At 49.9% G+C, this 72,089-nt stretch overlaps 1 long non-coding RNA gene across 2 annotated transcripts; it reads left to right on the forward strand.

The window, feature by feature from the left end:
* The first annotated feature begins 4,806 nt into the window (after nt 1–4,806).
* On the forward strand, nt 4,807–15,081 carry LOC141425868 (uncharacterized). Of its 2 annotated transcripts, XR_012451056.1 has the most exons (4): nt 4,807–4,961; nt 6,519–6,688; nt 13,236–13,405; nt 14,054–15,081. It is a non-coding gene; the product is annotated as an uncharacterized lncRNA (long non-coding RNA). The 2 variants fall into 2 exon arrangements; XR_012451055.1 differs by lacking the exon at nt 6,519–6,688 and having other exon boundaries at nt 4,807–5,267.
* The last annotated feature ends 57,008 nt before the right edge of the window (nt 15,082–72,089 follow it).

A 72,089-nucleotide genomic window follows, 5' to 3' on the forward strand; every position in this document is an offset into this window, starting at 1 on the left:
CAGGGGAGGGGGGGAAGGGAGAGGGGTACTTTCTTTTTGCAGTTGTTTGGGCACCGTTGCTAAAAACATTATTCTTTTTTTTTTAATTTTTATTTTATTCATATGTGCACACAATGTTTGGGTCATTTCTCCCCCCTTCCCCCCGCCCCCTCCCTTACCCTCCGCCCCCTCCCTATCCCTTCTAACCCCTTGCTACCTGGCAGAAACTATTTTGCCCTTATCTCTAATTTTGTTGAAGAGAGAGTAAAGAAAATGCGGTATCTATACACAATGGAATTTGATGCAGCCATGAAGAAGAACGAAATGTTATCATTCGCTGGTAAATGGACGGAATTGGAGAACATCATTCTGAGTGAGGTTAGCCTGGCCCAGAAGACCAAAAATCGTATGTTCTCCCTCATATGTGGACATTAGATCAAGGGCAAACAAAAACACTATTCTTAACCTCGAGCTCCCCTGAATGAATGCACCGCCTGTGTCAAAAAGGACCCTGCGGGGCGGCGTGTCTCTGGCTCAATTTTAATATCTCTCTTTACTCCTTAGTAATAAAACAGTCTCGTGTGCTATCTCTTCCTAGTAAGTCCTGACATGAGAGAGGGGAGTCCTCCAACTTTGTTCTTTGTTAAAATGACGTCAACAATTTCCTTACATCTCCACATTTAGAGTCAGCTGGACAAGTTCCCTAAACGAACAAACGAACGCCTGCAGCAGTGATTCTGAGACTGCCCCGGCTTTGGGGGTCAGCCTGGGGTTGTTACCTCAGCCATAACAGGTCTTAGAACCATGAGCACAATTTATGAAATTTCAGCAAATGCTGCAGTTTGCATCTTGCTCATCTTTTATCAAAATTACCTTTACCATTCTGTCATTTTCAATGCTATTTTTTCCATTGTAATTTCTGAGGATGTGTTGTTACCATACAGAAATACAATTGGTTCTCATATTCTTACATTGCACTTGACTCTCTAAATTTACTTGTAAATTTTAATGATGCCTTCATGGGTTCCTTAGGATGTTCTGTATAGATCATCATGCAGTTTGAGAAGGATGACTTTATTCTTTTCTAATTTGTATCCCTTCATTTTTCCTGCCACATTGGACTGGCTACAACTTCAAGTTCAGTGTCGAGAGAAGCAGCAGAGTAGGCGCCTTGGCTTGCCATCTCGGAGCCCTGTGCCTCTCCACCTAGGACGATGTCAGACAGCCGTTCTGAATCTGGAGGAGGCTCGTTCTGCTTCAGTTTCGTCAGCCCTTTCCATGAGTGGATGTTGGATTTGGTCAAGTGCATTTGCTGCTTCTTTGAAATCATCTTATATTCTGTGCTTTCAACCAAGAACCAGCTCAACTGATGATGAATTACGGTGACTGCTTCTCAATGGTGACTAATCTCGTTGCTGACATCAGCTCGGTGGAAGCTGGGCCAGTCTTCCTGGGCTCGCTCAACTCCGCCCTCCTCCCCCCAGGACTGTGTGCATGTGTGCATATCCATGTGTGCTCACGTGGACATGCATGCGTGTGTGTTTCTGTATGTGTCTCTCTGTGCGTGTGTGTGCATCTCTGTGTATATGTGGTCTCTCCTTCCATTTTAAAATATAAACAAATGGGGAACTTTTTCTTCTTGGTGTTGATAGCTAACAACTTAAGTCTTTCTTATCTCTTTATGAGTCTGGATGGAGGTGTGTTTATTGATATTTCCTCAGACCAAGTATACAGTAAGGCTGGATCCTTTGCTTCTAGGTGTTTATCCTCACAAAGAGGAGGCTGTGACCCCATGTAGCAGAGAGGAAGATCAAAAGAAAGCAGTCTAGGCCTGAGTCCTGAGAAAGTAGTAAGGAGGTAGGGATGGCATAAGCAGAGAGATAAAACCTGAGAAATCTGAACATCAGGAAGGTTATGTAGCACCAGAGAGGGGAAAGTCAGGTAGCACTAGGGTAAAATAGCCAATAAAATTAAATATAACCATATACGGATTAGACCTTGCTTTCTGCTTCTGTAACCTGGTTGCAAGGGTATGTAAGGTGAGACCCCTTTGTTCTCGGGGCTCAGCTTTTGGACACGAGTCCACTGGGTCTGTGCTGGCACAATAAAATGCTACTTCCTATTAATCTGCCTCCTGTGTCTCAGCGAGCAACTCCTTGCAACACCATAGCAGTTCCAGTGCCGGAAGCTGGATGCAGCCCGGTTCCCTCTGTCAGATGGTTAAGCAAACTCCCCCACAGAGCACCCCTGCTACCAAGTCACCAAGCAGTAAAAGTGAGCAACGCTGAGACACACGAAATGGAATGAATCTGAGGAGAACTTCACTGGGCAAAAAAAATCCAACCCCAAAAAGTGACGTACAGCACGATCCCATTGCTATATGGTTCTTGGAAAGACAAAATTTCAGAACTGGAAGGCACATGGGCGTCAAGGGGACAGTGGGGAGGTGGGATAGGCAGGTTCCTCCTGGTGATGTGTCCACAACAGCTCCCTGGTGTGATGTGGCTTTTTAGCTTTGAAGATGCCACCAGTGCAAACTTCCCAAAGGACACCTGGGTGACAATCTTACACACAGTGTGAATCTGCCCTTGTTTTAGGTAAAAATGTTCACCAAAAATGACACTGTCAATGTCTTCGTGTCCGGGTGGATGGAGGCTCATCGCTCCTCACTGTGGGATCAAAGACGGCAAAACACGAGAGAGTCGCAGCCCGGCCATTCCTGTCTCTCAATATGAGGGCCACCTCTGTCCCTGGCTGCTCACGGCCTCCCGCTGTTTTTCAGCTGTTGAAGTTTTGTCCTAATGGATCTGGGCCTGGAGGGCCTTGAACCCATCGTGGCTGAGACTCACAGAACTCTCTGTACCTTCCCTGCTCATGTCTTTCACCAAACCTGGGAAGTTTTTACTGGTTCTTTCTTTACATCTTAAAAACTCTTTGCTGCATCTCCTCCTCTGGGACTCTTTCATGCATTTTGGTCTTTTTTTTGGGGGGGGGTTGTTTGTTTTCATGTTCTTTTTATATTTTTCCACAACTCTCTCTCGATGGTTTATATATATATATATTTTCTTTTATTATTCATATGTGCATACAAGGCTTGGTTCATTTCTCCCCCCTGCCCCCACCCCCTCCCTTACCACCCACTCCACCCCCTCCCTCTCCCCCCCACCCCCTCAATACCCAGCAGAAACTATTTTGCCCTTATTTCTAATTTTGTTGTAGAGAGAGTATAAGCAATAACAGGAAGGGACAAGGGTTTTTGCTGGTTGAGATAAGGATAGCTATACAGGGCATTGACTCACATTGATTTCCTGTGAGTGTGTGTTACCTTCTAGGTTAATTCTTTTTAATCTAACCTTTTCTCTAGTTCCTGGTCCCCTTCTCCTATTGGCCTCAGTTGCATTTAAGGTATCTGCTTTAGTTTCTCTGCGTTAAGGGCAACAAATGCTAGCTAGTTTTTTAGGTGTCTCACCTATCCTCACCCCTCCCTTGTGTGCTCTCGCTTTTTTCATGTGCTCAAAATCCAATCCCCTTGTTGTGTTTGCCCTTGATCTAATGTCCACATATGAGGGAGAACATACGATTTTTGGTCTTTTGGGCCAGGCTAACCTCACTCAGAATGATGTTCTCCAATTCCATCCATTTACCAGCGAATGATAACATTTCGTTCTTCTTCATGGCTGCATAAAATTCCATTGTGTATAGATACCACATTTTCTTGATCCATTCGTCAGTGGTGGGGCATCTTGGCTGTTTCCATAACTTGGCTATTGTGAATAGTGCCGCAATAAACATGGGTGTGCAGGTGCCTCTGGAGTAACCTGTGTGACAGTCTTTATATTTTTAAATCTTTTTCTCCTGTTGTTTACCATCATTTCCACTGATGTATTTTTAAACCCTTTTCTCTTTCTTTTGTTACCTCCTTGGGTGTGAAGTCTGGGCTGGGATGAATTTTTTTTTAATTTTTATTTTATTCATATGTGCATACAATGTTTGGGTCATTTCTCCCCCCTTCCCCCATCCCCCCCTTACCCCTCTGCCCCTTCCCCTCCCTCCCCACCCCCGTGATACCTGGCAGAAACTATTTTGCCTTTATCTCTAATTTTGTTGAAGAGAGAGTATAAGCAATAATAGGAAGGAACAAGGCTTTTTGCTGGTTGAGATAAGGATAGCTATACAGGGCATTGACTCACATTGATTTCCTGTGCGTGGGTGTTACCTTCTAGGTTAATTCTTTTTGATCTAACCTTTTCTCTAGTTCCTGGTCCTCTTCTCCTATTGGCCTCAGTTGCCCCAAAGTATCTGCTTTAGTTTCTCTGTGTTGAGGGCAATAAATGCCATCTAGTTTCTTAGGTGTCTTACCTATCCTCACCCCTCCCTTGTGTGCTCTCGCTTTATCATGTGCTCACGTGATGGGATGAACTTTTTAAATTTTGGTTGTTAAAGACGTTAGTTCTAGAAGCTGATTTCCTCTGCCTCCCACATCCAGCTGATGAACCATCTCTGTGTTTCAAGAGTGTCCCCCACTTCTTTGAGCTGCCTCGGCCTCTGTGTTGTCCTCCCCACAGCAGAGACTGCTAGTGTCTTGTATAAGATTTTATTTGCTGAGACTTTCTATGCTGAGTGATTTTAGACTGCTCAAGACCCAGGGCCTTCAATAGAGAAAGCTGCTTTCTTACTTTTATAATTATTAACACACGCTGATTGTACAAATTAAAGAGACTTGCTGTGGAATTTGCATCCTATGGACATCACCACCCACTGATTATGTCCCTCCCCCCTGCCTTGACCCCTCCCCTGTCCCCAGCACTGCTCTCAGGGCCTAAAGTCCCGCTTACTTTCTTTCGGTTTGGTCTCTGCTCATTTGTTCCGTTTCCACAGCAGCCAGCCTGTCGGACAGTCTCCTGTGGACAGCACGGGCAGGCCAGCGTCCACTCTGCCCAGGCGCCCATCTGAGGCCGGAGCAGCGCTCACCTCATCCCCAGGTCAGAGTCTGTGGTCTGTTTCAGGTCCCATCCACACGAGCACAGCTCAGCGTGGAGGCCTGGGTGCACAGTGCTACATGGCACTTTCTTGGGCTCCCTCATCTGCACCACCTCCCTAGCACCTGCCATGCCCTGCATCTGCTCCTCCAGCCCTGGCCAGAGTCAAGGCCTTCACGCCCAGGCCCTGTCACATTCCTCCAGAGACACATCTTCACCTGGCTCACGTACCAGGAGGGCAGAAAAAGGACACGGCCTGGGAGAACTGCTCACACTTCTGGGGCTTTACATCCTCTGGTCAGAAAGGAGGTGAGCTCCTCAGGATCCCTGGCACCTGGCCAGCTGCCCTGCTGTCAGTGTGGTCACTGTCACCTCGGCTGCACTGCCTGCTGGCTGAGAAGTGAGGAGAGGGAAGAAGGAAGGGGCCAAGTGGGGTCTTCTCCCCTTCCCACTCCTGAGACGGGGCCTGGCCGCATGTCTCAGACCCCTCCCTTTGTGCTCAGAGCTCACTGCCAGCTTTGGGTCTCTCTTTGCATCCAGCCAGGTGACCCTGGAAAAACGGATGATAAAGTCACCAGAAGGTTGGAGACCCAGGTGCTGCATCCGCTTTTCGGGTCCTCCCCAGGCCGCTCCAAGCATTTGAGCAGGATCCATGGGTGTGCTGTGCGAGACACAGCCATGCCACACGCTGACTGCCCACTGCCCACCTGGAAGCCCGTCCTCCTGGTGGCGTTCTGATGTTCTTTTCTGTTCCCGGGAGAATGACCGGGTGTCCTCCCGCATGACTTATGGAGACTGGCATTTTCTGTGTGCAGAGTCCCAGCTCAGTTCTGTAGGTGGATTTGGTTTGGGATTACAATGGATGTTGTCCAGGGTCACACTGCACATTTTGCTTTACTTAGGTTGTGTGTCCCACAAAGTCATCGTTTTTATATGGTCAAAGTCATTGTCACATCAAAACCATTGTCACATCACCATATGCATTTCTACTACTTGTTGGTTGATGTGCTTTTTCCACCTCTCAGTGGTTTGGAATTTATCCTGGTTACTAGTGTGGAAAATGGGCCCAAGCTCACCATTTCAGGTGTTGTCCACTCACCTGTTTCTATTTGCAGGTCCTGTCACTCTGACTTGAGGTGTCATGTGGTCTTCATTGCACACTGAACTTTCATGGGCAGTTGCGTCTAGTCCTGGACTTTCTCTTCTCTTCCACTTGTCTGTCCATCACACACTGACACAGAGGATGCTGGTGTGTTTCTTGTTTGGCAGGGTAGCCTCTGCTCTCTGCACCCTTATTTTAGCCTTTTCCTGCCTACGTTTTTCCTGATAGACGTGTAGGCAGCTTGCCTGCCTCTGTAAGCAACAAGGGCCGCAAAGCTGACAGAATTTTATGTGAACTTAAGTAAGGAAAACCTGACTTACATGTGCAGTTGTGATTTTCTGTGCTAAAATAGTGCCCATCCTTTTCTCCATGATTGCTTTTGGGGGGCAGTTTGTAGTTTTCTTCATAAAAGTCTTGTTAGATCAACCACTGACTTTGGGGTGTTCCCTGGAGCACAGGAGGACAAGACAGCCCAAGCCCCAGGGAGATCTTGCTGTCAACAAGTTCTGCAGGACACTGAGTCTGCTGCCCGCCAGCTATGTTGCACTGAGCGCGTTGCCTAAGCTCTCTGTGCTCAAGAGAGGGAGGGAGCTTCCCGGCTCTGCTCCGGCGTGGACCTCCTCACAGAGTAAGTTATGGGCCCAGTTATTCTCCCTGGTTTCTTAGACTCACGCCCTGCCTGAGCCCTTTAAAGTTATTTTTCCAAAGTAGCAGCTCTTCTTTGGGAGAGCAGCCAAGAGTTTGCTGTTTCCTTCTCACAGCAGGGAGTTCATTCTACCTCCGGGTGGGAAGTTAAAAGTAATAGTTAAATTTTAAGTTGGGACCTGTGTTCTGTTCTCTGGAACCTTCACTCTGAAGGAGGGAGTGCACCATTTACATAACTGGATTCTTATCTGGAGGAAGCCAAACCCGAGAAAAATTTTCAGGTTCTGTTGCACTAATGCACACTTCCCTTCTCCATTGTTTCAAGTAACGTGTTTTGCACCATGTGCATGCTAGGTCCCGGGCAGAGCAGACGTAAGGCGGATGTAAATCACTCTCTGGTCATTGAAGCCTGCACTCTGCTGGGCAGGTGGAGCTCGTCACTCATGATGAGGTGACTCGGTCACTCGTCTACCTGTTATTTCCCATCCTCCATTCCCTTATTCTTTTACTGGGTTGTGTGCACATCTACACAAGGCTGTCAGACCCTGGCCTGGGCGCCAGTGTCCACATTCAGAATGGTCCCAGTAGGATGGCCACCTCCTGCAGGAGTTCACAGAGACATGTGGGTGAGAAGGAATATGCAGTCAAGCAGCCAGAGGGGCTCACGTGATGGGCGAAGACCTAAGGGTGAGGTGGCTGCTTGGGACGCTGGCCACCAGCTGGAGGGTGCAGAGGCCCGGGAGACAGAGGAAAGCCACATGGCTGCCAGGTTTGCTGCATGCTGACCATGGGGAGTGGCCTGGGACAGGCTGGCTCCTGAGTGTGAAGAGCCACAGAGAACTTAAGCAGCCCACTGCCTATGCCATGGACAGTGAGCTCCACCATTCAGACCAGCGTGGGCGCTCACTGCCTGGTCCAGGAGCGCTCTTGATTCCTCGTCTTCCGCAAGTATTTATAACAGGTGCTTCGTCCAGTTCACAGAGAGGTGAAGGACCCTGGTCCCTCACAGAATTGATTACAGAAGGACAAGTCCATCTAGTTGTGTCCAGGCTGCCGCTACATAGTGGGGCTGGGACTCTGCAGCTGAAGAAGGTGCAGGAGGGAGGACCTGGGGCGTGTGTTAGGACTCCAGGCTTTGATGGTTTCTGAAGAGCATGAGGCTGCCAAGATGAACCCCAGCTGCTCCCCACAACAGCCCTGTCCACTGTGTCAATACTGACGGGACAACAAGCCCTGGAGATGCAAAGATTGCCTTTACACAAGGAGGAGGGGTCAAAATTTCAACTTACATGCTGGCAGACACATGGGCTGTCTGTCCACCTGAGCCTGACATCGTGTGGAGGGCAGTGTGGCACTGCAACCCAGCTGCCACCCCCAGAAAGGACCAGGCTTTGCCACTTGTGTTCTCACAGAGGAAATGGCCGACGACCGCATGAGTCCCTGAATTGTGGTGAATACCAGCTGTGCTGACGCAGGGAGAGTCCAGGAGAGCACACACAGGTCACGGCCTCTGCTTTACCCCCGAAAGCTGAGCCCCCTGTTGGTGCTGCCCAGTGTTGAAGCTCTAGAAGGCTGGGTCATGTGGGGGTCAGCAGTGCACACATGTCTTTGTGTGTGCACCTGCGTGTACCTGTGTGCACACTTGCATGTGTGTGCTTTGTGTGGCAATGCGTGTGGGTGTCACACACAGCTTTCTTTTGAGTGTCCTTAAGCTAAGGAGGAGTGGGGATTTGGGATGCTGTTCGTGACTCCCCTGGCCCAGGAGCACTGAGGGCAGGCAAGGAGCACATGTGCCACGCTAAGTTGTGTGTGACCACCCGGAGTCCCCATGGCTCACCCCAGCTCTGACATGGCCTCATCGTCACTGTGCCTGTGGTAAACTCAGAAATATCACTTGGGTTTGTTGGTGAGTGAAAATCAGCTCAGAGGGAGCTCTTTGGTCCATGGGACGTGAGGGAAGAGAAGCCTCTGCATCCTTAATGGGAGTAATGGAGTCTGGCACTTACTGAGAAGTGGGGAGAAATGGGGGTCATTGGCTAAGTGCAGCTGTGTCCCCAGACCCGGATGATCCTGGGGCAGTTACTGATGGAATGGATCAGAGCTGCAAGGACAGTGCCAGGCCAGGAAGGGTGGGTGGGCAGAGATGGCGTGTCTCTACACCAGACAGTGTTGAAGATTGTCCTGTGAGAGAGAGGGGGGAGAGGGAGAGAGTAGCGGGGGGAAGGGACGGACTGGATAGAGAGAGAGAGAGAGAGAGAGAGAGAGAGAGGCAGAAGCGGGGAGGGAGGAAAGGAGGCCTGCTGTATCCTCTTTCATCTTAGTGAACCCCCCCGATCCTGGCATCAGAATCCAGAGCCACATTGTCCACTACTTGAAGCTGTCGCTGGGCAGGGACTCTGCACAGCCTTGCAGCGTGGGAGAAGCTTGAGGCTGTGGTGCTTGTGAGTCCCTGGGCCCAGCAGCCCAGCCACAGGGCCAAGCAGAGGACAGAGCTGGCTGCACGGGTTGGCTGTCTGCTGCTGCCAGCATCAGGTCTGAGTCATCCAAAGCCAGGCCCAGCAGCGCTACCTGCAGACCCTTGCTTGCATCCCACAAGTTATCAGTAGTACTAGACACAGAATGGCATTTCTGAGAGCCCATTCTGGTTTCCTTTCCTCTCTGGGATTCTGTCTCTTCTGGATTTGGACCGCAGGAACCCGGGTTCGGTCACACCTGAGTGAACATGTCAGCATCATCAGCCCCATGGCAGAGAAGCCAAGCGCAGATGGTTGGCGCTCTGAGAGCTCTGGCCAGCCTCAGAGACCACCATGGAGTTGAGCTCAGTGGGACCTGGAGCAGGCCCTTCTGAGCCTATCGTGTGCTGTCTCTGATGTGGGACTGTGATGGTGGAAATGACTCCTGCGTATTGACTTTGAGAGTGTCACAGACAGCCTCCATCCCGGCACCGTGATCAGCAGGTGGAGAAGGCTTGCTTCTCTTCTCTTCTCTTCTCTTGGGAAGATCCTGACCAAGACACTGGAGGCCTCTGGCCAACACACTCCTATTTTTGCCTCTGGGAGAGGAGGTCTGAGGACAGTAGCTCCAGGTGAGAGAGGCCTTCTAGATCCTGAGGTTCAGCCACTGTTTCCTTCAAGCCTGTGAGCCAGCATGGCCTCAGCCTAAGGACAGAGTGTCCATCTGCAGTGGAGGCTGCAGGGGAGGGTTCCTTTGGCCTCTTCCAGCTCCTGGTGGCTGTAGATGTGACTTGGCTGGTGGACACATCACTGCTGTCTCTTGACACCACATTCTCATGGCCTTACCCTGTGTCACACCTGTGTTTCTCTACTAAGGACACAGGTCTTTGAGCTCAGGACTCATCGAGTAATGCAGGGTGGATAGCCTCAGCAGCAGATGGGAGATGGAAGTGGGTTTGCAAAGGCCCTTTACCAACCAAGGTGCAGCTCAGGTTCCCGGTGGCTGTGTCTGTTGAGGCCACCAGCGAGCCCGTCACACTCTGTTTGTGCTGTGTGTTTGAGTCAGGCTGGCCTCTGAGCCCCTCTTTCCTGCTCTGGAGGTGGGCAGACCATGGTCAGGCCAACTGGGAAGGCACAGTGTTTAGTGTCTGCCTGTGCTCAGTGCAGCTGGGACCCATGAGCTCCCTATCCCTGGGTTCACCTTGTGGATCTGTTCCTTAGCTGTGTGGGATCCCCTTGTCTTAGCAGGACTGAGGGTTGGAGCAGAGTTGGGACTGAACCTGTAGTGAGAGCTGTGCTGGCCCCTGCAGATCCTGGGGACAATGGGTGCACAGCAGCCAGCACCCCAGCCCAGCCACGGAGCAGGCCTTGGCGCTGGGGGCATGGCTTGAGCAGGCATGAGACCTGAGGTTTGCCTTGCCAATGTCCAGAAGAGACCAGTTAGGACAGGCCTGGGGAAGGTCAGCCTGGACCCAGCATTGTGGCAGGTCAGCTGAAGAGGGTTCTGCTTCCTGCCCACCCTGTTGGTCAGATGAGGCAGAAATGAGAAGGCAATCAAACATGCAAATGGAGAGTCCAGCATTAGCATAAGACTCTTTGCATATTTTACAATCTGTTTTTCAAAGAAAGATTTCAAGAGAGGCTCTGATTTACTGTCTGGAAGCTTCCCAAACGCCAACCCCACGGCTCTGGCTGCACCACAGTTTTATTGCTTCATACTCTTGTTGTCCTGGGATTCCCACAATCGCGTCACGGACCCTGGATGCATTCGGCACAGAAATTTTATTGTTCTTACCTGACAAGGGTGGTCTGGAGGCATGAGCGCTCCCGGCCCAGGCTGGGGACAGCCCGTGCTAAGGGAGGAGATGGGGCCCTGGGAGGACCCTGGCTGTACACATGGCTCCTGTGGCCTGTGGTTGGGCTCAGATGGGATCGACCCTGACTTACGAGGTTTATAAACTGGCTCAGCAAGCACCTGGCAGGTGTGGACGAAATTTTCAGTCCTTCCTCATGGACCCAGAGACACTGTGCACTCTCGGGGTCATTTCCTGGCATAGCTGGCTTGCCGTGGCCACCCTCGAGCCTAGCCAGCCCTGGGTGGAGGTGGCAGGAGCTGGCTGTCTATGGAGCTCCTGGGATACGGAGTTAGGAGAGATATGAGATGTCTGCCTGGGGACCCTGAAGCCAGGCTGCTTGTCCCTGACTCTGGGGGTTGGCCCTGGCGAAGGGCTTTGGTGCATGCTTGGGGACTGTGGTCCCTAGACCATCATCTTCCTCCTTCGGAGCCCTCTCCTCTCTCTCTTCTCAGAACTTCCCGGAGGGTGAGGACACCTCAGGGGCAGCAGCCCAGCCACAGCAGGGCATGGGCTTCTCGGCATGCCCTTCTCCCTTACTTAGGGTTCAGAGTGTCCCCAACGGGGTGTGTCACACAGTAGCACGGACAGGAAGTGTCCTGCCTTTGACTTGCCCATCACAGAGATGCACGCTACATCACCCCAGCGTGGGAACTGTGTGCACCACAGGCCAGGGCAAGTGAGGGCACACACACACACACACACACACACATACACACACACAGGCACAACCAACAACACACATGCTCACACAGACACACGTGCACACACGAACACACGTTCACACACAAGCACGTGAGACACATGCTCACACAGACACAGTACTCACACATGTGCACACAGACACACGTGCACACAGACATGTATGTGTGCACACATGTGCACACACAAACACATGTCCAGGCAGACACATGTGTCCATAGGAACGAAAACCTCAGAAGCAGGATGTTGGGGAGCAGTCCAAGGTGAACGGAAGACACACAGCCACACACTTGGTTGCTGAAGGACCCCGTGTCTGGGTGGGGCTGGGAGATGACGAGGAAGGTGACGAGGGACGACAGGCATATGACAGCCTCCGCCATCTTGGCTCATCCTTCCCATGGAGTGAGTGCAAAGCACTGCACCTGGCCTGCCCGGGGTCTCCCTTCTATGCTGAGGCTCCCAATAGCTAATCTTGGACAAGGTGACACAGGGCCGTCTCCCCGCCACCCAGGAAGAGCCTCTTTCCCTCTGTGTTGTGAATTCGGGGAGCCACGGGTTGGTAAAAGGTTTTACTGAGGCAGAGAGTAGGATAAAGCAAAGATTGATCAAGATGCTGTTGAAAGGGGAGACCATGAGGACGCCTAGGCAAAGGACCCTCGTGCACAGAGAAGGGTTGAGAATAGGTGCTATACCTGGTTAGGTCACTTGTGATTGGCTGTGCCCCTATTTGTGGACATTAGTCATGGGTTTGGATCATGGTTTGAATTTCAGTGCAGGAACATCTCTTCAAACTTGGCTTTTACTTCCGCATCCCATCTGCCCCCTCAGTGGGCCTGATTCATCCCCCACATCCCATCTGTCCCTTGTCTGTTATGTCTCCTTAAAATGGGGCATCCTCCATGCTCTGTCCTTTCTCAGTGCCAGGCAATCTCCTGAATGAGCCCCAGGGCCTTTGCACTTGCCATCCCATCTCCACGGGTCTCTTTTTCTCTAGCTATTCACGGCTCACCCCTTCCCTCACTCTCACTGGAATGTCATTCTGTGGGAAACCCCCTTGACTCTTATTCAGATGTCTTCCTCCCTCCTTGTCCTTCCTGTCCCTCCTGCTCAGTTTTCCTCTCCGTAGCTTTAGCCTCTGTCCACGTGCTGCTTACTTCACGGATGTCTTCTCTGTGACCCACCCCTCTGGAATGGTTTTTTCTCTGTTCACTGTTGTGTGCCATGAGGCAGGACAAAGCACAGACAGTAAGGACTCTGTCTAGTGTATGTCCTGGAGGGAGGGAGGGAGGGGACACATGGAGGTCAGGAGAGGGAGCAAGTCCTCATGCTCAGAAACTGGTGTGCTGAGACTGGCTGAGCTTGGTGGCCACGCACCTCAGCCCTCTTTCAGAATGCGATTTGTGCAGGTGACAGAGAGACCAAGCCTGTCCAGCCTCCTCTTCGGGCCCATGTCTGGGAAGCAGCAGGGAAGCGCATTCCCCAGGCACACGGATAACTTCATACAGCACAATCTTATTGACAGGCAGACGATGTTTAAAACCAATTTGAAGTCCGGGAATGTCCCCTGCCCAGTGCATCCACAGCCATGGACACCGTGCCTCCCAAATCCGTTTTATTCTGGCTCGCACAGCTCTGCTCCGTGGAAATGGCTTAATCGGATTCCTCTGCTCCTCCCGGCAGGCAACTTTGGTGGTATGTTTGTTTTCCAGACTTGCTGGACTGTATGGAAACAGACAGCTTGTACCTGCGCCAGCATGGCGTCTGTATTTTGAGCAAGGATCGAATGTAAATGTGCTATTTTGAGGATGCCTGGCCAGACTTCATCTCTCCCCAGATCCCCCGTGCCAAGTCTGCCTGCGCGCAGGGAAGTCTATAGTTAGCAGGTGCTTCTCCCATTATGCTCTTACTTAAAGCTCGATTTCTTTAGGGAGAGAGAGCCTTGAAATGCTGCCTCGTCAGGCTGGGAGCCCGCCCCAGACACCTAATGTCACCTTGCTTATTTTTCGGGGGGGTGGGGGGGTCACTCACTGCAACATGTGATGGGGGTAACCAGAGCTATGGTTTCAGGAGGCTGGAAGGACCTGGTTATTCATTGACTCATGAGTCCTGGCCAGAACCTTGAAACAAGATGTAGCAACAGATTTCAGAGAAGTTAAATAAATGACCCAGGGGTGAAGCAGGGTAAAGCAGGATTTGAAGCTGAGCCCCACCTCCCCCAGGACTGTGGTCCTCCTGTGTGACCACGCTGACACCCAGCAGCAGAAGCAGCTCTGTACTGGGTGTTACGGTTTGGGATTGCATGGAACCTTGCCTTGCTTGTTTTCTTACTTCTGAATACAGTGATGGATTAATCGATGTTGTGTGCACAATATGCCATTGATGAAGGTGTTTGCATCTGACCGTGACCTCTGCAAATGGCCACAGAGGGCCTTGCCCCAGGAAATGGGAATGTGCAGAAGACAGCCATCAGCAGGCTGACCGACCTGCCAAAGCATCCACAGGGACAGATCTGCTGGCAGTGGGAGCAGGCATGCCTCTGATCATGAAGCCAAAGCCAAGTCTGACAAAAGAGGAGGGTGGATTTGAACACTGACTCTCATTTGTTACCATCTCCACTGGTGAGGTTGGCAATGGCCCTAAGGCCAAATCTGTTCCTGTGGTTGATGTGTAAAGGAAGATTTACCGGAACACAGCCACGCTAACTATTTAGGTGCCCCTCCCGCAGCAGAGCTGGGTAGTTGCAACAGAGATTTATGGCCCCCAAAGCCCAGTGATCTCAAATCTGCCCTTTTTATTTGTGAGTATTAATTACACAAAATAGTGGGTTGCATTGTGACATTTTCACACATGTATGCAAACTCGATCGTACCTGTCTGTTAGGGTTACAGGAAGAGGAGACTTATTAGGACCAGTCCTCCTCACTCTCTCAGGTGGCTTGCTGGGAATTCCCACCTGACACAAAGACTGACAAAGGGACAGTTGTTAACCTTTGTCCCTAAATGGGCGCCAAGGACACTTGAGCAGATGAGTGACCTAACCACACCTTACCTTCCTTGGTTACCCAGCAATGGCATTCTTGGTACTTTTCCACCAGCTCCTCCTCTATCTACCCCAAGCCTGTATGCCGCAGTGGGCTTAGGTCTCTTGCATGAAGACCCCCTCCGCAGGCTCTCTTTCCTGAATAAAACCTGTGCTGCTGTTGAGTCGCCTCCCTCCTGTCTTCCATGCTTCTCTTTAGTAACACTCTTCACAGAACATCTGCGATTGCCATGCGCATCCTTCCCTTACAGAACAAGTCAGCTGACCCCCAGGTTCCCTTGGGGCTTGGTGTCTTTGCTACACATCACAAGATTCCGTGCCAGCCGCCTAGTGCCCTCCTAGAGCCTTGGCCAGTTCCCGTCAGCCTCTGGTATCTCGGACTTTGTCTCGTCCTCTTACGGAATGAAGGAGTGTACACATTCATCCTGAGTTCCGTGACTCTGAGGAGCAGAGGAATTCAGGGCCCGTCTTGATATTCCAGAGAGCACAGTGGCTTCACCTGGAGCCTCACCCGGGAACAAGTGACCACTCCCGCGTGAAAGGTGCTGGGAGGCCTCTGGGCAACGCCGGCAGAGCACTCAGCACCCGTAACCGGTGCGGATGGAGGCTGAAGGGCCCGAGCCCTGTGGGCTTGGGGTGCAGAGCATCGCCAAATTGCCAACCCAGGGTAAAAGCACCCTTTCTCCCGCCGCCAGCCCCAAGGTATCATCAGCCTTTGCTGTCTGACAGATGAGCCTGTGGGACCTGCTGTCACAGAAGGGCTCAGGCTCAAAGGAAAAATGACCATCTGTCTCTGGTGACCTGTCGGCCTCATCTGTACCCAGCAGGGACACTGAGGATCCCTGACCTTTGCTCTCCAAGTGTCAAGCAGGTCATGAGGCAGGTGTTTGAGCAGTGTCAGAGAATTCTGCCACACCCGTCACTTCTCCATAAACCCCTTGTTAAATTAAACTTTTACCAGTGCTCAGGACAGGACTTAGACATTCTCGGTCTGTTGTTTAATTACTTGATTTTGTTTGATTTTATTCACAGAATAATTAGCCTACTAAGCATCTAATTATTGCTAAGGCAGGCATTATCAGGAACGGCCCAGCAGCTCTGAGAGATTAGCAGGGCTGCCTCTGGACTCCGTCTCAGGATGCAATCACGTTTTGAAATTAGTTATTTTCTTTTAATAAGGAGGCTCCTCATTTATCCGGGTTCTCATTGTGCCCTGCTTTGTCTGTGCCTTGCTACCTTTTCAGGGCTCCAGTTTCCTTTGAAAGGCAGCAATGTTTCCAATTGAAGGTTGACTCAGAGAACAATAACTCAGGACTCAAGGTCAAAGCTCTTCTCTAATCCAAAGTAAACAGGGTAAATCTTTTATCTCTGCCTTCTGGAGATTAAGGTAGCATCATTCCTATTTTTTAAAGGCACAGAATCCACATGTCTGTGGCAGATACCAGGGCTCCGGCTGTCTAATTAGAGAGATGGCCGATAAATGGGATCGTTTATAATTTATCTAATCATGAAGTCAGCTTTGCCCCGGGGGTGCGGTGTTCACAGGGAGAGATTTCTATCTCCAATGTGCACTGACGATCCCGGAAAAGCAGCCACCGCTGGGCCCTTCTTCTGGCACTCGCTTCAGAAAGTCTTTCTGCAGCTGAGACCGCCAGCCTCAGCGAGGCTGGTCCTGGCCTCACTGCCTCCCCGAGGTGGGATTCAGGCAGAGGGCCTGAGCTCTTGGATTCCCATTTTAAAGTCAGTCATGGGGATTTTGTGGGGAAATGTGCCCCAAGCGTTTAGTGCCCTGCCTCACTTCTTCCCGGCCACCCAGCTTGTGAGGACACCTAACAGGTTGGTGTCCACAGGTGCCAAACTCAGAGCTCAACCCAGCTGCCCAGCTCAGCAGGTCCGAAGAGCCCACAGCACACAGGAAGCCCTCAGTCAGGTCCATAGAGGCCACCACAAAGTCCCCAACCTTCTCCCCACTGACTCGTGACCTAGCCCCTGCAATGCCTTTTAATTTTTCTTTTTTTGATGAAGATATTCTGTTAAAGGCTGCAGAATCTTCATTTGGGGACAGAAGGTGGACAAAGGCCTGTACAATGATCCTAGAATTTCCCCAATGTGAGCTGGTCAGTGTGGCTGGACCCCAGTGCTCTGCTTAGGAGACAGTCCTCCTGGACAAAGGCTGGAAGAATGAGCTCTGGTCCAGCCCCAAAGAGATGATGGCGCTGGTGGGGGCTGGGCAGCCTCAGCACCATGACCAGTCTCCACTGCAGGAGGAGGCAGCTGCAGCTCCAGTCATGGACATGGATGCCCATGTGTGTGTGGGGAGTCCCTTGGCCCCCTGCACACCCCCAAGCACATACGTGGTGGGTGCATCTGCTGGGGCTGGGGGTGTCATTCTCGAACTATTTTTGAAATCTGTGAATGTATAAAACTTCCATTTGAGGGAAAAGCAGGAGGCAAAGAGTCTTTGGAGGAAGGGGTTGTCAGGGTCACCTGTCTGGAAGGTGGGTGGGGACAGGCGCTCTGACCCACCATCATCTCTATCCACAGACTCAGAGAAAATGCTCTTGGCTGCGGTGCAGAAGGGCTGAGAACCACAACTGTGACCACTCATTCAGCTGCCCTGTGTTTGAAACGCAATGGGGCAGAAGCACAGAGGAGAGGTTTTGTTTTGTTCTGTGGTGCTATTAGGGTGGAAGAAAGGATGGCATTAGGTTCCCTCCAGGGGATGTACATGGAGATGGACCAGATCTGCCTGTGCAGACTGAGTCTGTGCTGTCCTCAGTCCTGAGGGTGGGGTTTCACCCTTGGGTGTGTGTCTGGGTCCAAGCGTAGTAGGGTGAGGTACAAAGACCACCTTCAGCGGAGGCTTGCAGGCCACCGGTCTTCAGGCTGGCACTGAAACCTCTAGCAAAGGGCAAACCCAGGCCCTGAAGGCTGATGGCCCTGGGCAAGCCACAGCTCTGGGCCTCAGTTCCCCTACAAGGTAACATTGGAACTCACCCCATGGGGCAGCCCAGAGAGTTATATGAGACAGTGCCTGCTGCATAGGGAGAGGCTGACAAATGCTGTTCTGTGTATTCTCTGCCCAGGCATGGGGGTGCATGTCAATAATCCCAGCACTGGGGAAGCTGAGGCAGGAGGAGCTCAGGTTCCAGTCCAGCCTGGGTTACATATTGAGATCCTGTGTCAAAAAATGCATGTTGTCAGACAGTGAGGGTGTTATACCCATTTCAGACATTCGGCGAGTCTCCAGAAGTGTGCAGAATAAGATGTTTCTGCTCTCTCCCACTCAGGTGGCAATGACGGCTGGTGTCCCGTCCTCCCCGACGACTCCATGAGAGACACTTTTATCATCATTTCTGGTGTCTGAAGAAGATAGATGAAACATGCCACACGCTCTCCTGTCTCGCAAAGCTGCTTGCGTCTTTGAGACTGATATTTTCTATCTCTGAAGACACCCAGAGAGTCAGGGAGCTTCACTGTGGCCACCAGCCCTGTGCCAAGGTGAGGGCCTGCTGAGGCAAGCACAGTCCACTGTCCTGCTGAGACCCACTGCATGGGGCCAGAAAAGGACTCTGGGCAGTGGCCGGACAGGTGCAGCCAGGCAAGGAGTCTGTCAGAGCCCTTCAACCCAGAGGTTAAGGCAGGGGGCCACACCAGAGTGCAGCCCAGTGCAGAGGACACAGAAGGGGAGAGGATGCTCTGCTGGGGCCACAGCAGGGGCGGGGCTCTGGTTGGAGAGCTTATTGAAAGTCAAGGAAACCCAGAGGGTGGCCCTGAACAGGAGGCTCCGAGCAGGTCCAGTCCCAGAGTGGTCGGCAAGGGAGGAGGTGTCTGAGCTCCAAAGAATAGTGGTTGGGATCCCAGGGGTGCACAATAGGTGAGGGCCCAAGGGTGCCTGGTGGGACCGGTAACTATTGGCAGTGATCTTTGGGTGTGCTCCTATTGTAAGGACCTGGGTTCTTGGGTACAGTGTCTAAAATCACTGAAGAGAAGCAGGCAAAGGAAAGCACAGTAGAGAAAGAGACTTACTGTGAAAAGGAAGAGGCTTTTGTTAAGAGTAGGAGCATCTTGCAGAGGTGGGGAGGCAGTGAGATGAGGGAGGAATTTGACTGCCCAGGCTGCTGCTGTCCTCTAGGGTAATGACGATGGGAACTGATGGTGGGAACTTTCAGGTCTGCTCTTAACTCCGCCCACTGGGCCAGAGCAGGTGCCCATGTTGCATGGTTGTGGGCAGGAGGCCTGGCGAGTGGCAGAAATGAGGTCAGACACATGCATGGTCGATCCTTATTGGCCCTCTCGTTCTGGTGCCATGCATGCAGGGTCACGTGGCTGTCACCTGTGGCCTTTATGTTAAGTATGTACGTGCCTGGCTTGAAAATGAAGGCGCACCTCTGTAGGAAGGCGTTCTTAACCCTAAATCCAGGGTGCTTGCTACATTTGGGAGTCTGTAAATGAAAAGGAGAGAGATGTCCTTATCCAATAGTGGGTTGTCAGAAAAGACCAAATGCAAAGTGCAGAGGAAGCACTCACCACAGATTTCTCTCCTCCCGCATCATTGCTACTGCTCTGTGCTCCCAGAGAAGAGGTGAGACCCTGGTGGTCTTGGATGGAGAGGGGCTGTCCCTCCCCCTAAGCCCCTAGAGCAGGTTGCAAGGGAATCACTCCCAGTCCAGAAAGCAACCCCTGTCCCTTGCGAGCTCAGCCCCTGGAGCTGTGAGCACCACCTCCCTTCTGTTAAAGCTTCATCTGCAAAGCCTTGGATGGGCTCTACTCCATGTGCAAGCAGCTCCTCCTGCCTGATATTCCAAGTTCCCCAGGGACAGTTATGCTTGCTCACGCCCCCTACAAAAGGACCACCAAAACAAACCCCACACATTTGGGATGCCTCTGATGTAGGGGGTGGGGCCTTCTTATTTCCGGCTCATGTCTGGCTACCTGCCTGCTCTCACAGTGCTACCAGGAACTTAGTGCACCCGTCATAGGGCTTGGGGACCCGAACCTGAGAACAGAGAAGGGCTGAGGAGAAGGGAAGGCATCAGCCAGACCCTGGTGCAAGACCCTGGTGCTGGCTCTGGAGCAGGATGGCAGGACTAACCCTGAGCCCCCAGCATCTCTACCTCACGTGCTCTGTGTGGAGCGGAGGTCAGGGGTGGAGAGCCAGGCACCTTATCCATCCCTCAGAGGGTCTGGGGTGGACAGGGAGACCACAGGCACATGGTTGCCTAACAAGTATGCTATGCACACCAAGTCTTTTCCTGGGAAGGTTAAAGTGCCACTGAGGCATCAGGGCCTCCAGGAGAGAGAGACCTGCCTCTGGGATGCGGGACTCTCTCACAGGAATGCCAAGCACCTTTGCTTGCTTCCCCAGGCCCATCCACCTCTTCCAGGGCTGTGCATCCCATGAGCAGAGACTCTATCACCTCAGTTCCTCTCACCCCACCCCGCAGGCCCTGTGAGACCCTGCACATGCAATACAAAATCTCCTTGATGCTTTACTCAGAATTGCTTTTCCTTTCTGAGCTCATCCCTGGGTCCATTGGGAACAGAAGTCTATCAGGATGTAGCTCTTTCCTCTAGGCTGAGGTCAATATGCAGACTTACTCCCCTTCCTAGTGTGGTCTTAATCCTTTAGGCTTTCTCCTAGACCCTTTTGTATGGAATATAGAAGGACTTGGATGGTGGTAAAATAAATAAGAATCTAGGAATGGCAAAAAAAAAAAAAAAAAACAAAACTAATGACAGCAGGACTTGGAGGAATATGACTGCCCCACCACTCAGAAACCTGAGGCAGGAGGACCAGTTGAGCCCAGGAGTTCAGGTCCAGCTTGGGCAACACAGTGAGGCCCAATTTCAAAGAAAATTTTTCCTTAAATAAAATACAGATAGACTCCACTTGCTACAAAACTAGCTGAAAGCAAAAAAGAAAAGAAAATGAGTTTTTTGATGGGTCCCTATGAAACCCTTAAAAAAGGAAGAAAGAAACAGAGGGGAGTGCCTCACATGAAGGAATCCCACAGGCTGAGCGGTGCAGGGGACTCCCCTCCAGACTCCCAGTGAACAGTCCTGTGGAGTCCTTGAGTGGTCTGTGGACCTGAGGTCTTCATGATGAGACCCCCTGCACCTCAGTTTCAATCTAAAACCTCCAAAAACTGAAAGGGAAAGGAACTAAATGAACCAAATAAGTATTGACTGAGAAGTTTGTCCCCTTAGAAAGGAGCTCTCGTAAGTGACTTGAAGACAGTGATTTGACTGGACTGCTTTCAGTTAACAGATTGTTAACACTAATCTCTCCATTGTCATCTGACCTGGGAGCACACATAAATGCACACATACCTATGTATGTGTGTATATGCACATAAAAAGGGAACAATTAGCTATCAAACCCATGATTAATTGAAGCACATTAAATATGTTAAATGCAGGAGTGAGATGATATCCAAAAAACGTTAGCCAGTGTAGGCAAACCAGAGAGCTAAGTCATCCTCCAGAAAACCAGCAACAGAGAAGCGAGTTTTGTCTGCTTTTCCTGTATTCAGAGCACAGCCTGCGAACCTGAAGGTGGAGGAAGAAATTAGAAGGAGGCAGCAAAAGTAGAATTTCAGCACTGAGCAAGTCCTCATCATATGTGCAGGGTTCAATTCCCCTCACTACATTGATTAATTAATTAAACTTCCAGGCAATGAACCACAGGAGCTAACAGAAGACTCTGCTGAGCCTCCATTGGTCAAAGAAACACATTCATACCATAGAATACACACCTGCATATGTAAGGTAACTCATATATAATATCAATGTGTTTCCATTAATTATATTAGCTTAATAATTATATTCATTATATTAGCTTAAAAATAATGCTAACTACTTAACTCCTTTTTTTTTTTTGAGACAGTGTCTTTCTGTGTAGCCCAGACTGGCCTCTAGCTCCCAATCCTCCAGCCTCAGGCTCCCAAGTTCTAAGATTCCAGGCCTGCTCTTCCATGCCTGCTCTTAACTCATCTTGGACCAATGTCATGCTGTATTAATTACCAGGCCTTCACTGGAGTCTTGGGCTCTATCTTGTCACCACAGAGACATTCTTCCTTACCACGCTGGGAACAGGTGGACAGTGGGATGGCAGAGGTGTTGTGATAATGTGAGCATGGTGCCCATCCACCCTGCCCTCAGGGAGTCATCAGGGACAGATCTGAACCCTGAGTCACAGGTGCAGGACAAGGCTGGGCTCCACAGACTCATTTAGCACTTTGGCTGGTGCCCACAGAGACGCCTGCTGAAGGTGAGGCTTGGCTTTGCTTTGGTTTCACCAGGTGCTAACCATGCTTGGTGTCAGGCAGATGTGGACCCTCCTGCTGACTCCCTGCCTTAAAGCAAACCCCAAGGGTGGCCTCCTCTTTCTGTGTCACAGAATCCCTCTCATGCACACACCTCTAGGAGAACTCGACAGAGGCATGGAACAGCGAGTGCAACTGTGACTCAACCTGTCCATGGAACAAAGCCCCATAGATATATGAGCAGCACAGCCTGCACTCCTTAGGTACAGCTGCTCAAGCCTCACTGTAGGAAACCAGGACTGAGGTCATCACTGCCCACCTGCTAAGGGCAAGTTTGTCAGTATCATTCAGATTAAGGACATCACCAGGAAGACCCACTCGCCTCTGTTAAAATACATTTGAAATGGTTCCCTTGTATGAAGTCACAATGGCTAGTTTGGGTTGTTTTGTTTTTAGTGCTCAGGGTCTGATAATACTTCTGCCCATGGGTTTGAAGCCCCCAGCACCTTGTTTCCCACGACCAGCTTGCTCTCTTTCAACCCAACGCACAAGGACCGTGGTACACTCCTAACTCATCGTGAGTAAGTCAGGGGTGTATGTATTTACGGGGCGAAAGTGATGCTAATGTCTGTGAATGTGGTGTGGAGTAACAAAATCTAGCTCATTAAAATGCCCAGCACCGCAAACACCGTCATGTTTTTGTGGTGGGAACATTTGGAATCCCCCTCTCAGCAGTGTGGAAGTGACAGTACCCCGTCATGCAATGCCCACTGCCCTGGGCAGTGGGACTGTCTCATAAATGAACCCACAGAAGGGCATTTACAGGACATGAATGCGCCCTTCTTCCTTCCTCTTTTGATATTGCCCCAAGGGCAGTTTTTTGCCACCATCTTTTTGTGAAGTTCCCCAGAGGGAGCCTGTATTTCCATGAGATGATGCCCCTAAAGTAGGGGACATGGCAGCACCTCCTGCTCTGACAGACACTCCCGACTTACTCAAAAGCATGATGACAATAGACAGCCTACCTGAAAAACAGGGGCACTCCCTCCTCCAGGGGTGCCAGCAGAGGGGTCATGTTTGAATGCATGTGGTTTGTCTTATTGTGACAGCCATCTCCCTGGTTTCCTGGCCTCAGGACCAGCTGTCAGTCATGAGGTGCCACCACTGTGTTCCATGAATCACTCACGTGATCACAAATGAACGTGAGTTGTGAGGACTTGCTTATTTTCAGGTGGTGAAGGACATTGGAGGCCCGGAGGGTTAGGGCCCAGCTCAAGGTGAGAAGCAGGAGCACCTGAGGAAGTCCAAGCTGGGCACCCTGCCCTTTGCCACCCTTCTATGGTTGCTCCTAGTGATGGCGGGCCCTGTGTTTACCCATAGACCTAAAGACAAGGCAGGTGCAGGGCCTTGTCCTCAGATCTGCTGCTCACGGTCCTTAACAGCCACAGAGGCACCACAGATTAGGACGTGGACACTTCTGTGTTTTAGATGTGGTTGAGTCTCCCCCAAGGGTTCACACGATGACATTTGAGCCCCTCGTGTGGCATTAAGAGGGTAGAGACATGATCTGACCACGGTGTGTATAGTGGGGTCTTGGGAGGTGGTCATCAGAATGGAGCCCATGATGGAACCTGGTGCTTTATAAGAAGAGGGAGATGCGTTCACGCACCCTCTCCCTGTCTGTCACCATGTGATGTCCTGAGCTGCCTGGGGCATCTGCCAGCCAGAAGACCATCACTAGAAGTAGCTCCTGAGTTTGGCCCAGAGCTGTGAGCCATGCTAAGCCTCCTTTCTTCACCAAGTTAGCCAACCTCATGTGTTTAATTATGCCAACGAAAAGCAGATTAATGCAGCTAACCTCAGCTTACCTCTGACTCATAGGGCACTCTGAAGCTCTGCCCTACCACCCTCAGCTCTAATCACACACCTGGGAGGGCTGTGCCCTGGGCCTCCCGTGGTGTCTGTCCTTGCTCCTAGGATGACCTTCCCTGCCCTGTCTCCTATCTTTGCTCTATGCCAGGTGTCATCTCCCCCATTCTACAAGTGTTTATTGGGTTCGTGACCTATGCCAGGCCCCACGGTAGCCAGTGGTACCAAGTGTGAGTGGAGCCCAGTGGGAGCTCTCAGGGGGACAGAGGAGAGGACACAGGGTGTGCTGGCTGCCGGGAGGACATGAGGGATCCCTGTGGGCAGAGGAGCTCAGGCGGACTCTGAAGTGTATGGTGGCTTTACTGGGCACAACCTGACCCTGAGGCCATCCTCAGCAACATGGCAGGGACAAAGGAACTGCCAGGCAGAAAGGAGCGAGCAGAGAGTGCTGAGAATGCATCTGAGAAGCAACAGCCACACCACGTGAAGGAGAAGCCGATGAAAGGGGGGCGTGATGGAGCTTGGCAAGGGCGTGGGGCAGGCTGGCCGTGCCTGGCCAGCTGAAGCGGTCATTCCTGACTCCACTCCTTTTGAGGGCCACTATGGGTGCCTAAGCAGCTGCCACTCCTGAGAGCTGTCCTGGCCTCAAAGTCAGAGCAAGTGGTCCCAGGTCCGAGTGACACCATGAAGTGCTTATGTAGTTGTTTGTATAAACTGTCTGGGGTGAAAGGAGGCAGATGAAATTAAGATATGAACCTAACCACATCACCGAGCACCAAGCCCTGCCAGCAGCCATTGTCTGCAGCCCCTCCTCCCTTCCTAGTCATCCCCAGACGTGCAGGCAACAGAACAAAATTAACTCTGTCGGCTTATGCAGCACAGCATCCAGCACTGCCTCCTGGTAACAGTCAAGCTGGATGTGAATCACCTGTTTGATGATGAGCTTTTTGCCACAGGTTGAGAGATGTGACTGCGGGCCACCGCAGATCCCGCTGTAGCTCTTGGAACCCTGGCTGAGGGCCTCCTTCCCCTCCATCCCCATTCCTACCAAGTGCTTCCTTGAGGAGCTCCTCCTTGTCCCTGCCTTGATGCCCCAGCCATGCTCTCAGCCCCTGCATCCAACTCCTGCTGTGGAAGCAAAAGAACTCATCGGTGCAAGATTCCTTAGCATAACATGAAACAAGCTTCAAGGGAACCAGGTTAAAGAGCAGCCCTGGGTTGGGGGATGGACCAGGCACCTGGGAGGTTATTGCTGAACCACACTCCCACCTTGGGGCAAAATGACATAAGTGTACCAAAAAGAATTTCATCAGAAGTGTGGACTACACAGGGGACCAGGCCATGGTGGGAACTAAGTGTTGTAATCAGACTCTGGGGCCTGCCCCTCTTACCTGTGTGATTTCAGGTGAATCACTTACCTCTCTGAACCTGAACTGCATTACCTGTCAGAGGGGGCTGATTCAACACCTGTCCTATCAGGAGGAAGAATAGAGTGATATCTGGGAACACTCTCACACAGCACCTGATGAACTTCACAGGTCACAATAACCATCATCCCCATCACCATCATTATTACCATCATAACCACCATCACCATAACCACCACCACCATCATCACCACCACCACCATAACCACCACCACCATCACCACCATCACCACCACCACCATCACCTAAGCCACCACCATCACCTAAGCCACCACCATCACCATCACCTAAACCACCACCATCACCATCACCACCACCCACCACCACCATCACCCAACATCACTATCACCATCACCACCACCTAAACCACCACTACCATCACCACCACCATCATCCACCACCACCATCACCCACCACGACCATCACCCACCACCACCATCACCACCACCACCACCACCATCACCACCATCATCACCACCACCACCACCACCACCATCACCACCATCACCATCACCACCATCACCATCACCACCACCCACCACCACCATCACCCAGCATCACTATCATCATCACCACCATCATCACCACCTAAACCACCACCACCACCACCACTACCATCACCCACCACCACCATCACATCACCACCACCATCACCACCACCACCACCACCACCACCATCACCACCACCACCACCACCACCACCATCACCACCACCACCACCACCACCATCACCACCACCACCACCACCACCACCACCACCATCACCACCATCACCACCATCACCACCACCACCATCACCACCACCACCATCACCACCACCACCACCACCATCACCACCATCACCATCACCACCACCCACCACCACCATCACCCAGCATCACTATCATCATCACCACCATCATCACCACCTAAACCACCACCACCATCACCACTACCATCACCCACCACCACCATCACATCACCACCACCACCACCACCACCACCATCACCACCACCACCATCACCACCATAACCATCACCACCATCACCATCGCCACCACCACCATCACCACCACCACCATCACAACCATCACCATCACCACCACCACCATCACCCAACATCACCACCACCACCATCACCATCACCACCATCACCACCATCACCATCACAACCATCACCATCACCACCATCACCATCACCACCATCACCACCATCACCATCACCACCATCACCATCACCACCATCACCACCATCACCATCACCACCATCACCACCACCACCATCACAACCATCACCATCACCACCACCACCACCACCACCATCACCATCACCATCACCACCACCCACCACCATCACCCAACATCACTATCATCATCACCACCATCACCACCACCTAAACCACCACCACCATCACCCACCACCTAAACCACCACCACCACCACCACCATCACCACCACCATCACCACCACCACCACCACCACCACCATCACCACCACCACCACCACCACCACCATCACCACCACCACCACCATCACCACCACCACCATCACCACCACCACCACCACCACCATCACCACCATCACCATCACCACCACCCACCACAACCATCACCCAGCATCACTGTCATCATCACCACCATCATCACCACCTAAACCACCACCACCATCACCACTACCATCACCCACCACCACCATCACATCACCACCACCACCACCACCATCACCACCACCACCATCACCACCATCACCACCATCACCACCACCACCATCACCACCACCACCACCACCATCACCACCATCACCATCACCACCACCCACCACCACCATCACCCAGCATCACTATCATCATCACCACCATCATCACCACCTAAACCACCACCACCATCACCACTACCATCACCCACCACCACCATCACATCACCACCACCACCACCACCACCACCATCACCACCATCACCATCACCACCATCACCATCACCACCATCACCATCACCACCATCACCACCATCACCATCACCACCATCACCACCATCACCATCACCACCATCACCACCACCACCATCACAACCATCGCCATCACCACCACCACCACCACCACCATCACCTAAGCCACCACCATCACCATCACCTAAACCACCACCATCACCATCACCATCACCATCACCACCACCCACCACCATCACCCAACATCACTATCATCATCACCACCATCACCACCACCTAAACCACCACCACCATCACCCACCACCACCATCACCACCACCACCACCACCATCACCACCACCATCACCACCACCACCACCACCACCACCATCACCACCACCACCACCATCACCACCACCACCACCATCACCACCACCACCATCACCACCACCACCACCACCACCATCACCACCATCACCATCACCACCACCCACCACAACCATCACCCAGCATCACTGTCATCATCACCACCATCATCACCACCTAAACCACCACCACCATCACCACTACCATCACCCACCACCACCATCACATCACCACCACCACCACCACCATCACCACCATCACCACCACCACCATCACCATCACCATCACCACCATCACCATCACCACCACCACCATCACCCACCACCACCACCACCACCACCATCACAACCATCACGATCACCACCACCACCATCACAACCATCACCATCACCACCACCACCATCACCCAACATCACCACCACCACCATCACCACCATCACCACCATCACCACCACCATCACTATCATCATTACCACCATCACCACCATCACCATCACCACCATCACCATCATTATTACCACCATCACCACCATCACCACCACCATCACCCACCACCACCATCACCATCACCATCACCACCATCACTATCATCATTACCACCATCACCACCACTATCACCACCATCACCACCACCATCACCCACCACCACCATCACCACTACCATCACCCACCACCACCATCACCATCACCACCACCATCACCACCATCACCATACCACCACCATCACCACCACCACCACCACCACCATCACCACCATCACCATCACCACCACCACCACCACCACCACCATCACCACCACCACCACCACCACCACATCACCACCACCACCATCACCACCACCATCACCCACCACCACCATCACCACCACCATCACCCACCACCACCATCACCACCATCACTATCATCATTACCACCATCACCACCACCATCACCACCACCACCATCACCACCATCACCACCATCACCATCAACACCACCATCACCACCATCACCATCACCCACCACCACCACCATCATCACCATCATCGTCATCACCACCATCAGCACCATCATTACAGGACACATCGCATATCCACAGCACATTTGGAAGAGCATCAGACAAGGCCTGAATTGATGAGAGACCTCCTAGAACACAAGTTTAGGGCTACCTTCCCTACTCTGAGGTTTGTAGGCTACCTTGGCTCAGAGCAACAGTGACTGAACTGGGTGCTTGGGCATCACCTGGGGCACCTGTGTCCAGTCTCTGTGATGCCCCAGCTGATGCTCTGTGACAGAGGCTAGAGTAGCAGTGCCTGGTGAGGCTAAGTGTGCCAAGAAAACTTCAGAACTGGGTCAGCATGGTGGGCCGCATACACAGCTCCTCTCTGCTTCCTGTCCTCCTCATCACCCTCAACTAAGCCCAAGAAAGACAGAGACACCACCCATGCATCAGAGCAGCCCAGAAGAGACGCTGGGAAGAAGCTGACGTTCTAGGAACTTGAGAGCGAGCACACGAGTGGCCAACACTTAGCAGACTCAAGAAACCCGAAAAGGATTTAGGTGGGGTCATTGGAGCCATACACAGGAACAGCAGAGAACTGAGCAAGCAAGGAGACACCCTGCACCATCCCGAGGGGCTGCCCCATCTCTAGAGAGGGGACACAGCTCCTCCGTGAGCCACACAGACAGAAAAATATGGGGTCTTCAGCAAATGAGAAGATTAAAAATAATACAGTAGATTGTGAAACAAGGTGAGAAGTTATGCTGAGGGATTCTTCCAGCAGCACAGCAAACCTTCAAAGGACAGCAAGATGAGAAATGGAGACAGAAACACAGAGGATCTGTCCAACAGGCTCAGCACTGAAAGTCTGGGGAAAAAAAACCCAAAACTGCTGGAAGGAAGATATGCAGGGCAGAAGGACTGGACTGTTTAGGACCGGAAGTACAGAGAGTGCACACAAATGAAAAGACCAGCTCCCAAACACACTGCACTGAAAGAGGTTTTTCATTGAACACTGTGGAAAGTAAGCAATGGGAAATATTTGCAAATATTAGTGTTAGAAGAAGCAAAACATCTTACAAGACATGCAACCAGGCATGACTCAACCGTGAGCACTGTTTGCACAGCCATCACCTGTGAACTTGGAGCCTCAGTTTAACTAGTGGCTCATAAGATTGAGACCTTTTATTAGAAGTTTGTGGGCTGTGTGGTGTGGCACACATCTGTAATCCCAGCTACTCAGGAGATAGGGGTGGGGAGGATCATGGTTTGAAGACAGCCTGGGCAAAAAGTTAGCAAGAACCCATCTCAACCAATAAACCAGGAGTGGTGGTTTCATCTGTAATCCAGTTACATGGGAGGCTATAAGTAGAATTGCAGTCTAAGTGGGCCTTGAAATAATGAGAGACCTTCCTTGAAAAATAACTAGCAAAAAAATGGCTGGCAGAGTGGGTCAAGTGGTAGACTACCTGCCCAGCAAGCTCAAAGCCCTGAGTTCAAACCTCAATACCACATTAAAAAAAAAATGTTGATGGGGTTTGGAAATGGAGGGAATAAAACCACCATTTTTCATACAGGAAATCAACATATATATATATATATATACATGAAGGAAAAGTCTAGATAAGCAGTGCAAGTGTGTTTCTTAAGAGCAGGCAGACGCAGAGTGAGTGAGCGGAGGCCGTGCCGGCCCCTGGGGATGCCTAGAAGCACTGGGCCTGGCAGAGGCCGGCTGGCCTGATGATATGCAGGCTGTTGAAGTCAGTGTTTGCGTTTGAGGCACAGCCACAGCCAGGGGCACGGTATGGGGGTGGACGGGAGGCCAGCTGATTTCTCCTGGACACATGCCCCTCGTGTGGATGCCGAGTCCCAAATCAGGGAATTAAGGTCGAGTCCAGAATGCCCTCCAGGCCTCAGGAGACTGTGCTCCCCTGCAGAGGCATGTGTTGGATGTAAGGCACCTGACGCAGCCTGGCACCACTGCCTGAGGGCCTCCAAGCCCCTTGGCCCGTTACCCAGCCTCCATCCTGGGCAGAGGCTGCTGCCACTTTGTGACTCGACATCCCACCTTCTCAAGCTCTCAGACTATCTAACCACACAGCCCTGGATTGCAGCCAAGAGCCACAACACGTCTGGAAGTGTCACCGGCTCCTGGGGGCTGTTCAAGTGAATGACAGGGTTCTGGGAGATGCTGGAAGTCTCAGATGGGGTGGGGGAGGCTGTGCCCTTTAGCACAGCACGTGATATATACGTGTAAACATATATTCTGTACACACACAGCACACGCAAAGTCACACACAAACACACCGCTCACACACAGCACACACATGCATCAGACATAAACACCTCCGTCCCACACCACGACACACTGCCCCCCCAACCTGCACACACGTGCACACCGTAACACGTACACGTCACGCGCTTCCACCCACGGAGCGTGTGCAGCACTGCTGTACTCACAGGCCCGGGCAGCAGTGCAGGGATAGACCAGTCTCCTGAGAGCTCCTCAGCAATAACACCCTGTGTTTTAGAGCTCAGCCGCTCATTTCCTCACAGAACAAAAATAAAGCTGGTCGATGCCCTGCTACGTCAAAAGTTAAGGACTCCTCACGATCTTAAACGAGTTGACAACACAGAAGGTCAGCTTGGCTTTCTGGGTTGTGGGGTAGTGAGCCTATGTTCCAGGTGTGAGTTGAGAGAGGGTAAGAAGTCCCTGCATTTTGGGGTCAGACCTTGGTCAGGGTCTCTGCCTGCAGTAGAGTGAGCACAGGGTAACAGGTGGCTTGGTGTGGTCTAGAACAGGGACCCAGAGTCTCTGACCCCATTACCCCTCATGTTTTTCTTTCCTTTAAAGGAGAGAGAGTATTATATTTCTGGCAATACTTGGGCAATATAAATTAATTTAAAAGTAAAAAGCAAAACAAAATGAACAGAGTCCCGTGGATGTCTGTCCGGGACTCGGACTTTATAGATACCCAGTGAGATTATAATAGTTACCTTTTGCTGACTACAGAACACTCCACACTGAATAACTGTGAACAAGAGACATTTCCTGCCTCCTCCTGCTTCAGAGGACCAGGCAGTGAGAGTGCTGTGCATCTCCCACAAGGCGGGCGTCATGGGGCCTGGAGATTCAGCAACGTGGCCTCTGTATGGACTGTTCAGGGCATGTCTTTTCTGAGTGAGACCCAAGAGCATCTGAGAGCCTTCAATTGTCACCTCTGTGAAGGGACACATGTCTATCTCCTCTGCCAGGCTCCCTGGGCTGCAAAGCCAGCCATGCTGGTATAGAGGGCGGCTCTGCACATGGAGGGACACCAGGAGGTGGGCCACCCATCAATCCATCTGCACTTCCTGGGATCAAAATGTATCTTCATGACCGCCTGAAGGAAGAAGCCAGGATCCTAGGCATAGCTGAGGGTCCCAGTGGCCCCTGGATGAAAAGTTCTAATAGTCTTGGGAGCAAGAGAAGCATAGAAATCTTCTGTGGAAGAGATGGTCACCTCCAGCACCTACTTGGCCACTCTCCAGGAAAGAAGCCATCTGAACAGAGCATCCATTCTGTTTTGCCTAGAGATGAGCAACACAGAGCAGAGTTCAGACACCTAACACCATGGACAAGGGGGTCTGTACACGACATCCTTGCTGGCTGTTCTGTTGACTGTCCTCCAACTGCACGTGGTATCTTGTCGGCAACAGGAGGGAGTCTCCGGCAGGGTTCTCAATATAAACTAAGACCTTCAAATTGGTGACCACTGTCCTTTGAGCCTGGTGACCATAAGCCCATTTCTCTGAAGAATCTTCCACACTTGTACTGATCATGGTCCCTGCAGGAAGTAGGTGACACATTCAAATTAGGATAGTTTGTGGCTGTGTGGGCAGGGCCTAGAGTGATTATGGTAGACAGTGGTCTGTCACCCTGTGTCACCAGGAGCATCTGGGGGCAGAGGACCTGGATGGAGACCCACAGAGATGGACTCTTTGCAGATGCCTGCTGATATGCTTATGGGTGTAGCCAGTCTGATGGCTAAAGGGCTCAGCCCTGGTGATGTGGTCCCAATGGGTCAGTCCCCTGGACTCCAGGCAGGAAGGAGGCAGGAACTATGGTGGGAAGGAAAGATGTCTCTGAGACCTTCTTCACGGCACTGCCAGTCACAGTATCCCTGTCTTAGACAGTGGCCAGCCGCAGGACCTGGTTCTAAGTGAACCTACATTGTCTCTCTAGGGACTTCTTCAACTCCATGTGCACTGGGTGTGATCTAGCCAGCAACACACATGATGCCATGGATGAAGGAAACCTCTGGGATCAGTTCTCCAGCTCTCATCCCTCACATGTGGCTCAAGGCAGCCACCAAGTCCCTGGAGTCTCATCAGTGCGTCCCACCCTGCTCCTTCATGCACTCTCCTTGGGATTGCATCCATTTTACCCGAGCTTCACTGGGGCCCTGCCCTCAATAGGACCCAGGCTAAGAGCCCAGCAGCTTCCTTGCCAGGCAGAGGTTGGCTTCTTTCTTCTTGTTGACCACACTGTCAAGGTCTCATCCACAAAACATTTGACTCTGTATGTTGAGTGTAATTAATATTTCATTACTGTTGAAATATTTAGCCCTGATGTGCAACTCCTCTTTTCTAAGTCATCCTCAAATCACAGTGATCATATGTGTGTCTCCTACATGGTAAGCGCCTTGTTCATTAACTAGCCATGCTCACTTCCCACGGAACCCTGAGCCCTTGCCTGGGAGTCCTTGGAGCTCTGCAAGTGTTCATGGACTCAGTTTCCCTGGTCCTCTGGGGCCCCCATGTACTCCTTCAGCAAGAGAGGCCAGATCTTTCTTCTCCATCCTCCAGACCCTTCTCTGTCAATGGCACAGGATGCACACATCAGTGGTGCAGAGTCACCGGTCAGCAAACATCAGAGAACTCTCCTTTCCACTTCCCAACATCAGCATTGCCTCAACCCGAGGGCCTCTGCCCTCTGTCCTCCCCACAGCGCTGAGAGGGGGATGAGGCCCTGAGAAGCTGCTCCCCACATGGCTGGCTCCCCAGAGGCTGGGGCCTGGGCCCAGGTATGATGGGGTCCCTCACAAGTGCATCTGCCTTCACTTTGGCCTGTTTGTTAGCGACAGGAACTGTGGCCATGTGCTCTCTTGGGTCTCCAAGGAGGAGGAGTGTGTCCAGGGCCACACTGCCTAGTTGACCTCCTGCTGGGAGGACCCCTGACCTCCACTCTTTACCTGATGTGTCCTGCTAAAGAATCCCACACTACCACTACGAGCTGCCACCAACTTGTTCGATGGTGGCAGCACTGTGAGCTATAAGAAAGGGGGGCATGGCCTGTCATCAGGCACAGAGCAGATGCCCCAGAGAGAACAGTTATGAGGTCTCTGGAGGATTCTGGAAGCTCAACGGCTTCTGCCCACAGCCCCACTGGGTTTTAATGCTCTGCTGGGTGTGACCCCTGTGCTCTATGGATGGGCCCCAGGGTGACCACAGCACTGGGCAGGCTTGGTCAGGTGTGCAGTGTGGCTTTTTCAGAGCATCTGCAGTGGCTCTGGGGACACAGGCTGCATCTCAGTCCTCAGGCTCAGCATTGACGCTGGATGGGGACAGTGGTTTATCGCAAGCCCACATGGACTCTGTGTTATCCTGAAGGAATTGTCACCTACCTGATAGGGATGGTCAGCTCAAGGCTATGTCAGGGCAGCTTTGAGGAAGACAGTGAGATTTAGGAAGCCACCCTTACCAGCAGCCTTCTGTGAGAAGCAGGGAAACCATATGGAGTGGCAAGAATCATGGCAGGAACCAGCACGCCCCACGGTCTGTGCATGACAGAGACAGAGGCCCACACCAACTCACTCCCAGAGACTGGCACCTCAGGAAGTGAGAAGTCAAGACAGCCTCCCCATTCTGTGTGCAAGCAGCAAGGACCCTAGCTGCAGAGGCAGCCGAGGAGAAGAGATGCCGCTTGTCACCTCCTGGGCAGCCTGTGATCTCTGCAGCTCTGAGTGCATCTGGGTGCTGGAAGCACAGGTGGTCTGAACAGGAGGGGTCTTACAGAGCTCTCCCCAAAGAGAATTTTAGACTTTGGCCTTCACTTCTGGTGTCCCAGAGAATTCCTGAGTGCAGTCCCGTTGACAGAACGTTCAGGGCCAAAGAAAGAGGCCCCTCTTCTGACCCCACAGGGCAGCTGCCAGACCTTGTCCTGGGTATTCCCATACCTCTGCAGCCTCTGTAACTGAAAGAATCATGTGAGGGACCAGCCAGAGAGGGGACCACTATGTGTGTGCTCCTGAAATCCCAGCAGGAGGCAGAGGGCAGCTGTCTTTGGACTGTGGTGCTCTCGGCTCTTGTTACTCACTGAGCCTCAGTGTGCCACCCAACGCTGTGTGAGGCCTGAGGGGATGCACAGAGGAGGCCCAGGGCCTCAGGCTAAGTGGCCCACAGCCTCAGGATAGAATGACATGAGAGGTGGCAGAGCTGAGATAGTGGCCCAGGGAGCCCTGACCAGATGGCGTGTATGTCGGGAGCTGCCCTGGGTGCAAGTGGATTTGGGGAAGATGAGCTAAGTCCCAGGGATAGGACACTGGCGTGGCTATGGTGATGGCTGCCAGTAAACCCCTGCTGGGCCTTCCAAGGAAGGGAGAACACAGAATCTATTTTCCTTGCCTGTCCCACCTCCCTTACAGGTGTATCAGTCTGTCCTCATCCCTAGATGACAGAACACTGGATGTCATGCTGCTCCCAGCCAACACCACCGGAGATCCATCCTGCCCCACCTCAGGCATGGGCAGACCTTATGCAGACTGTCCTCTGTGTGGGACAGAAGGTTAGGAGACCCATGGGCTGATGGCCATGCATTCTGAGGGCAGAAAGAGTCCCACACCTGCTGAGGTTGTGGGAAGCTCCAATCATGCAAGATGCTGCCCCAAAGTCAGTAAAGTGTGGCACAGGTGTGTGCCTGCTAGTGACACACCAGCAGCAGGGCCTGGAAGGGGGCAGTCCTGCTGCTTGCCGCTACCTTGGCTCCACTCTGCTGCGTGTGGACCTGGGATTTTACAGCCCCAGCAGTCAGGGAACCTCCATCCACCTGCACTTGGGACCAGAGCCTCCTTTGTGATGAGCCAGGTTCACAAAGGCTTCAGGGAGAGATAGAAGCCCTTGTTCAGTTTGACCAAGTCTTTCAGCTGATGCTGAGCAAAATGCCCCATTTACTAGGGCCCTGAAACTGGGATGCACAGGAGCAAGAGGGAAATCAGAGTGACCAAGGGCAGCAGCTCCCCACCCTGGCATGACAAATGCAGAATTGCTGAGGGCCAAGGGGGAAGACGGCTAAAGTGGCACAGAGTCCCAGCTCCTCCCACATGTGGATTTAGGGTTCTCTGTCTCAGCTTGTGAAGTTCCAAGTCAAGGATCTCCTTTGGGGCTAATCAGAACCCACTTCCAGACACAGTGGCTCTCCACAGGCTGTGTGTGCTGACAGGAGGCCGTCCAGGGACTGTGTCTGCATGGCAGGCCACACGCTGCAGACCTGGCTGCGTGCAGGTGACTATGGCAGTTACTGATACCCATTAGTAATGTCAGTTAAAAGTACTTAAAATAAGATGTTGAAGCTTGGTACCTGCTCTGCCGACAGTCGAGCTTGTCCACACTCCTGCAGACAAGCACTGACACACCGTTTTGTTGCATACAAGTAAGAACCATGCTATACACTTCACAACTCTTTACTTCATGCAGGACCTGTCTTCTGCCTGCTTCTTGCATCTTGAGTACACTGTGACCCTTCGTACCTGTGCAGCCGGAGGGCAAGCTGGTCCCACTCTCTCTGACATGCAATTGCCCCCTGGTCCAGGCAGAAGCTTCCCCAAAGCCCTCCCTTCCTGAAAGCAAGAGCAAAGGGGAGATGGGTCAGAGGGGCTGCCCTGGGCACACCTTGGAACCAGTGTCTTCCTGATGAGGCTCTTGCAGGTGGCCAGTGGAGTCTGGCCACATGTGGATGTAAGGTTCTGCTAGGAATCTGGGACCTCCTTCCTGTGGCCAGTGCTGGAGCTGGCGGGGTGGTAGAAATGCTGACCCCGTGCACAGGTCTCCAGGCATGAGCAGTGGGCTGGGACCAGATGCCCAAGTCTTCCCAGGCTGGGTGAGGAGGTTCTCCTTACCTCTCCCTCTGTAGGGACATGTGGGCATGTCCATGGGAGGTTCACTATCCATGAGCCAAACCTAGAGACCAGGACACACAGAACCGGAGCCCAGGCAATGCCTGGTCAGTTTGGAGTTAGAGGACCCCACCTGGGCTCATCCAGGGTGCCTGGGGCCTTCCCTGCATTGCAGGACCACTTCAATCCTGGGCAAAGGAGGCAGCTGAATCACCCTCTGTGGGGTGCAGGAGCTCCATTACTCAGGAGGGCATGTCCCTCACTGGTGGAGAGCTTGCTTTCTCCTGCTGGGCGTCACACTTAGGGACACCCAACCAGAGACTCAGCAGAAGACGATGTAGCTGCCAAGGTGACACAGACAGGAGGCAGGCACAGAAGTTCAGGGCATCCAGCTGAAGATTGGCTTTCTGAGAGACTCTGGCTATCAGCTGGGCTCATTTACACATCTGAGGCCAGCGGGGCTCGCTTGGCTCCAAGGCACCAATCATAGGATGTAACGAGCAGAAACTGGTGGTATGGGCCCAGCACCATGGCCTGCTCATTCTGTGGGTTCAGAGCACCACGGTGTGAGCATGCCTCCGTGAAGGGGCTCCAGAGTCACACAGGATGAGGGGTACGTGGATGGGCAGGGAGGACTTGGGGCCATCGGTGTGGTCAGTATCCACCGAGGGGAAGAGAAGGGTGATCTCTCTGAGGCTGTGGCCAGAGAGCAGAATCTAGCTGCAGGTGAGCATTGTGACAGGCGTTGGGGTGACAGATGTGGATCAGGGAGAGGTGGGCAAGGGTAGGACTTGCCGCCTCCTGGATTGAGGCTCTCAGTGCCAGCTCCAGCCTGATGGGAGAGTAGGAGTGTCTGCCTAGGGCAAAACCACCTGGGTGGGGACTCCTGAGTGAGGATATCTGGATGGGGACATTTGATTGGGGACACCTGGGAGGACCCAGAGTTGGAGAAGTGGCACCTCATCATCTGTCTTTGGTGTGTGTACTCCCTTTCTCTCAGCTGGCGGCCCCCTTGAGCTCCTGTCTTTGTTACAAGCATATTTGGTGAGGGAGGAAGACACTCTGCGTTACTGAGTCAGAGTGCATTGCTCTGGCCAGGAGGAGGAAGTGTAAATAAAAACCTTGCCACAGGAACGCGTAAGTTACGTCTCTGTTGCACTTGGAAGCCCCTGCCTGGTGTGCAGAGCCCTGTCGCTCTCAATAATTTCACTGCCTGTCTAGCATTACTACACATGTGATATTGATTTTTTTTTTCTCAGCAAGTGTAAGAAATACACATTTGATTTACTCTTTAGCAAGTCCCCAGGACCCATGGCAGCCAGTTCACAGCCTAGTTTGTGCTCAGAGGGCTCCACAGGGTCAGGAAGCCATTCCTGTGATGTGACTCTTCTTGTCTCTCCTAGCTCCAGTGCACAGCAAAGACACCAGAGGCCTGTTGGAAATAAGAGGCCATGAAGAGCCTTCCCTGAGGTGGCAGGCAGTGGCTGGCCACCTGGAGATGTCTGGTGGTGATTCTCAGGGTGTCAGCCTCAGGTCTGAAGGCTTCCAGGCAGTCGCTCTAAAGGGCACTTCCCTGACCGCCCACTGACTCATTTCACGCTGTGTGGGTGGGAGAAGGCAGGACAGAGAGGGAAGGGAGGGATCCCTGTGTTCCAGACCTGCTGAGCAGGACAAGGGGCTGCTGTCATGAAAGGCTGGCCACCTGTGCAGTGTCCTGTCCCTGAGAGCCCTGTCCTCACCATGCTGGAGGAGCCTCGGGATCCAATGTGGGTATGAAGGCTGAACATCTCCTCTGTCTGCTCTGGTTGGAAGGTTTCTGGTCCCTGGGGCTCTGTCTGAAGGCCCTGTGGACCCATCACAGGAGGCCATGCAGTTCTCAGACAGTTTGTCCCACCATCAGGGCAAGTCACTGTTGTCCATCCTGGAAGGCATCGACGGAAGAGGGAAAGCACCGACCATGCCTGGTGTAGCCCAGGCTGCCCAGGGAAGACAAGGCAGGTGGATCGTTGCTTACTATTACTGTTTTATTTCCGCCCCCCACCAGAAAGTAGCTCCACAAGAGCAGATATGTTTGCTTGTTTAATTTTTTCATTGGCCTATCACTATATTTGTTGAATTATGCTTGGAGAAAAGATAGCGTCTTTGACAAGTGGTGTTGGGAAAACTGGACATCCTCATGTAGAAGACTGAAGCTAGACCTCTATCGCTCACTGTACACAACTTTCAAAATGGATCAAAATGCTGGACGTGTGGCTCAAGTGGTAAAGTGTCTGCCTATCAAGTGCAAAGCCTAGTCCCATCAAAAAACAAGCAAACAACAAAGAACGTGTATCAAAGATCAATCAGACCTAAAACTTTGAAACTACTATAGGAAAACATAAGAAAAACCCTTGAAAATACAAGTATATAGGTGTCACCTTCTAGGATTCCAAAAAGAACTTTTGGTCTGCTAGAAAAACTCATCATGATAAAGTATTATTTCATCTTCAGTGTTTTAGTCAATCAAAATATACAGAGAAAACAGTTCCAAATAGAATAAGGATGGCGGTTTCCTCCATTCTGCACAAATCATGCTAAAATTCACTTGGAAGAATAGCTACAATTGTCCCAAAGGAGCTGCTGGCCCACCCTGGCCCTGCCTGTTATCCAGCGCTGTCAGAAGAGGAGACTCTGTGATGGAGAACCTCATTGTGTCCATAATGTCTCCTGTGGCAGCCCCAAGCCACTGGCACCTTGTTTAAAGGAAGACTGACAGTGAAGGAACCCTCACCTCATCAGGTACAGACCAGAACCCCGCTTCTCTCCCAGGCACTGACAAATAGATGAACGAGAGAGCCTGAAACAGCTCATTCACTATGGAAATCCACCTAAGTGGGGTTCATAATTTCAATGGAGATAGGATAAGTTGTTTTAGAAGTGTCTTTTTCCTTTGGTGGCATGGAGTTTGAACTCGGGGCCTTATACTGGCCATACAGTTGCCATTTTACCCACGTCCCTAGCCCTTTTATTGCTTTAGTTGTTTTTCATATAGGTTCTTGCATTTTTCAGGGTGAGCCTCAGACCATGATCTTCCTACCTAGAGCCTCTTGTATAGCTAGGATAGCCTGTCTGCAATTGGAGGATAGAAAAGCTGCTGACTTTTGTATGTTGATTTTGTGTTCTGGGTCTTTTAAGTACGGGATTATGTCATCTGCAAATAGGGATAGCTTGGTATCTTCCTTTGTATTTCTTTCTCTTGCATTATTGCTCTGTCTCAGAATTCAAGCACTAAACTGGTTAAAAATGAAGATCCTTGACTTCTTCTTGACTTTAGAGGAAATGGTTTCAGTCTGTCCCCATTTAGTACAATGCTGGGTATAGGTTTACCATATACAGGCTTTCTTATGCTTAGGTATGTTACTTCTATTCTTAGTTTCCTCAGGACTTTTATCATGAAGGGATGTTATATTTTGTCCAAGGCTTTTCTGCGCTTATTGAGATGATGATGTGATATTTGTCTTTTATTCTGTTTATGTGCTGTATTATGTTTTCTTGATATGTTGAATCATCCCTGGAATGAAACCAACTTGATCATGGTGTTTGATCTTTTTAATGAGTTGTTGAATTCAGTTTGCAAGTGTTTTATTGAGAGTTTTTGCACCTTTATTCATCAAATAAATTAGCCTGTAATTTTCTTTCTTTGCTGTGTCTTTATCTGGTTTTGACATCAGGGCGGTACTGGTTTCGTAGGATGCATTTGGTAGCTCCTCCCTTCCTCTTCTGTGGAACCATCTGAGGAGCACCGGTGTTCTTTCATAAAAGTCCTCCAGAGTTCAGCAGCGATCCTTCCAGTTCTGGCCTTTCCTTTGATTGCCTGTTTTTTTTTTCTTTTTTTCTTTTATTATTCATATGTGCATACAAGGCTTGGTTCATTTCTCCCCCCTGCCCCCACCCCCTCCCTTACCACCCACTCCACCCCCTTCCTCTCCCCCCACCCCCTCAATACCCAGCAGAAACTATTTTGCCCTTATTTCCAGTTTTATTGAAGAGAGAATATAAGCAATAATAGGAAGGAACAAGGGTTTTTGCTGGTTGAGATAAGGATAGCTATACAGGGAGTTGACTCACATTGATTTCCTGTGCGTGTGTGTTACCTTCTAGGTTAATTCTTCTTGATCTCACCTTTTCTCTAGTTCCTGGTTCCCTTCTATTGGCCTCAGTTGCTTTTAAGGTATCTGCTTTAGTTTCTCTGTGTTAAGGGCAGCAAATGCTAGCTAATTTTTGAGGTGTCTTACCTATCCTCACCCCTCCCTTAAGTGCTAAAGCTTTTATCATGTGCTCAAAGTCCAATCCCCTTGTTGTGTTTGCCCTTGATCTAATGTCCACATATGAGGGAGAACATACGGTTTTTGGTCTTTTGGGCCAGGCTAACCTCACTCAGAATGATGTTCTCCAATTCCATCCATTTACCAGCGAATGATAACATTTCGTTCTTCTTCATGGCTGCATAAAATTCCATTGTGTATAGATACCACATTTTCTTGATCCATTCGTCAGTAGTGGGGCATCTTGGCTGTTTCCATAACTTGGCTATTGTGAATAGTGCCGCAATAAACATGGGTGTGCAGGTGCCTCTGGAGTAACAGTCTTTTGGGTATATCCCCAAGAGTGGTATTGCTGGATCAAATGGTAGATCGATGTCCAGCTTTTTAAGTAGCCTCCAAATTTTTTTCCAGAGTGGTTGTACTAGTTTACATTCCCACCAACAGTGTAAGAGGGTTCCTTTTACCCGCATCCTCGCCAACACCTGTTGTTGGTGGTGTTTCTAATGATGGCTGTTCTAACAGGGGTGAGGTGGAATCTTAGTGTGGTTTTAATTTGCATTTCCTTTATGGCTAGAGATGGTGAGCATTTTTTCATGTGTTTTTTGGCCATTTGAATTTCTTCTTTTGAGAAAGTTCTGTTTAGTTCACTTGCCCATTTCTTTATTGGTTCAATAGTTTTGGGAGAATTTAGTTTTTTAAGTTCCCTATATATTCTGGTTATCAGTCCTTTGTCTGATGTATAGTTGGCAAATATTTTCTCCCACTCTGTGGGTGTTCTCTTCAGTTTAGAGACCATTTCTTTTGTTGAGCAGAAGCTTTTTAGTTTTATGAGGTCCCATTTATCTTTGCTATCTCTTAGTTGCTGTGCTGCTGGGGTTTCATTGAGAAAGTTCTTACCTATACCTACTAACTCCAGAGTATTTCCTACTCTTTCCTGTATCAACTTTAGAGTTTGTGGTCTGATATTAAGGTCCTTGATCCATTTTGAGTTAATATTGGTATAGGGTGATATACATGGATCTAGTTTCAGTTTTTTTGCAGACTGCTAACCAGTTTTCCCAGCAGTTTTTGTTGAAGAGGCTGTTTTTTCTCCATCGTATATTTTTAGCTCCTTTATCAAAGATAAGTTGGTTATAGTTGTGTGGCTTCATATCTGGGTCCTCTATTCTGTTCCACTGGTCTTCATGTCTGTTTTTGTGCCAGTACCATGCTGTTTTTATTGTTATTGTTTTGTAATATAGTTTGAAGTTGAGTATCGTGATACCTCCTGCATTGTTCTTTTGACTGAGTATTGCCTTGGCTATTCGTGGCCTCTTGTGTTTCCATATAAATTTCACAGTAGATTTTTCAATCTCTTTAATGAATGTCATTGGAATTTTGATGGGAATTGCATTAAACATGTAGATTACTTTTGGGAGTGTAGACATTTTTACTATGTTGATTCTACCAATCAATGAGCATGGGAGATCTCTCCACTTTCTATAGTCTTCCTCAATCTCTTTCTTCAGAAGTGTATAGTTTTCCTTGTAGAGGTCTTTCACATCTTTTGTTAGGTTTACACCTAGGTATTTGATTTTTTTTTGAGGCTATTGTAAATGGAATTGTTTTCATACATTCTTTTTCTGTTTGCTCATTGTTAGTGTATAGAAATGCTAATGATTTTTCTATGTTGATTTTGTATCCTGCTACCTTGCTGTAGCTATTGATGATGTCTAGGAGCTTCTGAGTAGAGTTTTTTGGGTCTTTAAAGTATAGGATCATGTCATCTGCAAATAGGGATATTTTGACAGTTTCTTTACCTGTTTGTATTCCTTTTATTCCTTCTTCTTGCCTAATTGCTCTGGCTAGGAATTCCAGTACTGTGTTGAATAGGAGTGGAGATAGTGGGCATCCTTGTCTGGTTCCTGATTTTAGAGGGAACGGTTTCAGTTTTTCTCTGTTAAGTATAATGCTGGCTGTAGGTTTGTCATATATAGCTTTTATAATGTTGAGGAACTTTCCTTCTATTCCTAGTTTTCTTTGAGCTTTTATCATGAAATGATGTTGGATCTTATCAAAGGCTTTTTCTGCATCTATTGAGATGATCAAGTTTTTTTTGTCTTTGCTTCTGTTAATGTGGTTTATTACGTTTATTGATTTTCGTATGTTGAACCACCCCTGCATCCCTGGGATGAAGCCTACTTGGTCATGGTGAATAATCTTTTTGATGTGTTGTTGAATTCGGTTTGCCATTATTTTGTTGAGGATTTTTGCATCAATGTTCATTTAGGAGATTGGCCTATAGTTCTCCTTTTTGGAGGTGTCTTTGCCTGGTTTTGGGATAAGTGTAATACTGGCTTCATAAAATGTGTTTGGCAGTTTTCCTTCCCTTTCTATTTCGTGGAACAGTTTAAGGAGGGTTGGTATCAGTTCTTCTTTAAAGGTCTGATAGAATTCAGCACAGAATCCATCAGGTCCTGGACTTTTCTTTTTGGGGAGACTCTTGATTGCTGCTTCAATTTCATTTTGTGTTATAGATCTATTCAGGTGATTAATTTCCTCTTGGTTCAGTTTTGGATGAGCATATGTATCTAGAAATCTGTCCATTTCATTAAAATTTTCAAATTTATTTGAATATAGGTTCTCAAAGTAGTCTCTGATGATTTCCTGGACTTCCATGGTGTTTGTTGTTATCTCCCCTTGTGCATTCCTGATTCTACTAATTTGGGTTTTTTCTCTCCTCATTTTAGTCAGGTTTGCCAGGGGTCTATCAATCTTGTTTATTTTTTCAAAGAACCAACTTTTTGTTTCATTAATTCTTTGTATGGTTTTTTGGTTTCTATTTAGTAGATTTCAGCTCTTATTTTTATTATTTCTCTCCTTCTATTTGTTTTGGGATTTGCTTGTTCTTGTTTTTCTAGGAGTTTGAGATGTATCATTAGGTCATTGATTTGGGATCTTTCAGTCTTTTTAATATATGCACTCATGGCATAAACTTTCCTCTCAAGACAGCCTTAGCTGTGTCCCATAGGTTCCGGTAGGTTGTGTTTTCATTTTCATTGACTTCCAGGAACTTTTAAATTTCCTCTTTTATTTCATCGATGATCCATTCTTCATTAAGTAATGAGTTATTTAGTTTCCAGCTGTTTACATGTTTTTTGTCTTTACTTTTGTTGTTGAGTTCTACTTTTACTGCATTGTGGTCAGATAGTATGCATGGTATTATTTCTATTTTCTTATATTTGCTGAGGCTTGCTTTGTGCCCTAGGATATGATCTATTTTGGAGAAGGTTCCATGGGCTGCTGAGAAGAATGTATATTGTGTAGAGGTTGGATGAAATGTTCTGTAGACATCTACTAGGTCCACTTGATCTATTGCATATTTTAGATCTTGGATTTCTTTATTGAGTTTTTGTTTGGATGACCTATCTATTGATGATAATGGAGTGTTAAAGTCTCCCACAACCACTGTGTTGGCGTTTATATATGCTTTTAGGTCTTTCAGGGTATGTTTGATGAAATTGGGTGCGTTGACATTGGGTGCATACAGATTGATGATTATTATTTCCTTTTGGTCTATTTCCCCTTTTATTAGTATGGAATGTCCTTCTTTATCTCGTTTGATCAATGTAGGTTTGAAGTCTACTTTGTCAGAGATAAGTATTGCTACTCCTGCCTGTTTTCGGGGGCCATTGGCTTGGTAAATCTTCTTCCAGCCTTTCATCCTAAGCCTATGCTTATTTCTGTTGGTGAGATGGGTCTCCTGTAAGCAACAAATTGTTGGATCTTCCTTTTTAATCCATTTCATCAAGCGGTGCCTTTTGATGGGTGAATTAAGTCCGTTAACATTAAGTGTTAGTACTGATAGGTGTGTGGTGATTCCTGTCATTTAGTTGTCTTAGTTGTTTGAAGGTTTGATTGTGTGTACCTAAGTTGAGGTTACTCTCTACTGTCTTGCTTTTTCTTTTCCTGTGGTTTGGTGCTGCCTGTCTTTTCATGGTTAAGTTGGGTTTCACTTTCTGTGTGCAGAATCCCTTGCAGAATCTTTTGTAGTGGTGGCTTTGTGGTCACATATTGTTTTAGTTTCTGCTTATCATGGAAGACTTTTATTGCTCCATCTATTTTGAATGATAGTTTTGCTGGGTAGAGTATCCTGGGGTGGAAGTTATTTTCATTCAGTGCCCGGAAGATCTCACCCCACGCTCTTCTTGCTTTTAATGTTTCTGTTGAGAAGTCTGCTGTGATTTTGATGGGTTTACCTTTGTATGTTATTTGTTTTCTCTTCTTACAGCCTTCAATATTCTTTCCCTAGTTTCTGAACTTGTTGTTTTAATGATGATATGTCGTGGGGTAGTTCTATTTTGATCTGGTCTGTTTGGTGTCCTGGAGGCCTCTTGCATCTGTATGGGAATATCTTTCTCTAGATTTGGGAAATTTTCCGTTATTATTTTGTTAAATAGATTATGCATTCCTTCACTTGCACCTCTTCTCCTTCTTCGATGCCCATGATTCTCAAGTTTGGTCTTTTGATGGAGTCGGTGGGTTCTTGCATTTTCTTTTCACAGGTCTTGAGTTGTTTAATTAATAGTTCTCCAGTTTTTCCTTTAATTACCATTTCATCTTCAAATTATGAGATTCTGTCTTCTGTTTGTTCTGTTCTGTTGGATTGGCCTTCCGTATTGTTTTGCAGTTCTGTTTCGTTCTTTTTTCTGAGGTTTTCCATATCCTGGCTGTTTTCCTCTTTAATGTTGTCTATTTTTGTCCTGAGTTCATTTATCTGTTTATTCATCGTGTTCTCTGTTTCACTTTGGTGTTTATACAGTGCTTCTATGGGTTCCTTTATTTCTTCTTTTGCTTTTTCAAATTCTCTATTTTTGTTGTCTTGGAATTTCTTGAGTGTCTCCTGTACATTTTGGTTGACCCTATCCAGTATCATCTCTATAAAATTCTCATGGAGTACCTGTAGTATGTCTTCTTTTAAATTATTCTTGTGGGCTTCATTGGGTTCTTTGGCATAGTTTATCTTCATTTTGTTGAAGTCTGGATCTGAGTACCTGTTTTCTTCATTCCCCTCTGGTTCCTGTACTAATTTTTTGCTGTGGGGAAACTGGTTTCCCTGTTTTTTCTGTCTTCCCATCATTGTCTTTGGTGTTGTTATTGTCCCTGTACTGTGTGCAATTAAGTATTTTCTAGCTTGTAATAATAACAATGGTAATATTTAGAATGGAAGGGTGAGCTGAGATGGAAAGCAAGAAGTTAAAGAAAAGGGAAAAACAAATACACAGACTGGAGGGAGAAAACAGAACAAGGTATCAGACAAGAAGGTTTCAAAGGAATAAACAGGGAGCTTTACTGTACTAATTGACAGTAAGCTGAACAGACATTAGAGAGACAGAGAAAGGATTGAAAATCAAAAATAAAAAAAATAAAGATAAGAATAAAAATAAAAAATAAGTAAATGAAAGAAAAATCTATATATAAAAATATATTAAAATAAAATGAAAAAATAGAAAAATTTAAAAAAACCAAAAAACCAAAAACCCTCCAAGTTCAAATGCAATGAATTTTCAGTCTTAATAATTTGGGTGTCCGTCTCAGTCTCCAGTCCTGGAGATGGTGCCTCAGATGTTGTTCTGTAGTTGTCTCATCAAAGGGGATGCATAAATAGAACAAAACTACACACTCACACACACACACAAAAACCCCACCAAGTGTCCCAAGTTCAAATGCAATACAGTTTCAGTAAGTTTTTCATCATGCAGGTTTAGTACAGTTGTTTTCTCATCAAGGGTAGGGAGAAAAAGAAAAAAAAGAGTCTGGAGACAGTTCTGAGAATGGTATCTGCGGCTGTGGCTCACCTGCCCACTGTTGTCAGCTTGCTGTTGCTGGCGGCGTTATTTATGCAGATCTCTGGGGTGAGCTTAGCTCTCACCTGGCCCTGCAGGCTTTGTTTGCTCAGAGTTCTCCTGTGCGGGAGCCTCTGCTACAAGCTTTCCCCTTTCTAAGCACTGGGAAAGGTGACACTGCCCGGCGTTGTCAGGCCTGCGTGTTTGTTTACAGTTCACGTGGGAAGTGGGTCTTCCCCCCTCTCCTGTGCAGTTTTCCTCCCACTGCCACTTTCACAAGCTTTCCTGCTCCTGATTACTGGGCGGTGGTGCTGCTGCTGCCGGCTGCCATGTTTGTTTACAGTGCATGTGGGAAGTGGGTCTTCCCTCCTCTCCTGTGGAGTTTTCCTCCCTCAGCCACTCTCACAGCCTTTCCCGCTCCTGGTTGCTGGGCGCTCGTCCCGCTCCTGCCAGAGCCTCTCCGGCCAGGCGGGCTTATTTATTTACAGTCCCGGGAAAGATTCCCTTCCCCCACTCCTCAGTGCTCAGGGCGCCCCACCCTCTTTCCAGTGTGTCTTAACTGTTCTTATTGCTTATTACTCAGTTTCTCTTTTTTTACCTGGGTAGAGGTTGGTCTGTCCAGGGGCTATGCTGCTCTGGCCCAGGCTTGTCTGTGGGAGTACCACGGTACCGCGAAGCTCACCTGGTCTGCGGCCTGGGGACCCTCCTGGTTTCTCCATTTAATGTGAAGTGGAGATTCTCTGCACCGGCTGGAGGTGTGGAGGGGTCAAAGTTATGCCTCTTCTTGGTGATTATGCCTGCAAAGTGTGTCTCCAGAGTCTCTCCAAGATTTCACTATAGGAGGCTCACTTTCTGCTTCCTCTTGGAATCTCCCTTTTTTTTTCTTTTTTTTTTCAATACTAGTGTTTGAATTCAGGGCCTCACATTTGCCAGGCAGGCACACTACCACTTGAGTCACACCCTAGCCCTTCTGTGTTGGAAAACTCTTCATTATTGCTTCAATTTCAATGCTTGGTATAGGTCAGATCCTCTTGACTTGGTTTTGTAAGATTGCAAAGTATTCCCTAAAGATCCTCTGAATTGCACAGGTGTTTGGTGATAGCCCCTTTCCTGTCTCTCACTTTATTAATTTGGGTCCTCTTTCTCTCTATTCTGGTTAGTTTGGCTAAGGGTTTACCAATCTCCTTTATCTTTTCTAAGAACCAGCATTTTCTTTCCTTGACTCCTTGTATGGGTTACCTCCCTTTTGTTAATTTCTACCCCGATCTTTGTTATTTCTTACAGCTTTTGGGTTTGGCTTGTTTTTGTTGTTGTTGTTCTAAGAACTTGGGATACATTGCTAGGTTAATTATTTGAGATCACTCTGATGTTTTCTTTTGTGCAGTCTGGGGTTTGACCTCAGGGCCTCGCTCTTGCTAGACAGGTTTCTACTGCTTGAACCATGCCTCCAGTCCTTTTTGCTTCGGTTATTTTGGAGTTAGGGTTCCACTTTTTGCATAGGCCATTCTAGACTGTGATCCTCATATTTTACACTTGTCACTGTCACTGCACACACCACCATGTCTTCCTTTTTCTATTGAGGTGGAGTCTCGCAAACTATTCGCTCAAGTTAGCCTGGAACTGTGAGCCGCCCTCATAGCTTGGGATGACAGCTATGCACCACTGTGGCCAGCTATTGATTGAAGTGGGGTCTCACTAAGTTTTTGCTTGGGATGGCCTCAAAGTGCTATCCTCTGATCTCATCCTCCCAAGTAGCTAGGATTTCTGGCCTGAGCCATTGATGCCCGGCTCACTCTGACTTTTTAATAGAGGCACTCAGAGGTGTAAACTTTCCTCTTAGCACTGCTTTTATTGTATCCCAAAGGTCCTGGCAAGTTGTGTCTTCATTTTTGTTTGATTCTAGGAATTTTTCACTTCCCCCCTTATTTCTTTGATGGCCCACTGGTCATTCAAGAGTGAATTGCTCAGTCTCCATGTGTTCAGATATTTTCTGTGGTTTCTTTTGTTATTGATTTCTAGTTTTTTTCCCCATTATTGTCTAATAAAATACAGGGAGTTATTTCAATTTTCTTGTATTTGTTAAGACTTGCTTTATGTCCTAAGATATGATCTATTTTAGAGAAAGTTCCATGAGCTGCTGGGAAGGATGCATATTCTACTGGGCAGAATATTCCGCAGGTGTCTGTAAGTCACATTCAAAGTTTCTTTGTTGATTTTTACCTAGATGACCTATCTATTGGTGAGAGTGGTGTATTAAAGTCACCCACTATTATTGCATTGGGGTCCATCTATGTTTTTATGTCCAGCAGTGTTTGCTTTACATAATTGGGTGCACCAGTGTTCAGTGCATCTGTGTTAATAATTGTTAAATACTTCTGATGGATCGTTCCCTTTATCAATATGCAGAGGCCTTCTTTGTCTCATTTGACTAATTTTATTTGAAGTCTGCTTTGGCAGATATGAATCTAGCTATTCCTCCTTGCTTTTGGGCTCCATTTGATTGGAAAATCCATTCCCATCCTTTTGCTTTGAGCCTATGTTTATCTTTGCCAGTGAGGTATATTTCTTGTAGGCAACAAATGGTTGGGCCTTACTCTTTAACCCAATCACTAGTCTGCATCTTCTGATTGGAGAATTGAGACCATTACCATTCAGGGCTATGCAGTAATTCCTGTCATTTTATTGGTTGTGTAGTGCTTCACTCTTCCTTACCCCTCATCTGCTTATCTACTCACATGGTGAGATTTATCCTTCCCCATGTTTTCGGAGTTGTGTTTATCTTCCTCTTCTGTGTAAAGGATCTCTTTAAGTATCTTCTGCAGTGCTGGTTTAGTGTGCATGAATTGCCTCACCTTTTACTGTGGAAGGTGTTTATTTCTCCTTCAATTATGGAGGATAGTTTTGCGGGATATAGTAACCCAGGTTGGTAGTTATTTTCTTTTAGGGCTTGAAATACATCATACCAGGCCTTCCTTGCTTTTAAGGTTTCTGTGGAGAAAACTTCTGGTGGGTTTTCCTTTATATGAGACTTGATAGCATATCTCTTCCATTCTCTCTTGTAGCATGCAATATTTGTGCCTAACGTTTTTATTAGAATATGACATGAGGAGATTCTTTTGTGGTCTGTTCTGTTTGGAGTCCTAAAAGCCTCTTGTACCTGGATGACCATCTCTTTCTCAGGATTTGGAAAGTTTTCTGCTATTATTTTATTGAATATGTTTTCTTGGCCTTCTTCTGCAGTGCCCATGACTCATAGGTTTGGTCTTTAATGGTGTCCCTGAGTTGTGCATGTTATGTTCATTCTTCTTCAGTTTTTTTTCTCTGTCTTCATCTGCATGTTGTAATAGCTCTACCTCATATTCAAGCCCTGACTTCTGTCTTCAATTTGATCCAGACTACAGTGGAGACTTTAAACTGTATTTTTATTTGACTTATTAAGCTTTTCACTTCCAGAATTGCAATTTGATTTTTTTTTCAGAATTTCTATTTATTTATTGAATTTCTCTTTAGTGTCCTGCATTGTCTTATTTCATTGAATTCTCCATTTAAGTTTTTTTAGAACTCATTTGGGCCTTTGTTCATATCCTCTTTAATTTATTTGACTGTTCTTATAATCTTTTTTTAAAATTGTTTGAGATTTCATCCACTTCATTGTCATTAGTGTTTGTTACTGGGGAGTTGAGTTTTTGAGGAGTCATGTCGCCTTGTTTTTTCAAATTTCTTGTGTTTCTGTGCTGGCATTTGTGCATTTGAGGCCAAGTCATTGGTTGGCAGTTTTAATCTCCAGTAGTCTTTCAATTTAAATATTCCCAATGTTCAGGCTGGTCTGAAGTGTTATTTCTCACCACCATATGGAGTACTTTTCAGTAGTCAAGAACTGAAATATGCTCAGTCATAATTGACTGCCCTGCTCCAATTGAGGAAAAGTAGCTGGAGTCTCTTTCAGAAGGGTCAGTTGTTCATTTCTGGGATGCTTTCACAGCAACATCTTCCCTTCTTTGTGTACTATGGGTTGTTGCTGGTCACAGGGAGCATCATAATCTATGGGCTGAGCAGGTGCCCACTTGCTCCACTAGCTCCCCAGTTTTTGTCCCCAGGGGCAGCAAACATCCAAGCCTAGAACTTCATTCAAAGGCATCAGAGAGGGCAGGAAACAGAGCATGGAGTTCTGCATTTGTTGGGGGAGGTCTGAGGGACCTAGTCACTCTGCCTGCTGCTCTCAATGCTTATAGACCCTACCCAGATTTTCACATCCCTATGTGTGGGAAGAGGCTGTAGAAGTCAAATGATTCAGAGGGTCTGGCAGCAAATATATGCCAGGATGTAGTTCCTGGAGGTGGATCACGATGTTTTCAGACCCTCCCCAGCAGTTTGCCTCCCTGTGTATGTTGGGGGGCAGGCTACAGATATGTGATTTGGATGGTCTGGGTGCCAGGCTTTTAGACCCACCTAGCAAGCAACATGTGCAGCCAGAAGACAGGCCTTGGAGGCTGTTTACTACACCAACCAGAGGCTCAGTGTTTTTTTCCACCAGTGCAATCCTCAGAAGATGGGACTTGCTCCTCTTCAGCAATGGGGAAGCTCCAACCACCAGGCCCCTACCTGCTAGAGCCCCCCACTACTTGAATTTCTCTGTGGGACCACATCAGATCCTCTTCCTCTCCATAACCAGCTTTGCTGGCCACCACCCACCCAAACACTTTGGCAGGGTGTTTCAAGACTCCCTCATCCAGGATCATTCCTTGTTTACAAGCCCCAGAAAAGTTCAGTCTCAAATAGTAGACTCTCTCTCAAGGTGAGGGGAGAAACAGACTGTCCTTCATGAGGCTAGCATTCCACACTGGAATGGTCAGTGTCTCACTAAGTCCCCCCACTGGATTTGAAGCCTGGGGGAGGTGTGGATGTATCCTACAGTTAGAATTGCTAGTCTGTTGCCAGGGTTGTCTTGCTTTCTTGTGAATGTGACTTTGGCATCCCTTCCATACACAGCCCATGGAAGACAGGGTAGCACTTGGAACTGTTTGCTGGTTTTCTCTATTGTTTGGTTTCTCTATGTTTTTCTGCCACCTTGCCATCTCTTTCATGGTTCCCAATGTTCCTTTCTTTCTCTCTTCAGAATATAGTCTCTTATCTTGCCCAGCCTCCAAGTTTATGTTGCTGTTTTTGAGTAGGAGAGTAAAATCCATTCCTATGTCTAACAGCTTGTTGTTAGTATAGAAAAAAGCTTCTATTTTGTATATTTATCTTATATCTGACCACCCTTTAAAAAATCACATTTTGCACTGGCCTAGTAAGTGTGAAGCCCTGGGCTTGATCTCTAGTACCACAAAAAAATCATATTTTGTTGGTATAATATCTCACTCTGCACAATTAAAATTGCACAGATTAAAGCTGTGGAGTTCATTAGAAAAGAAACTTTTCCCATGTGTTGGTGAGCATGGTTTTATAAGTGCTTTTCACAGGAACTGGCTATGTCAACTCTCTGGTCCACTGCAAAAAAATCAAGGCATCCAATGCTTGTGTGTGTGCATCCTGTGTTTGTGCACTTATGTGTCTGTGCATGATGTGTGAGCATGCATGTGTGTGCATACGTGTGTGTAGGCATGCCTGGGTTCCTGTGTATGTCTGTATATGCATAAGTATTTATGTGTGTGTGTGAGTGTATGTGTACATGCCTGTGTGTGCATATGTGGCTACATCTGTGTGCATGTGTGTGTGTGTAAACAGACTATCAAGTTCTGAATCTCCCATATGTCCACAAGGCATGTGTAGCAAGGGTGGGCCTATTGGTCAGAGCCACTTTGGGTCTCACTGAAGGTTCTGGGAAGAAGTTAAGAAACCCCAGAATCCAACACCCATTGTGGACAACAAGTTCCCAGAAATGACAGGACACATTCTTATAGTAAAATGCAAAATTAATGAAGGGTGTAAATAGGCAATTTGAAGAGGAAGAAATGTTAATAGGAGTTCAAATGCATTGTATTAATAATTATATATTTGATTGACTTGCTATCCTTCACATATTTGACTGACAATGCTGACAATAGTTGTCAGGGACAGTACAAGGCAGTGAGTGCTTCTGGCACTGATGGTGACATGAGATTTGCAGACTTTTTCTTTAGAAGGAAGCTGGAAACTTCCATTCATATTAAACAGCCCCACTCCTTTGTCTTGGAAATCGTGGCGGGGCTGACATCTTGGCTGAATGGGGGTCTGTGCACACCACAGCTTTCTCACCAGCTGCATGTGAGGCCAAGGGACCCCCTTACATTTCTACAGCCTGGTCTTTCTGTTTTCCAACTGCTACTGGACCTAGCTGTTCTGATCAACCACCATCTTGACTTCTTGCATACTGTCTCCCCTCTACCTGACTCCCTAGCTCCTTCCATTCATCAGGGTGTTCAAACACCCCCTCCTCCTGGAAGCTCCCTGTCCCTGCCCTTGTGACTGTTGCAGCCACCTGGTGTCTGGTACCTTGATGAAGGCCACTGAAAGCTTCTTCCCTCTGTCACTAGGGATCCCTGGTGGGAGCTCTGCCTTCCTCAGTGCACCAGGCATTAATGCCCACCAGAGGGAAGGGTCATAGGGACTCAGCATGAAGCACCTGGGCTTGCATTTGGGTTCCTGTCATTTGCTCACTCATCATTTCATTTTTCCCACTCCACCCTGGTTCTCAGCAAAGGTCAGTGTAGGGGTAGGTGGGGTTGGAGCCTGGTTTTTAGATAGGGGAAGACTACAAGAGACTCATAAGAGGGTGGGAGCAGCTCTGAAGACAGAAAGGAGACAGCAGCATTTGGATGTCTTCCTGTGGTCCTGACCTTGGTCCTGAAATGGGCTCCTGAGAGCACAGGGTGGGGGATATGGATTCCAGTCCACAGAGTCAACTCTGTGAGCAGCAGCTCAGAGAAGTGACAGCCAGGCAGGAGAGCACCAGCAAGAACTTTACAGGGCCTGGGGTGGCCTGGGATGGCACCAGGAGGGCAAGGAGCAGCTGCAGCAGGCTGCCTGGGCTCACTGCACGAGGGCTCTGTGAGTCCCTGGAACCTCACTGCTTTGCTCAGTCTTCCTGCTGGCAAAGCTGGTGGAGCCCATGCCTGATGATGGTTTCTCACCCCAGTCTTCTTCCACATAGCACTGTCTGCATTACACCAAGAGGGGAAGTTAGATGCCCCAAGTCTTAATGAATTTCCTGCCGCCTCATGAAATGCTTTTGAGAGTGCAACCTGGAGCTGGGATTGTTCCTCTCCAAAAGTCTGGGTGCCAGCTTTTGGCCTGGGTTGGCAGGATGGTCCAAATGGGATGGCAGCACTCATATCCTTTGTATACTGCAAAGGTTAGCATCCCTGTGACCTTTCCACAACAAAGGACTTGCCTCCCAAATCCACTGGCAGACATTAGACCTCAGCTGGAAAACTCCACAGAACTTCTAATTGCTGTGCCAGCTGGTGGCTAGGCCTGACCCCAAAGTCCTGCGGGATGCTGCAGCCATGTCACTGAGTCTGAGAAAAGGCACTACCACCGGGACCAGAAGAAAGGTCCCCAAATACCACTATCGACTGCAGAGGTGGAGGAAAGACCCTGCTGGAGATGAGCCACACCAGCCTGCAAGAGACCCTCGCAGGAGTCCAGTCTCCAGGGGTAAATGCAGCCAGAATTTGAAGATGATTCCAGGGTGTCTGCACTGGGGATCTGGCATGGTGGCTGTCCCTGAGGGGAGAGAAACCAGCTGAGCTCAGGGATGGATGCTTTATGGAGTAGGCAATGAATGGGAGGGATTTGTTCCAGTCCCAGAGACAAAAAAAACCTGCAAGGAATTGGGCCTTAGGTGTGCCATCAGTCACACCTGTGCTGGCATGGGGCTGGTGACTTACAGGTACTGCTGGTGACTAAAGCTCACCTCCACACTGGGGGCATGTGTTGTACTCTCTCTTATCCTCCCTTAGCTTGTCCCCCAGTGAGGGATGGGGACATCCTTCTTTCTGCCTTGCTTCCATGAAGGGTGGCAGCAGCCCTGTGTGTGTGCTGGTCCTGAGGCTCCTTCTCTCTTCTGCAGATACAGGATGGATGCACCCTGCCTTGCGTGCTTCTGGACTCACAGGGATGTGGCGGGAATATGTCACTGTATGGCCCAAGTTGGCCCGAGACCCACAGAGAGTTGCCTAACTCCAGGCTGCAGAGCCCCTCGGCCTGCCATCTCCTCTGAGCCCCTGTGGCCACAAGTGCCTGGACACTCGCCTTGGATCCCTTGCTTCCCGCCTGACAGCTGCTCTGAGGACAGCCTGACAACAAGCTCTGGCTACATAGAAAGCCCCTAATGGCCCTTGCTGGGCAGGCCCCTAGACATCTTTCTGTTTGGGGTTGGGACTCATGAGTGGGAAGCCCCCCAGCCCTGTGCCAATGCAGTAGTGCATTGGTAGTGCATTGGTAGTGCATTCCCTGTGTCCAGGGAGCACCTGTGATCTCACTGCTGTGCAGGCGCAGTGAGGACAGCCCACTTCCTTGTCTTGTCACTTGGCTCAATTTTATATTTATTTATTTTTTTTTTCATTTTTCTTTTATTATTCATATGTGCATACAAGGCTTGGTTCATTTCTCCCCCCTGCCCCCACCCCCTCCCTTACCACCCACTCCACCCCCTCCCGCTCCCCCCCTCAATACCCAGCAGAAACTATTTTGCCCTTATCTCTAATTTTGTTGTAGAGAGAGTATAAGCAATAATAGGAAGGAACAAGGGGTTTTGCTGGTTGAGATAAGGATAGCTATACAGGGCATTGACTCACATTGATTTCCCGTGCGTGGGTGTTACCTTCTAGGTTAATTCTTTTTGATCTAACCTTTTCTCTAGTACCTGTTCCCCTTCTCCTATTGGCCTCAGTTGCTTTAAGGTATCTGCTTTAGTTTCTCTGCGTTAAGGGCAACAAATGCTAGCTAGTTTTTTAGGTGTCTTACCTATCCTCACCCCTCCCTTGTGTGCTCTCGCTTTTATCATGTGCTCATAGTCCAATCCCCTTGTTGTGTTTGCCCTTGATCTAATGTCCACATATGAGGGAGAACATACGATTTTTGGTCTTTTGAGCCAGGCTAACCTCACTCAGAATGATGTTCTCCAATTCCATCCATTTACCAGCGAATGATAACATTTCGTTCTTCTTCATGGCTGCATAAAATTCCATTGTGTATAGATACCACATTTTCTTAATCCATTCGTCAGTGCTGGGACATCTTGGCTGTTTCCATAACTTGGCTATTGTGAATAGTGCCGCAATAAACATGGATGTGCAGGTGCCTCTGGAGTAACAGTCTTTTGGGTATATCCCCAAGAGTGGTATTGCTGGATCAAATGGTAGATCGATGTCCATGTTTTTAAGTAGCCTCCAAATTTTTTTCCAGAGTGGTTGTACTAGTCTACATTCCCACCAACAGTGTAAAAGGGTTCCTTTTTCCCCGCATCCTCGCCAACACCTGTTGTTGGTGGTGTTGCTGATGATGGCTATTCTAACAGGGGTGAGGTGGAATCTTAGTGTGGTTTTAATTTGCATTTCCTTTATTGCTAGAGATGGTGAGCATTTTTTCATGTGTTTTCTGGCCATTTGAATTTCTTCTTTTGAGAAAGTTCAAAAGTTACACAAAACATTACACGGAAAACACTCAGGTGGCCCTCCTCTGCCTGGGCCTATTTTTAGCTTCAGCACGGGTCCCTGGAAGCCTCTGTGCGGCCTCGCTGGCTGGCTCTGAGGTTTGCAGGGAGCAGAGGGGAACGTCAGGGTCCGAGGTGTCACTATGCCTCTCAAGCCTGGGATTAAGAGCTCGAAGTTTAATTTAAATCAAAAAGAAGATGAATTATGAGTGGAGCCTCAGTTCAGCATGCTCCAGGGAGACTGTCTGATGTGGTGTCTGGGTCCATGAGCAAGTTCAGATGGACAAGAGCCTGGCTCTTCCATGGTCCTGACAGGTGGGCAGTAGCCACCAAGCCCAAAGCGGGCGGGGGTGGTTTTGGGGAAACACCCAAAACCACTTGGAGACATCAGTTCTTGGCCATGCCTGGGGTAGACAGTTTTTACCAAACCACGTGAACACAGAAATACACTTTGTGGGCAGAGAAACAGGAGAGGGAGAGCATGGTGGCCTGGCTCTTTAAGATTATCCCTCTGTGAGCCAGAGTGAGCCGGTCTCCTGAGATGATCAGAGGGACCAGAGACACCTCAGCACTGATGGCAAGGTGAGGGGGCGTGATTACCTAGAACTTGTGCACGAAAGGCTTAGGGCAACCCTCTGGGGTGCAGAAGCCAAGAGTTGAGGGGAGGAGAGCAGGAAGGGGAAAAGAGAGGAAGAGGAGGAGGGCGGAGGGAAGTGAGCAGCAAACTCCACATGGCAATGCTGAGCAGAGCCATGGAAGGTTTCGACTTCACTCTGCCTGGGCACAGGCAAGAAAAGCCCTAGGAGGAGGAGGAGGAGGAGCAGGGCACAGAGGGAGGGAGAGCCCTGAGCTCACATTGAATATTTGAGTGGCAGACACCTAAGGGAACCTTGGTGGATGTACTCAGTGGATGGACCTACAGACATTGAGGTGTGGTGATCAGGCCCTCCTTTGCCCATGTCCCTGCCTCGTGGGTTCCTGGGGCATCGCTAAAGGACACAGTCAGGCTTTTGCCCTGGTCTGTAGCTCAGGAAACTCGTAAATTCCGCCTCTGCAGTGAGACATTCCCAGCCTTCCAGGGTTCCACTCTTTCACAGTGGCTCTGAGCAAGTGGATCTTCACGTCCAGTGCACTGGAGAACTCTGAGCCCCTCCCCGGCTGTCAGCCCTCCTCACCCTGCTCCACACTCTGGAGGAGGTCTGTGTGGTCCTCACTGCAGACCCAGCACAGGCACCTCAGACCCCAGAAGCCATCCCAGACGCTGAGGCCAACATGCCTGGGGGACGATCTGCAGTACAGGAAAGTGCCAGCGCTCTCGGCCACGCACCGTGTGGTGAGTGCTGAGCGGGGGACTGGGCCAGTGGAGTAAGCAATGGCTGGGTGTCCAGCTAGGCCCAGGCACAGCCTCAGGCCTGGCAGGTGCGCAGGCTGTGGCCATGAAACCCCACAAACGAACCAGGCGGAGGCCTCTGCCTTGGGAAGACTGCTCCTGAGACTCAGTCCTGTCCTGTCGGGCATCCTGCCCAGCCTGGTGTCTGTCCCAGCTCCCCCTTTTCGGGTAATCCGAGGCACGTGCCACCGTTGCGCTCCCTGACAGACAGGGAATTGTGTGGATTATGAATATCAGCTCACGGGTGACAGGTGACAGACATTGCCAACTTTCAGCCCCAGACTAAAATAACACAGTATTGACCTTGCTCAGAAAGGCTACCGAAATAGAAAGTTCACTACTCTCTATTTTAACTGACAGTTAAAAATTCAATAAATCTCCCCCTTGCCAGACACCTGTATGTATGCAATCAAGCTGAGTAAATGGTCTCCGATTTCTGGAAGACAGGCAGGTGTTTATGTGGAAAGCTATCAGCCCTCGCTGGGAGGGACCGATTTCCCGGACTCCAGAGAAAGGTCGTTTTGGAAAGTAAACAACCCCACTGCAGTCCCACACATTTTCACCACACTGAGAAGAGAAATCAAAGCCTGCACATCTCCTCCTGGGCCCAGCTCTTGACCTCAGTCGAGGTCCTGTGGGGAGCCTCAGTAACAGAAGGAAAAACCCAGCTGTCTCCACACCTGTGAACACACGCAGCTGTACCCACAGGTGACTGGGCCTGTCCTAGATCAGCAGTAGGATTCAGAAGAGGATCTGATGAATCTTGACAAGTACAAAAGTAAATATCTTAAGGAGAAAAAGTAAAATATCAATAATAAAAAGAGATGAGCAAAAGAAGTGATCAGTTATTGTCTATTCTTAAGAAATAAAGAGCAGATCAGGTACAGTAGCTCACGTCTATAATCTCGGCTATCCAGGAAGTGGAGAATAGGAGGATCACAGTTCAAGGCCAATCTAAGCAAAAAGGTAGTGAGACCCCATCTTAAGCAAAACCTGTGTGTGGCAGTGTACATCTGTTATCCAAGTTACATGGGAGGCATTAGTAGGAAGTTGGAGGTCCCGTGACATCCTATCTTAAAAGTGAGTAAAGTAAAAAGGGCTGGCTCAAGTAGGAAAGTGCTTGCCTAGCAAATTCAAACCCTAGTACCATAAGTGTTTTTAAAGCACCTGTAATCCCGGCTACATTGGAGGGAGGCTCGGGTAGGAGGATTGGGGTTTGAGACTGGCCGAGGGAAAAGCACAAGACCCTGTCTGGAAAATAACTAAAGCAGTAAACTATGTGGGCTGTCTCAAGCGACAGAGCATTTGCTAGCAAGTGCGGGGTCCTGAGTTTAAATTCCTGTATGTGAGACAGACAGAGAGAGAGAGGGAGAGAGAAAGAGAGGGAGAGAGAGAGGGAGACAGAGAGAGAGAGGGAGAGAGAGAGAGGGAGAGAGAGAGGGAGGCAGAGGGAGAGAGACGGAGGGAGAGAGAGAGAGGGAGAGAGGGAGAGAGAGAGGGAGAGGGATACAGGGAGAGAGAGGGAGGGAGAGGGAGACAGGGAGAGAGAGGGAGGGAGAGAGAGAGGGAGGGAGAGGGAGAGAGAGGGAGAAGAGAGAGAGAGGGAGAGAGAGAGGGAGAGAGAAAGAGAGGGAGAGAGAGAGAGGGAGACAGAGAGAGAGGGAGAGAGGGAGAGGGAGACAGGGAGAGGGAGGGAGAGAGGGAGGGAGAGGGAGAGAGACGGAGGGAGAGAGAGAGAGGGAGAGAGGGAGAGAGAGGGAGGGAGAGAGGGAGACAGGGAGAGAGAGGGAGGGAGAGAGAGAGGGAGGGAGAGGGAGAGAGAGAGGGAGAAGAGAGAGAGACAGAGAGAGAGAGAGGGAGAGAGAGGGAGAGAGAGGGAGAGAGAGGGAGAGAGAGGGAGAGGGAGAGAGAGGGAGAGGGAGAGAGAGGGAGAGAGGGAGAGAGAGAGAGGGAGAGAGAGGGAGAGTTAGAGGGAGAGAGAGAGAGGGAGAGAGAGGAAGACTTACATCTGGCAACACACCCCACACTGGAGGTAGAGAGCCACCCTCACCGCAGAGGAGTTAAGGACGACAGACGAGAATGCAAATCATGGATGCATGGGAATCAATAAAAATATGTGGAAACCCAGCCAAAGACCAAAAGCAGTGACAGGACAGCCCAGGGCAAGGCAAGGAGAAAAGATGGCCAGTTCCCGAGGCACGGTGGGAAGGCGGGCGGGAAGGGAAGGGCACGGCCGTGCAGGACAGGTGGCCGAGCCAGGGGATGGGAAGCTGTGCTCGCCATGACCCCGTGCTCTCCAGTCTCTGATGCCTCACACGTGTGCCCCATGGGGTCACGCTTGAGGACAGAAGTGGAAGGGCAGTGGGGCAACCCCGCTGTCCCTCGGAGGGAATGGGTGAATAAAGGGCGGTCATGTCAAGCGGTAAACCCGATCCTGTCAGAGCTGGGAGGCTGGCTTCTCGCTCTTACGGCAGGATCCTCGTGTGCAAAGATGTCTGCGTCCACAGGGTGACCCAGCTCTAACGTGTCCTTCTCCTGCCCCCTCCCCATTGTCATCTGTCAAGTCCCGTTGAGGCAGCTCCGGGTCCAGCTGTAAAGATGTGCACTGAGCCAGAGGCTGGCCATAAAGCTTCCTTTTCAGCAAGTGACAGCATGCTCCGCCATGCCAGCCCCCACCCCTCCAGTGAGAACCAAATCAGGGTCACCGGCTTCGGGAGACATGGATCCCATCACTGTGCAGTAGGAGCCAAGACGAAGGGGTCTGCATGGGAGTGAGCAGCAGACTCTGCCGCTGCTGCGATGGGATGACTGCCAGTGAAGGAGAAAACTAGATGGACAGGAAACACTTAAAAACAAACCTCAGAAAGCTGTTGAGCAGAACCCGGTGGGAAGAGTCAGGCCAAGAACGCGGGCTCAACTGTGAGCTATGGCCGTGTACACGCCGTCTTAAAACACAGACTAAAATCCACAGCCTGTACAGAAGCACGCATCCGTACAAACATCCTAAATGCACGAGAAACCTATGCACAGATTCAGAATCTACTGCCCGGGTTGGAGGTGGCGATCTGTTTTCAGATGAGAGCAATGCAGTTACTGAGCGCTTTTTGTATTTCCGCGATGTCTCACCCGGCCAACAGCCTCACCCACAGACAGCTCACGAGCCTCTGCATCTCTCCTCTCTCAGTTACTCAAACGCTAAATCTGGAGAAATCTTTTAATTGTGAGGGAATATCCAGGAGATTTGAAAATAGGGTTTCATTTCTTCAGACAAGAAGTACGCCCCTCGAGCAGCCTTTGCAGAGTGCCTGGTGACCTCGGGGACAGCGAGCTGTGGGTCCGAGCCCTCGTGGAGCCCTCTGTGCAGGGCAGGCCTAGAGTCTTCAATGGTGAGCGTCACTGTGGTGGCCTGACTTCTCCAAAACCAAGACTTATCTTATATGCAAATACAGTTTATGAAGAATATGCTTCGAATCTGAAAGTTAATCAAGTGCATGCTTGCAAAGTTAGTAATTCCCCAACATCAACATTTCATGGAGCAGAATCAATATATAATAAAATATTCCTATGTCATTTCATACAAGGCAGAAATATGCAAAATGCGGTGTGTAAGAAAGCACGGGCCTGGCAGTGGCCTTGGGGACATCTGAGGAAGGTGGGACAGCAGTGGCAAGCCGGGACACAGGTCCACCCATTTCCTGGCTCCTCCCATCTCTCCCTGCCAGAGCAGGGAGTCACAGCCTCGCCTCCCACCTCTCACCTGCAGGGGGACACTGATGAGCATCCCCGCTCCCCACACGCGGCCTGGGCAAGGACCACAGACGCTGCTGGCCCTGAGGCTCCCGGAGCAGTTTTCAGTCCTCAGTGGGTGATCAATGAATGGTGTGAGTTGTTCACTGGCTGAGTGATGATGAGGAAAGAAGGGATGAACGACTCCCCTCTTTGTCTGCTGTGCGCTTTCCGGGACACAAGCCAAGCGCCCTTTTTCCCACCCTGAATTCCAAAATGAGATGTCTCTGATGTCTCCCCCTAAGTCCACGACAGGCTTCTTAGAGCGAAAAGGGTGACCGTGACAGGGAGTGGAGAGGCTCTGACTTCTTGGCAGCCGGAGCTTGCTTCTCTGAGAGGGGAAGGGGCTGTGGCAAGCGTGGGCTGTGCAGGGAAACTGCTTTCACCCTCGTGCCTTACAAAGGAGACACCCTTGAAAGAGGGGTGTGTGTCCCCTCAGGTGGACACTTGGAGCCAAGGTCATGGGATCTGTGGCCAGAGAGACCCTGTCCATTGGTCAGTGCATTAGCCATGGTGCAGGGAACCATGGGGGTGGAAGGAGACCTGGGGAAGAAAGGGACTCTGGGAGTTGAAGGGATTCTGGAAAAGGAAGCGCGCCTTCTGGGACTGGAGCAAAGGATTCTGGGAATAAAAGGTATTATGGGAGTGGAGAAGGGGAGTCTGGGAGAGGGAAGAAAGGGATCCTGCTGCTGTGAGGAACGTGAGTCATCCAGACCCAAGTCCCAGAGCCAGGATAGAGGTTCTTCTCCGTGTTCCCTGACCTGTAGCTGTCCCCAGAACAGCTGTGTGGCCATGAGCTGATTTTATGACAGGTCACAAGACACAACCGAGTTGAATTTCTTCCATCACGTGTGGCCCCAGCCTGAGTGCATGAAGCAAGTGCTTCCTGAAAGTCCCCAATCGGGCTGCCTCCAGCCTCAGTTTCCAGCTGCAGGGAAAGCCCAGGGGCTGTGGTTGCTCCCCTTCGTCTCTGGACTTTCCTGAGCTAGCCAGCCACCTCTGAGCCATCCCTCAGGACAGGATAAGGCAGAGCTCGGCAGGCCCGGAGCTGAAAACGCCTTGGATTTGTTAGCTTACCATTGGGCAGCTCCAGAGCTGGCCACAGAGGCCACCCTTGGGCTCTGAGTCTCAGGAGGAAAATGATGACAGCAACCCAAAGGTGAGTTGCAGGAACAAGAGGGGCGATCCATCTGTAACCCCAACAGACCCACGGCTATGGTCGTGGTTATCTCTTCCTCTTCCATGCAGAGAATGGAGACCAGGGAATGAAGTTGGGCACACGAGAGAGAAGTGGGTACCAAAAAACCCAGGAAGGGATTCAGGTATTTTCTTACTGTACTTTCTTTATTTGGGAATTTTATTTCTTGCATCTTACACTCGATCACTGCGTGTAGTCAGTATTGAGATTTCGAATGATGCTCTCAGAAACCCAGTGTGCCCTTGCTTTAGTCCTCAGCTCTGGACTCCTGCTGTCCAGGGGAGGGATGGGCTGAACCTGAGTTCCACTTCTGCTCTGTTGCTTGACAGCTCTGTGACTTTGGGGAAGTGACCCCAGGGGTCTCCACTGTCCTCCAGGCCTTGGTTTAATGTAGTGTCTTTTGCCCTCCTCCCCATACATCCGTTACCTGTATCTTAACTGCACGGAGAGCCACAGTCCCCAGTGGCACCGCCCCTCACTCCACGCGCAGATCAGGAGAGCGTCTAGATGTGAATTCCACGAAGATCACACTACAGTGCAGCTGCCCCTCGCACATGGAGGGCAAAGAGCTGTACCAGGAAGTACGTAGACCACTAGACCATCAGCCTAGCCGCCCAGGGCAAGACCACATGGCGGTTCTGCAGGCACGGGTTTCCAGCGCTGTTTTCCCTGTAGTAAGAGGAAGGAGTCACAGGCTGGAAATGGCTGTGCTGCTGGCCCTGGCACAGTGGTGCAGGCCACATTTGCTCCGTGGAGGGAAGTAGCTTCCAGAACCTGTGTCCCTGGGGCCAGGCTGCCGTCAGCCCTGCCTCAGAGCCGGGTCCAGGCTGCGCTTGGCAGGTTTCGGAGGCTAATTAGCAGAAAGCTGCCATGTCCCAGGACTCAGCAGGCTGCCTTCAGGGCAGAGGAATCAAAAGACAGATTTTTTTGTTTATTTATTATGTTTCTGGTCTTGGCTTCAACTCCTCCACCCAGAACTTGGCTGTTGGATTCTATACTATTTGAGAAAAAGAAAGTCGATTCTATCTTCTATCCTTGGATTTTACACAATTTGAAATTTGATTTTAGGTTGTGTCATTCATTTATTCTGGACTCTTCCGCTCATTAAGCAGGAATTCTGGCCACTTGCAGACCACCCTTAGGGATCTGCAATCTAACATCACAGTGCAGAGAGCAAGTGACACAGATTGCAGTGGCACAGGCACAGACCCAGCACCAGCACTGCTGGAAAGCCTTAGGCAAGCCTTCCCAGGATGGGGACAGAATGTTCTACACTGCACAGGGACCTGCAGAGTGCCTGGACCCAGGATAATGAGCGAGCCAGGGAGCACAGTGGGATTAGAAAATATTGTGTTCAAGTCTTTCATTTCTTCATCACAGCTCACTCATGCCTCCACCTATCCTGCAGGCATTCACTGAGAAACAGTCAAGCACCAACTCAGGGACAGACCAGATCCCTTGCTGTGGGGAACAAGGTATTGAACAAATGAAGCCAATGAACACGCATGGATGGTCTGCAGGCAGTGAGAAAGGCACCGCCAAGTCAGGGAACAAGGTAGAAAGAGTGGTGGGAGGTTCTTTGGGCCTGGGGAGCCATGCAGAGAGGGAGGGGTGCATGCTCTCCCAGACTTGGGCTCCAGCTCCTGCCTGTGGCTGCTTCCTGAGCCAAGCCTTACGAGGATGCTTCACCATGTGGAGCTATGACAGACATGGACAATGTGACCTTGCTTAGTAGGCTGGAGAACAAGGGGGGGTGGGAAGGGAGGACAGAAGCTTCTAGCAGCCAAAGCTGACTTCTGGCCCACTTTTGCTGCCCAGAGACCTGAGAAATGAACTCAGCATCTTTGAGCAGAGAGAGAAAGACAACAGCACAGGGCTGGAGGAGCACTTGGAGGCTGTGTTGGGGGGAGGGCAGGGAGGACCACACAAAGAGGCTCGAAGACCTGCTCTGCTGTGCGCCTAGCTCAGGCCAAGGATGGGAGCGGCGGCCAGCCAGCCTGTACTGGAGGTGGTGGAGGATGCCTGGTGTTCAGTGTGCTCAGGAGAGAGATGGGGAGCCCCTGGTGGGATGATCTTTTCTTCTCAGGGACACAGCCCCTGGATCAGTCTAAGAGAGGCGAGAAACTATTATTTCCACATAGACTAGTAGCAACTTCTGTAGTGCGTGCTCACAGTCTTCCATCATTGTGCAGAGAAGAGGAACTCTCAAAAGCGAGTGCAGACAGCGTAAGGGGTCCATTTTCTCAAATACTAAGATGGCCAAAAGAGAAGCAGCCCAAGATGGCCACTGGCTCCATGATGTCACCAGACATTAGCTTCCTCATTGCTTTCTGCTTAGCCATCCCCAGGGTGCCTCACGGACTCAAGATGGCAGCTCCACTTCCAGCATTGCACCCTCATTCTAGGCAGAAGAAAGCAGTGGCAGAGGAAAAGCCATTTACAGGGCTTTCTCTGGGGACTCACCGAGGCGTTTCTGCTGCCAGATGCAGGGGCTGGCTCATGTGACCTCCAGCTGAGAGGGAGTTGGCAAACAGGAGATTTTCCACCCTCCTTCATTTAGTTCGTTTACTTGTTAGTTTGGAAAAATCTGGAAGAAGAGTTTGAATCTCGAGGAGACATCACTTCCCCAACCACCTTTATGAGGTACACACTTATATAATCCCTGGGAGTACACTGTGACCCGGGGAGGTGACAGGATTTTCCTGAATTACCCAACACAGGTGAACTCGAATCCAGGTTTCTCCAAGGGCCAGCTCATGAGCCCTGGCACCCAGCTGTCCTGAGGGGCCTCCAGGCCCCAGGGCCACCCCACAGATGATGGCATCTTCCACTGCAGGACCACAAGTTCTGCGTGACAAGGACTAAGATACCTGATTCAAAGCTTATCGTGGGCTCAAAGCAAACCCCTAATTTTGCATTAACCTGACACTTGGTGCTTGATTTATTTTAGTGTTTATGGAAATTGTTTTTGATTTTTTTTAAGATAAAAGGGACAGAGAGTACACGGTAGAAAATGCAATTGACAGTAAGTGCTCATTATGTAATTAGGGGCTTTTTAATATGCATATTTTTCTCTGTGGTTGGTAGCAATAGATACATGATTACAGAGTTTTAGAGAAGAATATTATCTACAGAACCTTCTGTCTGCTGAAAAGCAGGAAGGTTTCTTGCCTGGAGTGGCTAAATTCACTCAACATGGCACTGCCTGTGAAGGTGAGGCCAGCTGCGGGGCGGTGGAGGTGGCCTCAGACCCTGAGCAAGGGATGGGCACTGACATCGGGAAAGGGGGTTTTAAGGAGTGGATATGCCTGCTGGATCTCTAGCTGGTTAAGGAACTCTTTTAGTCTGCACACAGACTTGGTGTCACATAAACAGAAATCTATTTCTTGCACTTCAGGAGCTGGGAAGTCCAAGTTCACGGCAGGCACAGATCCAGTGTCTGGTGGGGCCATTTGTCACAGAAAGTGGTACCTCTCTCCGAGTCCTTGAATGGTGGGGGAGACAAGGGGTCCTCCTTGGGCATCTCTTACAAGGACATTGGTCCCATTCTTGAAGGCTCCACCATCATGGCCTAAACGCCTCCTAAAGCCCCTCCTGTGCCCCGCCTCTTAAAGCCATCCCTTTGGCAGTTAGGGTTCAGTGTATAGATTTGGAGGACAGACATTCAGACAATAGCAGGAGGGGGAGTGGTGTCCATAGAAGATGTGAGATTGGACGGAGATGTCCTGGTGTATGTTGTTGAGAAAATTTGGGGGTGTGGAGGAAGAACCACCATTGAGCGGAGATGAAAGGTCATGTAAGAAAGGTCCTGAGCAGAAGGGCATCTGCTACAGTCCATGCCAGTGTGACTGACCCCTGTGAGGACAGAGATGACAGGAAGCTGATGGGGACAGAATCATAGACACATGTGCACACAGCGCAGGGAGACATGGGGGTTCTGAGGCTGAGACGGAGATATCCATGGCAGGCTACTCTTCTTCTTCCTCTTCCCTCTAGTGCCTGTCCCAATACTCCCACAAAGCATCAGGACCCTCAGGTGCCGGGCTGGGTGTCCAGTGCTTCCATTGCAGGGCTCCCTCACTCCTGGCTCACAAAGCCTTATGCCCATGTGCCTTCTCGATGAGTAGCTGCTGCCCCGATCTCAAATTAGAAGGGTGGGGTGTTGAACCCAACACCGGCCAGCTGGTGCCTGGTGTGGCACAGGTTGGTCCACATGAAGGCTTCCCAAGGGCCAAGAGGCAGCAGCTGTGCAAAACAGGGCATTCTGGGAGGCACAGGGCATTCTGGGAGGCACAGGGCATTCTGGGAGGCACAGGGCATTCTGGGAGGCACACAGCATGCTGGAAGAACAGGGAATGCTGGGAGGCGCACAGCATGCTGGGAGGGGTCTTTACCCTAATCATAGCCAGTGATCCAACCCTGCTCCTAACTCCCTCAGGACCTTCCCTGGATTACTGCATTTATCCAGGAGTTGAGTTTACTCCTGCCCCTGTGTGAGAGGGGGTCTGGAACACACATGGCCTGGGAGGCTGAGCAATGGGAAAGGGTAGAGACTGGGTGGGTAGCATGAGTGGCCAGGTTGGCTCCCTTTACCACCTGTCTGCTGTGTTCAGTCTTAGGGTACACAGGGGACCCTGGCAGGGCCTCCTAGCTAACTGTTTGTGACCTCCTGGGACTTAGCTGTCTCTGTATTTCGCTCTGACAGGAGTGTTGGAGGAGAGGTTGGGAGAGTGGTCCAGGCTGCAGGCACCAGAATTAGTAGAAAGACCAGTGGACAGTGACAGGGTTTAGAGTGGCCCCCACATCTGAAGAGTGGGCTCCTCGCTCACAGTACTGTCCGGCCTAAGCTGGACTGCCTTCCTGTCACCACTGCCTCCACATCCCAGCACTCCTCCTAGTGCTCCATACAAGCATGTCCCCTACTTGTCACCACCCCTGGAGACTTGCTGAGGAATTGTCCAGTTTGACCCAAGACACTGTCGGGGGTAAGGCCCAGCCAAATGCCCTTTCCTCTGCATGCTTCCCTGACTCTCTCCAGGAAACACAGGTGACGTCTGCTGTTCTTTGTGTTTTGTGAGGCCAAGTTTCCCGTAAGAACCTTCTTGAGATCAGTCTGCCCTCCCCTGACTGTAAAACTGGGGTCACCGGAACCCTGGCAGCTCTTGAGGTGGCCAAACTTGTCCATGGGGATCATAATGGCCTCTCTCAGCTTAGGTGCTGAGTGGTTCATTGTCCCCTCCTATCTTTGGGGTCCCCTCTATGCTAAGCTCCTGACTCCCCAACCTTCAGGGTCCCTGAAGACACAGCCTTCCTGAGGCAGGCCGCCACTTTAGCCTTCTGTATTGGGTATCCATCCCCACCCCTTGGAGCTTCTGAAGACACAGGACAAGGGACAGCTGACCTTTGGAGGACCAGCTGGCAACCGATTGTGTGAAGGATCTTTTGAGAGGTACCCAGGGTCAGCCTCTCCACTGGATGTCCACACTGGAGTCCAGTCATTCCAACCACACTTGTGAGCTCCTGACTCTGCCACTGCACAGCCCAGCATGGTGCCTCCTGGACATGGGATTCCCAAGCACCTGGAGCTCTGTCTCTTCTTCCCGCAGTCACTACTGCCTTGCATTCCTGGTGGTCCTCGGCCTACCAGGCCCATCTCACCAGCTCTTCATCACCTTACCTTTTTGTCCTCAGCAATTGTCACACAGGGAACCTAATGTCCTCTGTACCACTCTTTACTTAGGACCCCGAGCTCTGTGTGGCCAAGACTAAGTGTGTGGGGTTCACTGCCTGGCTCCCTACTGAATGCTCACTCAAGTGCATTGAGTGAAGCCAAGAATGAGTGAAAGTGTGAAAAAACGGAGGAAATGAATGGATTTCAAGTTCTCACTGCACTTCTCAAGTCTGATATGATCATATCCAGCCACTTGTCAAGACTATTTTTGGTGCATTGATGCCCTTTTCCTGTGTCCTCCCCCCCAGGGCAGTCACAGGCTGTCACTTCTTCTCGGTGTTCTGGGACTGGGGAGTTATCCATGCACACTGAATATCAAGGTCAGTATTTTTAGATGCAATTCTTTAATTTTTGAAAACCCTCTAAAGAGATTTCAGTGATGGGTACATACTTGATAAATATAAATAAATTTAAGAGCTATAAAAATAAACTGAGAAAACTTTCTTTTCTGCCCACCTTCTCCAGGAGGCTCCACATGTAATCTACACAGAGAACCAGGTCCCAGGAAGCTGACCACAACTGATGGCTGTCTCTTAACAGGTGGTGACCTGATGTCTCAGAGAGCCTGGTGGCAGAATTGACACAGATGTGCCAAGCCTTTCCTAAGCCCCAAGACTGCACCATGTCCCCTGGTCCACACCCAAGCTCATGGCAGCCGAGCCTGTGATTCTTAGGAGACCCAAAGACCCCAAGGCAAAGCCACAGTATTCCTGACGTACAGGGGCAACCTCCATGGGGCAGGCCTACAGGATGCGGGGCCCTCAGTGAGCAGAGGGCTAACTGGGGGGTGGGGGACAGAAGATGAGAACATGGGCAGAGACTTTTGGAATGGTGTATCTGAGAGGAATGGACAGAGCCCAGAATGGGACTCCCAGTGAGAACCTCAAACTCGGGCCGGGCCTCACCTCTGAAAGCAGAACTATGAGCAGGCTCAGAGGGCACGGGCTCCTAACAGAGGAACAGCACTTGCAAATATCCTGAGGTCAGGGGTACATGCACCACTGGGGAGTCGGATGTGTGGTTCGGAAGGGCTGGGCCCTTGAGGTTCAAGAGGGGACAGAATGGGATTACTCTGGAGCACAAGCAAGGGCAAGGGGACCCAGAGCCTTGACCGCTTGGTCAGTGACACACTTTTCCTATGCTCCCAGCCCCCCTGGCAGTCACAGACTGCTACTTCTTCTTCTTGGTGTTCTGGGACTGGGGAGTTATCCATGCACGCTGAATGGCTTTACCCAGAGGGCAATGGGAGTCAGTGATGTGTGACAGGTGTTATATTGCATCCTGCCCTCAGATGGAACTGCTCTCTGACCCTGTGACCTTATTAACCCTAGGGCATTGCCATTTGCCCAGGGACCAAAGAGACACCAGAGTGTCCACACATCCTCCCCAGTACCCTCCATGGACACTCAGCTTGCTGGTCCTTTGGTTCTTGGTCCACTGCCCTCCCCAGTGGCCCAGTCCCTGGCTGCCCATCCTCTCTGTGAGCCGCTGCTCACCCTGACTGCTTTGCCCTGCAGCCCCTCCCTGCTGCCTACAACCCAGACCCTCACAAGCCTGCAGATGAATGGTCGTGAGCTGCCTTCCCTCCTAGCTCCTTCATGGGTTTCACACCCTCAAGATGCTCCTGGCTGCTCTAGTAGAGCTGTCAGCCTCTGTGCAGAGAGCCATTGTACCATCCAACATCTGCCTTCTCTCCAGCCCCTCCATGCTCCCATCTCTGAGGACAGATGCCTCTACCACCAGGAAGCCTTCCCAGGTCCCCTCCACCGAAAGAGGACCCTCACCTGTTCCTTGGGCCACTTCCTCTCCTGTCATGGCTGTCATAATTGACCTATAATAGCCAGCTATGAATATGCAAAGTGGGGTCAGGACAGTTCTGGAGACAATAATAGAACGAAGTTGTGTTATTGTCACCAAAGTAGGACTGTGGCTGCACTGTTGCCCTCTCCACTCTGGATTACATGGTAAATAGTCTGCAGAATATGAATAATGCATACATTATTCATTGAATTAAAGTAAACTCCAGATATTTTTATCCTGGATGTATCCTTGCATACATGTAACAAATTAAATAGTGAAATAACCCAATACACAAAGCCCTCTATGACTGCAGAGCTTATTTTGTGGAAATCCCTTCTGCCCAGATGGGCATCTTTGTGCTATGGCCTTTGCGACATGTGAGATGCCCTACAGAGTCCATCTGTCTGGAGGCCTGATCTCCCTTCTCCCCGATGCCTGGTGCAGTGCAGGTAAAGCATCTGTTGACTACCCGGTCTAGGCTGGCCCTCCAGGATCCAACAAGAACGGACAGGCAGCCCCTGGAGAATGGGACAAGGCCAGGGCAAAGGCTCACAGGCCTGTCCCACTGCCTCAGTAGAAAGGTACAGCTGTCTCTCACAGTCTTCTGCCACTTTAGATGCTGTTCAACGTTGTATCTTCACCTTCCGAACCTTCTCGTTCTTCCCCTGTGGGCTCAGGAAATTTGTACAAGGGCACTGCCTCTGCAGGATGCATCCATGTACCTGAAACCCTCCATGTGCCCCCTCCGCCCTCCAGGGATGTGGGTCTCACTGCTCCCCCAGGGACAGTACAGGGCGGCACGCACAGGGAAAGTCAGGAGCCTGGCTGCCCTACTCTTTCCTGTCCCTTTCAGCTCGGATTCCATTTAAAAACATTTCTGTTTTGTCTGTCATCCATGCCCGTGTCAGTGGAAAATCTGGCAGAGCCTGTCCAGTGTCTGTGGACACACAGGTCTGGTTGCTCCTCCAATATCTGCCTATGTTGTGTCCTTTCTGGCTTTGTCACTTGTCCCCCCTATCTGCTACCTCATCAGTGTCTGCATTTTTAATATCCTCTTCGTCTCCTCCATGTCGATGTATTCCAGCTGCCTTAATATCTTTGCTGCGCACGCCAACTTGATCCCCTTAAGCTTGCTTGTGGATATTTGAATGTGGCTGGTTTATTGTGGGGACAGGAAGTCCAGCAGCAAGATGCTTTCAGGGCACATGAGCCCCTTCTCCTCACACACATCCTCACCACTTGTCCTTTCTTTCAGAGCGGGTACTGCCTTTCTTTTTCACTGACCTGTCCAGCAGAGCTTGTGGGCAAAACTCAGGAAGGCCGAGAGACACCTCATCAGCCAAGGATGCAACACGGAATCCATGCTGGCTCCTGGCCTTTGCACGCAGGCTGGCTGCCTCAGGAGTATGCTGGGGCCCCAGGCTACTGACGAGGGCAGGCTTGGTGTCTAGTGGCTCAGTACCGAGCAGACACGTGACTGTGATGGAATCTCAGGAAACGTGCACAACAAGACGGAGACTTGAAACCTCACTGCCAAGTCATGGAAAACCATGTTTATGTGCAGGTGCACATGTGTGTGTTCATATGTGCATGCAAGTAAACCCACACGCAGCTCCAGACACATGCAGGGTCACACAGATGCTGGCTAACACCTTCTGACTGTGTGCATGTTCTCACATGTGCATTTCTTATGCAGATTCTT

The sequence above is a fragment of the Castor canadensis genome, chromosome 8 (genome assembly GCF_047511655.1).
Source record: "Castor canadensis chromosome 8, mCasCan1.hap1v2, whole genome shotgun sequence".
Lineage (NCBI taxonomy): Eukaryota > Metazoa > Chordata > Mammalia > Rodentia > Castoridae > Castor > Castor canadensis.